This window comes from Arachis hypogaea, chromosome 1 (genome assembly GCF_003086295.3).
Source record: "Arachis hypogaea cultivar Tifrunner chromosome 1, arahy.Tifrunner.gnm2.J5K5, whole genome shotgun sequence".
NCBI lineage: Eukaryota > Viridiplantae > Streptophyta > Magnoliopsida > Fabales > Fabaceae > Arachis > Arachis hypogaea.
Window position 1 is genome coordinate 14,851,365 of NC_092036.1, and position 72,089 is coordinate 14,923,453.

At 32.4% G+C, this 72,089-nt stretch overlaps 4 protein-coding genes and 2 long non-coding RNA genes across 11 annotated transcripts in view; 2 read left to right on the forward strand and 4 right to left on the reverse strand.

The window, feature by feature from the left end:
- LOC112798918 (uncharacterized) overlaps positions 1 to 194 on the reverse strand; it is a 1,843-nt gene extending 1,649 nt beyond the window's left edge. The window contains exon 1 of the mRNA XM_025841656.3: positions 1 to 194. This exon is cut by the window's left edge and continues 454 nt beyond it. Within this exon, the coding sequence (XP_025697441.1) occupies positions 1 to 44 (44 nt within the window). The 5' untranslated portion in view covers positions 45 to 194.
- A 3,279-nt stretch (positions 195 to 3,473) lies between these two features.
- LOC112733474 (uncharacterized) lies at positions 3,474 to 6,483 on the reverse strand. Its single transcript, XR_003168275.3, has 3 exons — positions 6,314 to 6,483; positions 6,167 to 6,220; positions 3,474 to 3,756 (listed from the first exon to the last, which is right to left on the reverse strand). It is a non-coding gene; the product is annotated as an uncharacterized lncRNA (long non-coding RNA).
- Positions 6,484 to 12,973: 6,490 nt separating this feature from the next.
- On the forward strand, positions 12,974 to 25,981 carry LOC112798934 (PI-PLC X domain-containing protein At5g67130). Its single transcript, XM_025841658.2, has 9 exons — positions 12,974 to 13,086; positions 13,195 to 13,254; positions 13,342 to 13,467; positions 13,619 to 13,756; positions 13,871 to 13,969; positions 14,779 to 15,082; positions 19,876 to 20,099; positions 25,235 to 25,321; positions 25,428 to 25,981. Exons 1-9 carry the CDS (start codon positions 13,075 to 13,077, stop codon positions 25,617 to 25,619), a joined length of 1,242 nt encoding a protein of 413 aa, XP_025697443.1. The 5' UTR covers positions 12,974 to 13,074; the 3' UTR covers positions 25,620 to 25,981.
- A 1,805-nt stretch (positions 25,982 to 27,786) lies between these two features.
- On the reverse strand, positions 27,787 to 32,258 carry LOC112798986 (probable serine/threonine-protein kinase At1g01540). The gene is made up of 8 exons (XM_072196019.1): positions 30,109 to 32,258; positions 29,924 to 30,028; positions 29,685 to 29,807; positions 29,128 to 29,298; positions 28,915 to 29,044; positions 28,602 to 28,811; positions 28,213 to 28,414; positions 27,787 to 28,029 (listed from the first exon to the last, which is right to left on the reverse strand). Exons 1-7 carry the CDS (start codon positions 30,777 to 30,779, stop codon positions 28,283 to 28,285), a joined length of 1,542 nt encoding a protein of 513 aa, XP_072052120.1. The 5' UTR covers positions 30,780 to 32,258; the 3' UTR covers positions 27,787 to 28,029; positions 28,213 to 28,282.
- A 154-nt stretch (positions 32,259 to 32,412) lies between these two features.
- LOC112798950 (nicotinate phosphoribosyltransferase 2-like) lies at positions 32,413 to 45,078 on the reverse strand. 6 transcript variants are annotated; one of them, XM_072196010.1, is made up of 16 exons: positions 44,915 to 45,078; positions 44,432 to 44,648; positions 44,015 to 44,162; positions 43,420 to 43,539; positions 43,179 to 43,313; positions 43,009 to 43,070; positions 42,458 to 42,533; positions 41,897 to 41,998; positions 41,124 to 41,240; positions 39,514 to 39,572; positions 38,898 to 39,072; positions 36,069 to 36,203; positions 35,883 to 35,981; positions 34,985 to 35,093; positions 34,449 to 34,561; positions 32,413 to 32,740 (listed from the first exon to the last, which is right to left on the reverse strand). In XM_072196010.1, exons 2-16 carry the CDS (start codon positions 44,566 to 44,568, stop codon positions 32,663 to 32,665), a joined length of 1,665 nt encoding a protein of 554 aa, XP_072052111.1. In that variant the 5' UTR covers positions 44,569 to 44,648; positions 44,915 to 45,078; the 3' UTR covers positions 32,413 to 32,662. The 6 variants fall into 6 exon arrangements, with proteins under 6 accessions (XP_072052111.1, XP_072052117.1, XP_072052113.1 ...); XM_029297799.2 differs by lacking the exon at positions 32,413 to 32,740 and adding an exon at positions 33,217 to 33,536; XM_072196016.1 differs by lacking the exons at positions 35,883 to 35,981; positions 36,069 to 36,203.
- Positions 45,079 to 51,257: 6,179 nt separating this feature from the next.
- On the forward strand, positions 51,258 to 51,852 carry LOC112733984 (uncharacterized). Its single transcript, XR_003168343.2, has 3 exons — positions 51,258 to 51,462; positions 51,596 to 51,664; positions 51,832 to 51,852. It is a non-coding gene; the product is annotated as an uncharacterized lncRNA (long non-coding RNA).
- The last annotated feature ends 20,237 nt before the right edge of the window (positions 51,853 to 72,089 follow it).

Consider the following 72,089-nt stretch of genomic DNA (forward strand, 5'->3'; position numbering starts at 1 on the left):
AGGCTGCTGACCTCGGAGTCGGTCTTTGCGAGCATTGATGACATTGTTGGTGTTGGTAGTTCCAAGATGGGTGATTTGGTAGTGTATTGATCTGAATCTGAAAAAAATGAGGAGTGTCAGAGTGAGAGTGAGGAGGGAAGAGTGAGGACGAAGGCTCGTGTGGTGTGTGAATTGTCATGTTATGTTATGTTTGCTTAGAGGGGTGAATGCAGAATCTGCATAGCGTACTTGTTGGGCCAGCGGTGATTCTTTCTATTTAATTAAAAAAAAAAAACAAATTTAACGAAAATGGAGTTTAATTTTGTTGGACAGTCAACAACGTTTTATATACTTTAATTACATTCATTTTTTTACGCAATCAATTAAAATTTAATTATTTTTATTAATATAATATTATATAATAAAATATACATATAAAATTTTATATTGATAATATATTAAAATTAATTTTTTATTAACAGTATTAATGCACTATAGAGTCAGACAATAAATATTATTATGTTAAATTCATACTTGATCAATAATTTATATTTAAATTTGTAAAAATTTTATACATAAAATAAGTACTTTATATTTATTAAAATTTATATATATAAATTAATATAATTTATATCTATATTTATCAATATATATATATATCAATATAATTTATTTATTGAAGATAATTTGATCTTTATAATGACTAAAATTAATAAAAAATACTGACCTTAAAATATTTTTTATTTTAGTGTCACTAAAGACGGTCTTATTCAAAAATTTAAACTCAAAACGAAATTAACACTCTTTATAAAATTGTTAGTGTAACATATGTTTAGTTCTGTGTTGGGTTTACTTGCATCTACTTTGTTTACTGATTACGAAGCTTTCGCTCGTGGCGCGTAATTAATACAGAAGAAGATCAGATGGAGTTTGTCTCCGACACCATGGATTTCCAGTTGTTTGTATGTACTGTATCTAATCAAATAATAAAAATATTATTTGTATTGATTTTTAGTATAATTTAATTAACGTGTATATTTTTTTGAAAATAATACGAGTTTATTACTTTTTTTTCTATATTTGAGATTAAAATATAAAAGTATTATGGGGAGTGGTACAAATAACGCCATACATAAAATAATGACTCGTGTATGGGCTATGGGCTTGACCAAATTCAATTTACATGCATTTTGTCGTTTTGTATAGGATCTTCTTTCCTTTCTACTCCTTTTATAGTTATTATTTATTTTTCGGTGTTTTACTACTATCTAAACTTTGGCATAGGCCTTTTTCTGGTCGATTTATTAAGTGATTATTATGGGTTATTACATGTTCTGTCCGAAAAGGTAATAATGTAATATCGTTGTAAGTTGTTGTAATTTTGTTATGAATTGAATGTTTTGGCTCTTTCCTTTTATTTCTTTTATGCAATGCAATGGCTATTTTAGTAATGAAAAACTCAATTTAATTCTGAACATTTTAAAATAGCCAAATAAAATTTCCACCTTTAATTAGTTTTTAGGTAAATTTCTATCTCACAAACCCGTACTATATATTGATAGTTAAATACCATTATAGTATTGCTTAGTTGATCTAATTATTTTTTAGATAAAATATTGTTTTAGACATTAAATAATATTTTGTTTAAGTTTTAATGTTTTCTAATGTTTAAAATAGCTTATTTTTGTTTTAAACGTTTTATTTTATTCTATTTGTGTCTTCTGATTAAAATTAAAATTAATTTTTAAGAATATAATTTTATTATTTTTTTTCTCTTATTCTTCTATTTTTAATTTATTCTCAAATCACTAAATACCATTATGATCATTATAATTATTATTTTTGTCACTATTTAAAAAAAATCATAATAAAAAATTATTTTTAAAAAATTTAATTTTAACTAAAAAATTAAAATAAAACAAAATAAGATATTTAAGATAAAAAATATAACATTTTAAATATTAGAGACAAAATTATTAAATTAGTCTTTATTCTAAATATTAGACTTATTTGGTGATGTCTCTCATGGCTAAGCCAAGATGACTACAGCTGGCCATATTTTGACCAGCAAATAAAGAATTAAAACATAGCCTAATAGAATGTATAAGAAATAATCAACTTAAATAGTAGACTATGATTATCAAAGTAAGTAGTGGTAAATCTTTTCCTTTAACCGTAGAGTTAAAATTGCAAAAATAAATAAAATAGACTATTTTTGGCGTGGGCCTTTATGAGAATAGGCTACAACCCAAAAATATTAGTGAGTAATAAATTTATAGGACATATTTAGGATTTGATTGAAAGAAAAAAATTAAGGTTAATTTTAAAATACAGTATCATCACAAAAAAAAAAAAAACATTGAGTAACGTCAAATTTATTGCCGGACATTAATAGTAAATTTACCAGCGAATTAACTGTTGTATTTGACAATAAATTCATCATCCTAAAAAATTACCGTCGGATATGGTGTTCCGACGATAAATTTATCAATAATATTTGAAGAAAAAAATAAAATTTGGCGCGATCATTACCATCGGATTTATAGGCGGCTAAATTCGACGGTAACATTAATTAGTGAAAGGTTGTGTTTTTGTCACACACAAAATTTTACTGGCCAATAAATCCAGCAGTAATCGTATCCTATATTAAACACGCGAACCGTCTTATTCCTTGTTTCGAAGTTCTCTCTCTCTCTCTCTCTCTCTCTCTCTCTCTCTCTCTCTCTCTCTCTCATCACCGCCTCTTCCTCCCTTTTCTATCTCATCGCCTCGCTGCTCCCTTCTCCGTGGTCGGCCACGCTCATCACCAACATCATTGCCGTCACTATCATCCTCACCTCCATCACGAGCCACCTCTTTTTTCATGACCTCCTCCTCTGCTCTCTCTGACGAGACGCACTCCGGTGACCTCACTTTACCGTCATCAGCTGCGATGTCACTGCTGCAACCTCCATCTCTCCCCTAATATCTTACTCTGTGTTTCGTTTAAGGTTTTGTCAAATTTTTTTATTAATCTTCTTGTTTTAAATTCATTAGGGTTTAATTATATTTTAATTCCTCATTAGTAATTTGATTTAGTTAAACTACTTGTTGCTGTTAAGTTGATTTAGAGTAAAATTAGAATTTTTTTATTAGAATTTCTCTTGGTTTACAGGTAATTAAGCATGCTATTGTGATTCTTAGGTTTGTAATTTGAATTTTTGAATTCATTAACTGAGGGTTTAATTAGATTTTAATTTTTTGTTAGTAATTTTGTAACACCCTACTATACTAAATCTTATGCTTAAGTCATAAGATTGAGATAGTAAGGTATTACGACCTCTAAAAAATAGAATTATATATATATAATAATAGGAAAATAGATACTTAACTAGGAGACTTGAAAAATGGGTAAAACAAAATCGCAAAATAAAAAGCATAATGCTCGGGAAATCGAATTACTTGCGTGCTAAGAAACCTAATAAGAAATGAAAAAGATAAACAAGAGAGTAAAGGAAAGCCAAGAAAACATCATAGCTAGCTCTTGACTCAGCCTACGAAACTAAGGCTGGCCGGAGAATATATATATACATACATATACAGATATCCCAAAATACCCAAAATACTGAAGTAAAGTCCTAACTCTCCTGTAACCTCTATGAGGAACAAAATAACAAGTTTCTTGGAGAGCAAGCTAGTAACTAAGTACATAAATACATAAACTGATAAACCAAAACATCCCAGGGACTACTCCGCTTGAAGATCCAGACGCCTAGTGATGAGCCTCTCGACCTGCATCTGAAAAATAGCAACACTGTATGGAATGAGAACTGGAGGTTCTCAGCATGGTAAAAGTGTCACGCACATAATAAATAAGGTCCTGAGAATGCCATAGGCAATCCTAGAACTCCGTTATACAATTATCCAATTTAATTACTAAACAAAAGCTATAACAGGGGGTAGGTATTCTAAATCTACTTAACTTACTCAATTTCAATCCTAATCTAACACCAAACCATTTCTCCTTTTCTTCCATCCCTCCATCATCCACAATGCAACAGAAACAAGCAACCAAACAAGTTCACGCACAAGTAATGAGTAGATAGTACAAATAGCAAGTATAGCAGGTAGTAGGTGATATAAATCAATTAGGCAAACCCAGAAAATTCATAGCAATCAAAGCAAACAAATGCATATGATGCATGCCTGTCCTATGGCTGATGGGGCCATCTGTCGGTTATACAGTCAACCCGACAAGTCCAAAAACCTTAGACTGTCCTCCGTCGTGCATCCCCAAGAGTTTATGCATAGAGTTCACATACATTCATCATATAATCACTCAATGGGGGTTATCCATACCCGGAAATTTATACGTGCCCGGTCACCCTTACGACGTAGGGTTAACAGAGTATCGAGAATCAACTTGAAACACGTGGTGGCGAGCCACGGTTTTTACCCAGGAAAACTCGTATCTCATATATCATCATTCATAAGTCATTTAATAATCATAATCATTATTTAATCATTCATCAAGCCATGGTAGGTTAACTCCTTTTATCAACAACTTCTGTTCACATTTTTCATCATTATTCCCTTATAATTCATTACGTTTACCCTTTCTGGATCCTGACCAAACCATTTATCAACCTCTTCTCAACCTTTTTAATATTGATTAATCTTAAAATCAACCCAACTTTAACATTAAATCATTCACATAACACGAAGATTAATCTTTGACTTCTCGGACCCATGACTATCACTAAGACATTCTCGACACTCTATTTTCTTTTCTGTTTTTAATATAGCAAATAAACTCAAAATTGTGCAAACTTTATGTCCAGGCGTTCATATTGAAATAAGCTTTCTAACAGACCAAAGATTATAATTTTATGATTTCTCTAGCCTCAGGAATAAAGGAAAAACCGTGACTGCTCTGCAGTGCGTAAAACCAGAAAAACAACAGCAGTATGTGACATTCAAAATTCAATATAAAATCCAAGTTAAATCCAATGAATTTAAAAATTAATTTAGTTCAACTTGACTCATCCAGGTTTCTTTCTCAATTGGTTTTGAGTTAATATCATTTTTAATGAAGAAGTTACATTACCTGGAAGTTAAGTAAAAATGAGTCAAAATCTGTTTTAGAAACCAACAAGTTTAGTACCTTTCAATTTGAATAAATTTTATTACAAAACTCCAATTAAGCTAAATTTTGGTTTGGGAACTCCTAACTCATGCAGAAACAATTGTGTCTTAGTTTCAACCCAATTGCTATTCAATTCTAAGAGTTACAAGCATTGGAAGTTGATGCATAGCTTGCTGAAATCTGTTTCTTTTTAGCTCTGACTATCAACATTCAAAAATTCACAACTCCCAATCCTTAACTCTTAAAATTCTGAAGTTTTAGAGCAATAAATCAAGTTAATCAAATTTTATAATAAAATTGGTTTCGCTCCAAAACTCAACTCGTAGAAGTCGCAGCAAGACAAACAAGTTGCTGCCATGTCTGACCTTTTCTGCTGCAGGACAGATTTAACAACCTAACTTTAAAAATTTTCCATAAATTGTATATTTAACAAAAAGGTTTCAAATTTTCCAGTTTAGTTCCTTATATTTCCAAGTTTAGCCCAAACTTAGTCTCATGCAATTCCGATCATTACATAATTAGTTACAGCATCTGCAATACCACCACAACACAACTCTACATCCTTATTAACAAACACCAATCCTAATCCATCATAAATAAATATAAGAGCATACCATTAATAACTTCCACACCTCATAATTCCAATATATACCCACCAACAAATCTATTCCAACAACATTACAAGACTAATCATTAAATACAACAAACAATTCAACTTATCCTATGGTTCCTCTAACCTAAGTTTTCACAACACCGTAAATATTAAACATGCGAAACTTAAACCATACATTGGCCAATCACTTAGTTCACCAAAGGCAGCCTCACAACTCAAAATTACAGCCCCTCCAAGCTCAATCAAACAACCCCAAAACAAGCCTTGGTCACCAACAAACCTCCAAGTAATCCCAATTCAATTTCAATGCATAAACACCCACTTAACCTACACCTAATACATATATATATATATATATATATATATATATATATATATATATATATATATGTTCTAATTCAGTTCTCCATTACCAAAACAAGATTGAGCTAGGGTTAAGGTGTTCTTACCATACCCATATGCTCAATAGCTTGAGCTCACAAGTTCCGGAAGCTAACTTGAACCTAGAACACAAAAATTAGACAAGATTCACCATAGGTTTTCAAGTTTACTAAAGAAAGATGGGGTAGAGGTTCTGAACCTAATAGGAGGCTTACCAGTGAAATTGTTCGGATAGAAAGGTTGAGCTCAACGCGCTGAGCGCGTGGCCGCAAATGGTGCGGCGATCGGAGCCCGGACGAAGGAGTTATAGTGGATCAAAGGTTGTGAGGGTTGAGAGCTCCTCCTCCCTTCCCCAATTCTGTTTGTGTTCGCTGCATGCAATGGGGAAGAAGGAGAGATGCTGTTTTGTTTAAATGTTTGGTCCAGTTGGACCCACAGGCTCGGTTTGGATACCGGTTCAACCGGTTCGGTCTTTCTGGTCAAACTTTGGGCCAAATTATCGAAATTGATATCAAAATTCTCGTTTTGACGAGCTCTATCCTATTTTGATATCAGTTTTGCGTATTTAATTTTCCTAATTAAAATTCGATTTATTGACTAATTATTTACCGATTTTAGCGGGGTTTACAAATTTAATTAGTTAAACTACTTTTTGCTGTTAGGTTGATTTAGAGTAAAATTAGAATTTTGTTACGAGAAATTTCCGAGTTGGTATTATTATAATTTATTGTTGATTTATGTTTTTGAATTTCTGTTAATTGGTATGTTATTTACAGATATGACGGCAGGTAGAGGTATTGCGGATCAAGCTGCTGGTCGTGGTTGTAGTCGTGGTCATGGTTATGGTAGAAGGAGGGTTTCTTCCAGTACCTCCGAAAATTTTGGATCCTCTTCTTCTACTCTGACTATGCCGGTGACGTCACAAGTTGCAGGTTTCGCGGACCAGCCATTTATCATGGTCCCTAACCCCAACTACGTGCTTCCATCTATGGCAACGACGTGTAACACCATGACTATCAAAGTGTCACGCTTCCAGTTGCACCGCTCTGATAGCTCGGGTATTACGGCGACCCTTAATATATTTAATACTAAAATATAAGCCTGTTAAAACTTTAAACCGTATTACCGCCCCAAAATACTTTTTGATAGATAACATACATCCATACATACAATACAACTTATGATACTTACAAGAATACATATACATATACACATTATTAATTTTACAAGCATTACATAATCAAAATCCTATCCCTCTTATAAAAACTTGTAAAATTAAAAGCAAGGAAAACATAAATATTAAAACAATACAAAATATAGGATAAACAGAAAAGTAATAAGCTCTTCCAAACTTCGTTGTCCATGACCTAAAAAAGAAAAAAATCTTTAGGGGAGTGAGAACATCATCCTCGCTAATTCTCACTATAGGGTTAGGGAAATATTATAACAGGATACATGAAAATAAAGTTGTTTATAAAGTATTGTGATTAATAGCCGCTTTATGTATTTTTTCAAAACCAAAGATTTAATATTCAAAATCTGAAATTCTTTTTAAAAGAGGAAGTTGTTAATTCTTCAAAAATCCTAAACCCTTTTTAAAGTTTTTCCTAAACAGTATGAATGACCAAGTTGTTCTAAGCAGAAGTTCATTAAGTCTATGCTGAACCAGTTTAGTTTTTCATACTTTTCTAAATCAAAAACACAAACCACACGGCGGCCCATCTCATAATCAACAACGGCCTTAGGCCCAAGCAACTCAATCAACAACCAATTCACCACAATCCAACCAATTTTCAGTCACAAACACAATCAAACAGTTACATCAAGTAGAGCAATTAGCAATTAAACATAAATAATCACATAAGAATACCAATTACAATATACACACGCAAACAATGTCACATAGATGCATATGATGAATGTTTGTCCTATGGTTGATGATATCATCTGTCGGTTATATAGCTAACCCGACATGTTCTGGTAGCTAACCATGGACTGAAACACCCTTGCGGAGCAAGTAGGTTTGAGCTACAACCCCCTTACTACTACCCGCTTAACTCAAAGCCAGTGAAATAATCACTACTGCGGATACTACCCAGGCGAGTGTTTAAAAGCTCAACCTGGAGTAAGTGTGACGAACCACAACCCTTGCTACTACCCAGGCATCACAATCACTAACCTGGAGCAAGCAGGACGAACCACCATCCTTACTACTACCCAGGTATCTCAAACATACATTCATTTATGCCATATATCACTTTCTCCTCAAATCACTTTACCTTGAAACCAAAAGTCCTTTTTCTTTATAGCATTCTTTTTCACACCATCTAATTTTCCCAAACCAACCTCAAAATTATTTCATTCTTAAACCATCCGCTTAATCACTTTAATTTAGAAATTATTAATTAATTACCACAACAAAGTCTCAAGATTTTGAGGGAAAATCTACCAAATTTTAATTTCTTAAATTTATTAAAGATCCTTAAAAATTATTGTTTTCCTAATTTGAATCGAAATCAAATCACAGAAATCAGAGTCCTAAACAATTTTCAAAACTAAATTACTTAGAACAAAACCAACCTATGGAAATCAAAACCACCTTCAAGTTCACTTTTAAAATCAATTCTCTGACTTCTTCCAAAACGTCACAAACGGAGTTATTCAATCAAGTCCAATTTCCTTTAAATCCACTAATACTCCTCCAATTGAAATCTTCAAGTGAAATTAAAAAAAAATATAAACCCTTTTCACATTTAAAATAGCCTTAAGACATAAGTTTCTTGACTTGCTCCCGAAAGAGATATAATATTTTTCTCAAGAAAGCAAGACTAAATTATAATTTTCATTTCAAAACATGGTTCATCACTTTCTTGAATAATTCAAGTAAAATAGTAAAAGTCTTAAACTCATAATTTTTCAAATAACATTTCAATAAAATCTCAAATTTATAAGAATTTCGATAGCATCTCCCCTAAAATTTAGACTTTGCCACCCTTTCCGGGTCGCAACCAAACAATTCCACAACCCTCTTTAACAGGTTTTAAAACCAAATCAATTAAAAATCAGGCTGAATCCAAAAGTGCATACCATTTTTATATTTCAAGAAAATCAACTCAAACTCAAATCAATTTCCAATGGATTAAACTCGATTTTAAATCTTTAAAGAAACAACTTTAAAGAAACATTTCAAAAATAGTCCGTTTCAAAAAACCAAACAATAATCGAGTCAAACAAACATTTATATTCATTCATGACAACCAAACAATACATAAGACTTATACAATCACCAAAAATACATTTTCTCACATGAATATCCATATATAATAATTTCAATTTATAAAGTATAGTTTTCTGAAAAAGCCTCTACCTTAATTAAGCAAAACCACAACCCAACGCGTCAAAGAATCCCTTGTGTCTCAGCCCGAAATCAGCGGCAACCGAAACCTCAGCTCTGCTTGCTTTCTCAATAGCAGAAACGGCCTCAATTGCCACATGCAAATATTTCTTACTAATTCCTAACACATGAATATAGCAAAGACTTTAATACAGGTAACAGGATACTAACGTGGAGGTTTTTGAAACGTAAATACTCACTGTAATACGAAACGAAGCAACGGCAGTCTCTGAACTGGTTTGGCGACAGCCCCGACAGCCACTTCAAGCGGCAGCGGCGACCAGATTCCAGCGACGACGACTGAAACCAACATGCAGTGATTATAAAATTTTCGAAAACTCAAAAGAAACGAAACCCAATATTCAAGACCTTACCGGCAGAGTTTTTCGGCGACGGCAGCGGGGTTTTGGGCGGCAGAAGCGGCGGTGGCTGGGCGCGGGTCTCCCTTCTCTCTCCTCTGCTCCCCGTGCACTCTCTCTCTGTACGACCTAACAGCTTTCCTCTCAACGGCACGGCAGTGGCAGAGATGAATGGAAGATGCAACAGCAACAACCTGCGCAATGGCGTCTTTTCCTCACTAACACACACACAGGCACGGTTCTTGAGAGGGAAGAAAGAAAGAAAAGAAGAAGGGGAGGGAGATCCGAGAGGGAGGAAGAGAGCGTCGGAGAGGAGTTGTCTGTGCCACCACCCAGCATCGCTGCCAGACTGCGTCCAGCTTGCTGCCGCCACTGCGTTTTTCCGCATGCGCCGCCGCCATCGTCTTGGGAGCCGCCATCTCTATTCGTCATCGCCGTTTGCCCTCACCACGTCGTCGTCATCCTTGAGTTCACGAAGAGAGAGAGACTGATGGAAGGAAGTGGCATGCACGGGAGAGGAAGAAACTGCCTTTGCGCCACCGTTGTTTACGAGCTTAGCTGCCTCGCCATTGCTGCCTATTAAGGGTCGTCGTAATACACGAGCTATCAGAGCGGCGCAGCCGGAAGCGTGACACTTTGATAGTTAGGGTGTTACACGACGCCCCTCCAACCGCTCAGCAACTCGTTGCCATGGCAACGCCGCCTCCTACCTCTCAGTAGCCCGTTGCCACGGCGATGCCGCCTCCAACGACAGAAGCCGCGACGCCGGAGTCCTCTCATGGAAGTGAGGCAGCTGATGCCCCTCTACCACCTCCCATTGTATAGCTGACCATTTGGCTTGATGGCGGTACGAGGTAAGTATCACTTTGAGTCTTATATATTTTTCTGATTTTTAAAAGTGTCTGATTATTGATTTCCAGTTTAGTGGATTTAGCTTTGAATGGCTAAAAGTGTCTGATTATTGATTTTCAGATTAGTGGATTTAGGTTTGAATGGCTGAAAGTATTTGATTATTATTTTCTGATTATCGAATTGATTTTCAATTTAGTGGATTTAGGTTTGAATGGCTGAAAGTGTCTGATTATTGTTTTTTGATTATCGAATTGCTAAAGTGTCTGATTATTGATTTCTAGTTTAGTGGATTTAGGTTTGAATGGCTGAAAGTGTCTGATTATTGAATTACTGAAAGTGTCTGATTATTGATTTTCAGTTTAGTGGATTTAGGTTTGAATGGCTAAAAGTATCTGATTATTATTTCCTGATTATCGAATTGCTGAAAGTATTTGATTATTGATTTCTAGTTTAGTGAATCTGAAAGTATCTGATTATTAATTTTTAGTTTAGTGGATTTAGGTTTGAATGGCTAAAAGTGTTTGATTTAGGTTTGTAGCGCATTCCAGTTACATATGAAACTCTACTGAAATTTATATAAAAATCTCTATATGTCATGGTTATTTGCTTCTGATGAAGTTTTAATTTATATTGCCATATTATTTTGTTTGTGAATTGACGATAGGTTTGTGTTGAATAACAACGTATGTACTCAAGAGATGACCAACGTCATCAAGCTGATGTACAACTATCGCGATGGTTTCAGAAGTGGGTGGTAATTAGTTTTTTTAGCTTCAATCCTTTTTAGGTAGTTTATATTTTCTATTTTAATTGACTAATTTAAATTTTCTTTGTGTAGTTGCACTTTATATGGGACGCTGAGTACGATCTTACCATCAGAAAGATATACGAGCAGATGATGGAGGATGTTCGTGAGGGGCAGGACCACCTGACGACCTGGCTCTGACCGAAAATAAAGAAGGCTCTCTTAGTTTATTGGGAGACTGATGCGAGGTTCAGGCATTGACATCTCACCAACAGAGCTAACAGGGCATCAGGCAGGTCGTCCAAGTATACTAGCAGCTCAAAGACCTTCATGAAAACTAAGGCCAGGCTGGTATGTAGTGTCTTTAATTTTCTTAATAACTTATTAGTTATATTCTTTTACATATCATTACTAGGCATCCTAAATATATTGTTTCAATGCAACATGTGTAGTCGAAGTAGTTGGATCGCGAGATGACATTGGCGCAAATATTCAAGTACACCCACACGTTGAAGGAGAACAAAGAGAATTTTGCTGATCAGCGATCTCAGGACCATTATGTGAGTAAACATACATCTGATTATCTTTTGATATAAAATTATTATAGATTAATTATATAAAATTTAATAACTGTTTGTGTTATTAATTTAAGCAAAGACTTTTATATAGAATTGAACATTTGATGGTTATGTTGTTTATGGAACGATTATGTTATTTCTTTGAATTTTTAATTTGCATGCTCATTAAGTTATATAATAATATTGCTTATCTGTGAAAATATGCGGATCAACTGCAGGTAAGATTATAATTGAGTTGTTCTCAACCTGCGAATAAAGTAGGATTGAATTTTAATAATAAATTTACAATAGCTTATTCTATACTCATATTAGTTTAAAATTGTGATTATATAACTTTTTTTATAGTCACATTTTTAAACTACTATAACCATAAAATAAGCTATGGTTACGCTTTAAAACTGACACCATAAATTAAACAATTGTCACATTTTTATATAAAGATGAAATATTTTACATATAATATGAGATTTGCATTTCCCTCTAAGATTACTAAATAAACACTTGTCCAATTAGAAATTAAAATAACAAATTTATTCGAAAAAATTGAAATTAGATTTATATTCACAGTTTTTTAAAAATAAAGTAATAGTTTTGTTTACGAGTACAATTGTCAGTACTATTAGTTTTGTTCACAGTCAATTTAAGAGAAAGGAATGCTTTCTAAATATGATCTTCTAGAAAACTCCATTTTTAATCCAGTTTGTTTATCTAGAGTGCAGGTCCCCATAGTTACGTAGCTTTCAACGACAAACAAATGAATAATATAGATATATATGTATATATTGTGAATCGTTAGATTTAAATTTGTTTTCAAGATTATTAGAGAAACCGGGTCTAAATTGGTAGTTGAATTTTTCAAAATATTAGAAATTTCCTCCCACATCAAAACCATCTATTTCTTTTTGTTCAGTCTCCGTATATAATAATTAATAAATTAAAGCATATATAAAGATTGTTAATTTGTTATGTGGGGAAAATGAAATACATTACTAATTCTCTCTCTTTCCTTGTCTCTGTCTTTGAAGGGAACACCAATTAAAAATCCGATATGAAAATGAAGGCATGAAGTCATGAACATATTATATAGCTTGCTGTATTGCGATCTTCATTAATTTAAATTCAGCAATATATATATATTTCTTATTCTTACTTATGTTATATTCATCAGAGTGAAGTGGTGATGATTGTTGTAGCACTTTGTCTTATAAACAGGTCGTCAAGCCTCAAGGTGAGTGGCATTTCAGTTTTGCAGAAACTGATGATATAATTATGAATTATGAATGTTTTAATTTGCGTGTGATTGAACACAAAACAGCAAGGAGAAACATGTGGGTCATCGGGAGCCCAATGCGACGCAGGGCTTCAATGCGAAACATGCCCTGCAAATGGGAACACACGGCCAAGATGCACTCGCACTCAACCAACCATGCCAACTTCAAAAGTAACTCTTGCTAACTATATGATTTTAGGAATAAGATTATTTGTGTACAAAAATAATTCTCAAAATGTAAAATTTTAATTGTAGTGTTAAAATTCTTGAGATTGTACTCCAAACACTTTAGTAGTTCTTTTGTCTGTTTTTGAATTGGTAGGTGAAAGGTTTGGCGTTCAACAAATACTCGTGGCTGACGACACATAATTCATATGCTGTGTCCGGCACAAAGTCGGAGTCGGGATCTTCTATTATATCAGCCACCAACCAGGATTACAACGTTACCCATCAACTCAATGTAAAAACTCTGCTTCTTTCATGTAGAGAGAAATTTCAATATTGAAGAGAATCTAATGCATCATTTATCTTTTTGGTAATCCATTTTACATTGCCTTAATAAATAATAATGCAGAATGGTGTTCGAGGCCTTATGTTAGATATGTATGACTTTGAAAACGATATCTGGTTATGTCATTCCTTTGGAGGTCAATGTTTCAACGCTACTTCATTTGTAAGTGCCATCAACCTGCTTTCTCTAATTTGTCAATTTATTAATTGGGTAGGTCAATTTCGGCCTTTATTATATTTTTAGTTTCACTTGAATAGAAAAGTATAGATAGATAATCAAAATATTAAATTATGTGAATAATGGATATATCGGATGTTTAATTTATTAGGTGTATAGATGATTATTCTAATATTAAGATTTAAGTGAATAATTTGGGAGTGTAGTGTGTTTTTATTTTATTGAGTCTATTTTAAAATTTATTGTTCAGAAAAATTATTGTCTACCTAGTAAAGTTGCACTTGAATTTTCTAATCATGTAAATAGTAAACTGAGTAATAGGAGAAGTAGGATTAGAAAAAAATTATTGTCAACTTATAGATTTTAAAAAAAAGTCATTTTTAAAAAAGTTGAGATAAATTAATAAAATTATGAAAAGAATATGAAATAAGGTAAAATCACTATTAAAAGAAAAAGACATATTATAATATTATTAGCTAGTTTTCTCTCATACATGTAATAAGGAAGCATTATTATTCTTTTGAAGAGTGGCAAATTAAATGAATTTATCATTTTAAATCTTAATGAGAGACTTTGTGTACTGAGATATAAATCATACAACTATTACACTAAAATTAATTATCAATGTTGAATACACATTAAAACACAATATATATATTAAAAATAAATTAAATTATATATATATATATATTTATATACAAATACATTATAACTGATTTTAATGACCCATTTAGTATGTCAATAGCATTTTTATAAATCATAATATGATTTTTCTGTCATCCTATGCATGGTAGCAACCCGCCATAAACGTGCTTAGAGAAATTAAATCATTTCTAGAAGCAAACCCGTCAGAAATTGTAACAATCTTCATCGAAGACTATGTAAAATCATCCCAGGGATTAAGCAAAGTGTTCAACGCTTCAGAGTTGAACAAGTATTGGTTCCCAGTTTCTAGAATGCCGAAGAATGGTGAGGATTGGCCAACCGTTGATGACATGGTCCGAAAGAATCAACGGCTGATCGTTTTCACATCGAAATCATCCAAAGAAGCTTCCGAGGGCATTGCCTACCAATGGAACTATGTCGTCGAAAACCAATGTGAGTCCCCTGCTGCACTCACATAACATCTAATTATTGGAATTTCTATGTGGATATTATTATTATTATTATTATTATTATTATTATTGAGCTTAATTACTACTATTGACGAGCATCTTTGATAGTGAATGAGATAGTCCTTGTGTATGTGAGTCGATTTGATCTGACCTGACCAAACCTGACTTGCATTGTCAAGTTTTGAATGGAGTGAATTTTTCAACCATTGGTTGGATTTTAGAGCGTGTACCAATAATGCCTGATGTTAATTATTTGAAAATTAACCATATATAAAAAAATAATCATGTTAGGTATATATCAAAATTAGTTATTAAAAATAATTATTAAAATAAAATATATATTAAAAATAAATTAAATTATATATTTATATACAAATAAATTCATAAAGATTGATTTTGATAATTAATTTAATATGTAAATAATATTTTTTTATAGATAATATCATTTAATTGTATACTAGCTATGATCAATGTCAAATATTATTGATTCTAGAATTCTTTCATAAAATTTTTAGCTATGATCAATGTCAAATATTATTGATTTTAGAATTCTTTCATAAAATTTTCGTATTTCGTGTTGTCATCCATTTTATTATATTTAAATTTTGAGAAAATTTTGCTCTCTTTTTTTAAAAAATATTAAAATAATAATTTTTTTATTTGTAAAATAGACACTCTCATTTCTTATAATTAAAAAAATTCTTTAATTCATTTTAAATTTTTTGTATTAACTAATATTAACTTTACCTATTTTTTAAGAAAAATAAATTATTTTTTTAAAATATTCTTTAGCAAAAAATTTATTTGTTTATTAAATTTTGTTTATTAAAATACTCTTTAATAAATTATTTTTCTACTTATTAAATTATATTTTTAATAAAATATTCTTTTAAAAAAATTTTAATGATTAAATTATTCTTTTTCTAAGATACTCTTCAATAATTTTTTAATTATTAAATTGTGATTTTACTGAAATTTTCATTAACAATTATTTTTGTACTTTATTATTAATTTTTCGATATCAATGTAAGATTATATTAAAAGAACTTATCATTGTTAATATATATAACAATTAATATTATTAAGGAAAAGTATATGGAACCAAAAAGTTATCAGCCAAAAACTAAACAAAATCACATTAATTTATATTAATAATTAATTTTAAATTTTTTAAATTTTGAATTTAAAAAATTTAAAATTAATTAAGTAAACCTAATTAAAACCTATAAAAGCCTTCCTCTTCTCTCTCACATTAACTTACCCACCTCCAACAATCACACACATACCTCTCTCTCACCAATGTTGCTGGAAGCGCCGGCGACTTCCATGCTTTACGCAACGCCCTCAACAAGCACATTCAAGACAACTGTTTCAACACGAACTCCACCTTTGACATCGTCACCGACGAAACCTTCTCCGAAGTAGCCACAGTAGTCAAGGTAAGAATGAGTTCTTGTCTGAGTTGTCCATAATTGGAACCCTTCGGCACCGGAATCTTGTTAGGCTTCAGAGTTAGTGTCACGAAAAAGGCGAGATTTTGTTGGTGTATGACTTGATGCCTAATGGGAGTTTGGATAAGGCTTTGTTCGAGGCTCGAATGCCTCTGCGTTGGTCTCCCCGGAGAAAGATTTTGGTAGAATGGGTTTGGACTTTGCATAGGGAAGGGAGGTTGCTAATGGCGGCAGATCCGAGACTCGAGAACGAATTTGAGAAGCGGAGATGAGGAGGGTGCGGATGTGCGTATGTTCGACGCCCTTGTGTTGGGCGTGTGTAAGGTAAAGAAGGTGGTTGGTGCTATGATGCTAGTGAGAAAGATGGTGGATGATGGAGTTCATATTTTGTATTCAATACACGTGTTTATAATTAGGGGTTTGTTGCAGATGTTACTTTCTGCGTTTTGGAATATTAAGTGTCGTTTTAATGATTAAAGAGACTGTAAATTACACAATTACATAATTATAAAAAAACATTCATTTAATATGAAAAAAAACATCCTAATACTTAAGAAAAGAAATATCAAGTTATATTTTAGCAAAAATAATTAAATATCTATAAAATTTAAAAAAATATGAAATTCTTAAAGAAATAGAGACATTCAAATTTGCAATATAAAAAAATTTGAAAAATATATAAAAGAACATTCATTTAGTATAAAAAAGAAACATTCTGATACTTAGTAGAAGAAACATCCATATATATTCACTCCTAGAAATTTTGGATTCACCAAAAAATATTTGGCTAGTTTTTGACTAATATCCTTTTGGTTCCCTAACATTGCTCTATTATTAATAATTTGTTTTATAGAACTATTAAAAATTATTAATAACTTTATCAAAATTTAAAAATAAGTTGAGATGGATAAATTTTAAATTTAAAAAATTAATATCTCATTCTTTCATATTTTTATAAAGCAAGTTTCTTAATAATTATAAATTATTGAAGGATATCTTAAGAAAAAATAATTTAATTATTAAATTTTTTTTTAAAAATATTTTAAAAAAATATAATTTAATCAATAAAAAAATTTTTAAAAGATATTTTGATAAATGAAATTTAATCACAACAAAATTGCTAAAAGATATTTTTGTAAGAAATAATTTATTTTTTTAAAAAAATGGGTAAAGTTAATGTTAGTTAACACAAAAAATTTTAAATGGATTAAAAATAAAATTTTTTAAAAATTATAAAGAAGAGAAGTATATATTTTATAAATAAAAAAATTATTATTTTAACATTTCTCAAAAGACCAAGGTGAAATTTTCTCTTAAATTTTTGTACCATTTTCATCTGGTTTATTACTATTACAGTTCAACTAGGTATCCTTTAAAAGTTGTACAATATTCAGCCTTTTATTACAATAATTTAAAAAAAATAAAATAAACATATCTAAAAAATTTAAATAGATTTAGTGTCTTTTTAAAATTAAATACACATTCAAAATACAAACTAAATAAAACTGAAATTTAAAATTTAAATTTAAATTTTAAATTTCTATTTCAAATTTAATATATTTAATTATTAATATATTATAATTACAATTTAAATACACATCCAAAAATCAAATTAGTTATAATTCAAAATTTTGAATTTAAAATTCTAAAATAAATCTTAAACCATCTTAATAGTAAAATATTCGCTCCGTAAAGATCCAGAGCTGCAACGCCTCCCCCTCCTCATCTGTGACCGCTTTCGTCTTTTCCTTACGCACTCCTCTGCCACGATCTCCTCTTTGGGCGACACGCTCTTCCCCGCGACGCGCACTATTCCCTGCACACCCCCCACGCCTCCTCAATTGATGGACTCCTCCCCGTCCCTGGTCTCTTCCCTCGCGCCACGCACAACCGCCCCCTTCTCCCGCGCCTCCCCTGTCTCCTCTCTCACATCGCAATCCTTCTGTCTCTCTGGTAATTCTGCTTACAAGATTCTAAAAAAATTTTGGTTGAATTCATTCATGAGTCTTTTTCCGCTTAATAAAAATTTTTATTTTTTTAAATTTATGATTTTGGATGTTTTTCAAACATGTTTTATATATAAGTCAATAATTTTAGATGTGTAATAAATGAAAAATAACCAATATTTACAAACGTACATTTTAATAATTTTAAAAGCATTAATGTTCAAATAAATAACGATAAAATTCAACAAATAATAAAAAAATAGAAATATTAGATGAATTTTATCGAATAAGATATAAAAACATTATTTTATATTTAATGTTTAAATTTAAATTTTTGATTTATGATTTTGGATGTGTTTCAGAAATATTTTTTGTATCACTTAATAATTTTAGATGTGTTACAATTGAAAACAAAATCGAATTTTTACAAATAAGCATTTTAATACTTTTAAAAGTATTAATATTAAAATAAGTAACGAAAAAATCTAACTATTAAAAAAAGAGAAATATTAGATGAATTTTTTTCGAATAAGATATAAAAAATTAATTTTATTTTTAATGCTTAAATTTAAATTTTAGATTTATAATTTTGGATGTGTTTTAAAAATATTTTATGTATAATTTAATAATTTTAGATGTGTTACAATTGAAAAAAATTAATTTTTACGAACATACATTTTAATAATTTTAAAAGTGTTAATATTCAAATAAGCAATGAAAAAATTCAAAAAAAAATAAAAGAAAGAAAGAAAGAAAGAAAAAAATAAAGAAGAAGAAAAGAATATTGATATATACACTGATCATTTATTGTTTAATTCAAATGTTGATATAATCTTATTAAAATTTCATTTGACAATAATGATGAATGAGTTTTGAGTTAGTATGTAAGTCACTCGAAATAGAAACAAAATAGCACGACTCATCTAATAATAATAATAATAATAAAATGTTAAATATGAAATAATAAATTTACCTGTAGAGAAATAATACTCTTTAATAAAAAATTTTGTGAAAAACAGTGAGAGAAAAGGAAAAAAAAAAGAACGTACACGAGAGAGAGGGGAGGGGAGACTTACAAATAAATAAAAAACTAATAAAATAACTATTTTACGAAGTAATTAGGAAGTTAGAGAAATTCTAGTATTTGAAATTTAAATTAATTTTAATTACCAACATGTTTAACTACAAATTAGGAATGTTTTTTAACTAAAATTTATTTAAATAATATTATTTTAATTTAAAGGCTGAATAAAGACTAAATTTTAAAAGACACATAGCATTTTTCTTACTATTATTACCTTGCAAATATTTGAATGTGTAAATACTAAATATATATACGAATATGACTATATGTACTCCAATTGAATGATTATATATAGATGGAGATGGCGGAATGAAAGCTGGTTCTTGTCCAAATCGTGCGGAATCTTCAGCTATGAACACGAAGTCAAGGTCCCTTGTTCTTCAGAACTATTTTCGCACCGATCCGAATGCAAGTGAAGCATGTGCTGACAATTCAGCACCATTAATTAGCATGATGAAGACTTGCCATCATGCTGCTGGAAATCGCTGGCCAAATTTCATCGCTGTTGATTTTTACCAGGCATGCATTCTTCTTAGGGTAAAAAACCCAAATAAACCAAGCTGAGAATTTTTTTACCCAAATCAGCCAAAATAAAATTTTTTTCAGTAATCAACCAATGACCATTTAAATGTAATTCGAATCAACATGATTCGAACTTGGATTGCATGTAATTCGAATCATATAGATTTGAATTACTCACTGACACTCAAAGCAACATAATTCGAATTCAGCTAATTCGAATTAGGCAGCAACATGTAATTCGAATCAAGTTGATTCGAACTACTTCCATGCATGCCATTCAACGTAATTCGAAGTGGATTAATTCGAACTACACCTGAATATTTTTTTAAAATTTTTTTAATAAATTTATTTAAATTATACCAAAAAAAAATTTTATTATATACAAAATAATTTTAAAAAATGGCTTAAAAGATGTTAGGAGTACTATAAAAATTTGTAATGTCCTAATGACTTGGGATATTAAAGAAATACTCTACATAGTCAACAATAATTTAAAAATTAAAATAAATATAGTTATAACCAGTATTTACCTAAATTACTAGAATATTACAAACTTTTATAGTACTTCTAACATTTTTTAAGTCATTTTTTTAATTGTTTTGCATAGAAAATAGCTTAAAATGACTTAAAATGCCCTTTATTCTATGGAAAACAATTTTTAAAAAGATGGCTTAAAAAATGTTAGGAGTACTATAAAAGTTTGTAATGTCCTAATGACTTAGGACATTAAAAAAATACTCTACATAGTCAATAATAATTTAAAAATTAAAATAAATATAGTTATAATCCGTATTTACCTAAAATACCAGAATATTACAAACTTTTATAATACTCCTAACATTTTTTAAGCCATTTTATTTTAAATTATTTTGCATAGAAAATAGCTTAAAATAGCTTAAAATGGCTTAAAATGCCCTTTATTTTATACGAAACAATTTTTAAAAAAATGGCTTAAAAAATATTATGAGTACTATAAAAATTTGTAATGTCCTAATGACTTAGAACATTAAAGAAATACTGTACATAGTCAATAATAATTTAAAAATTAAAATAAATATAATTATAACCAGTATTTATCTAAATTATTAGAATATTACAAATTTTTATAATATTCCTAACATTTTTTAAGCCTTTTTTTAAATTATTTTGCATAGAACAAAGGGCATTTTAAGCCATTTTCTATGCAAAACAATTTTAAAAAAATGGCTTAAAAAAATATTAGTAGTACTATAAAAGTTTGTAATATTCTAGTATTTTAGGTAAATACGGGTTATAACTATATTTATTTTAATTTTTAAATTATTGTTGACTATGTAGAGTATTTCTTTAATATCCTAAGTCATTAGGACATTACAAACTTTTATAGTACTCTTAACATTTTTTAAGTCATTTTTTTAAAAATTATTTTCCACAGAACAAAGGGTATTTTAAGCCATTTTAAGCCATTTTCTATGCAAAATAATTTTAAAAAAATGGCTTAAAAAATATTAGGAGTACTATAAAAGTTTGTAATATTCTTGTAATTTAGGTAAATACTGGTTATAACTATATTTATTTTAATTTTTAAATTATTGTTGACTATGTAGAGTATTTCTTTAATATCCTAAGTCATTAGGACATTACAAATTTTTATAGTACTCCTAACATCTTTTAAGCCATTTTTTAAAATTATTTTGTATATAATAAAATATTTTGTTTGGTATAATTTAAATAAATTTATTAAAAAAATTTTAAAAAAATATTCAGGTGTAGTTCGAATTAATCCACTCCGAATTACGTTGAATGGCATGCATGGAAGTAGTTCGAATCAACTTGATTCGAATTACATGTTGCTGCCTAATTCGAATTAGCTGAATTCGAATTATGTTGCTTTGAGTGTCAGTGAGTAATTCGAATCTATATGATTCGAATTACATGCAATCCAAGTTCGAATCATGTTGATTCGAATTACATTTAAATGGTCATTGGTTGATTACTGAAAAAATTTTCATTTTGGCTGATTTGGGTAAAAAAATTCTCAGTCTGGTTTATTTGGGTTTTTTACCCTAAAATAAATTTAAATTTTTTTAATGATATTAATCTGAAAGTATTTTTAAGGGTAAAAAACCCAAATAAACCAGGCTGAGAATTTTTTTACCCAAATCAGCCAAAATGAAAATTTTTTCAGTAATCAGCCAATGACCATTTAAATGTAATTCGAATCAACATGATTCGAACTTGGATTGCATATAATTCGAATCATATAGATTCGAATTACTCACTGACACTCAAAGCAACATAATTCGAATTCAGCTAATTCGAATTAGGCAACAACATGTAATTCGAATCAAGTTGATTCGAACTACTTCCATGCATGCCATTCAACGTAATTCGAAGTGGATTAATTCGAACTACACCTGAATATTTTTTTAAAATTTTTTTAATAAATTTATTTAAATTATACCAAACAAAATATTTTATTATATACAAAATAATTTTAAAAAATGGCTTAAAAGATGTTAGGAGTACTATAAAAATTTGTAATGTCCTAATGACTTAGGATATTAAAGAAATACTCTACATAGTCAACAATAATTTAAAAATTAAAATAAATATAGTTATAACCAGTATTTACCTAAATTACAAGAATATTACAAACTTTTATAGTACTCCTAATATTTTTTAAGCCATTTTTTTAAAATTATTTTGCATAGAAAATGGCTTAAAATGGCTTAAAATACCCTTTGTTCTGTGGAAAACAATTTTTAAAAAAATGACTTAAAAAATGTTAAGAGTACTATAAAAGTTTGTAATGTCCTAATGACTTAGGATATTAAAGAAATACTCTACATAGTCAACAATAATTTAAAAATTAAAATAAATATAGTTATAACCCGTATTTACCTAAAATACTAGAATATTACAAACTTTTATAGTACTACTAATATTTTTTTAAGCCATTTTTTTAAAATTGTTTTGCATAGAAAATGGCTTAAAATGCCCTTTGTTCTATGCAAAATAATTTAAAAAAAGGCTTAAAAAATGTTAGAAATATTATAAAAATTTGTAATATTCTAATAATTTAGATAAATACTGGTTATAATTATATTTATTTTAATTTTTAAATTATTATTAACTATGTACAGTATTTCTTTAATGTTCTAAGTCATTAGGACATTACAAATTTTTATAGTACTCATAATATTTTTTAAGCCATTTTTTTAAAAATTGTTTCGCATAAAATAAAGGGCATTTTAAGCCATTTTAAGCTATTTTAAGCTATTTTCTATGCAAAATAATTTAAAATAAAATGGCTTAAAAAATGTTAGGAGTATTATAAAAGTTTGTAATATTCTGGTATTTTAGGTAAATACGGATTATAACTATATTTATTTTAATTTTTAAATTATTATTGACTATGTAGAGTATTTTTTTAATGTCCTAAGTCATTAAGACATTACAAACTTTTATAGTACTCCTAACATTTTTTAAGCCATCTTTTTAAAAATTGTTTTCCATAGAATAAAGGGCATTTTAAGTCATTTTAAGCTATTTTCTATGCAAAACAATTAAAAAAATGACTTAAAAAATGTTAGAAGTACTATAAAAGTTTGTAATATTCTAGTAATTTAGGTAAATACTGGTTATAACTATATTTATTTTAATTTTTAAATTATTGTTGACTATGTAGAGTATTTCTTTAATATCCCAAGTCATTAGGACATTACAAATTTTTATAGTACTCCTAACATCTTTTAAGCCATTTTTTAAAATTATTTTGTATATAATAAAATTTTTTTTTGGTATAATTTAAATAAATTTATTAAAAAAATTTTAAAAAAATATTCAGGTGTAGTTCGAATTAATCCACTTCGAATTACGTTGAATGGCATGCATGGAAGTAGTTCGAATCAACTTGATTCGAATTACATGTTGCTGCCTAATTCGAATTAGCTGAATTCGAATTATGTTGCTTTGAGTGTCAGTGAGTAATTCGAATATATATGATTCGAATTACATGCAATCCAAGTTCAAATCATGTTGATTCGAATTACATTTAAATGGTCATTGGTTGATTACTGAAAAAATTTTTATTTTGGCTGATTTGGGTAAAAAAATTCTCAGCTTGGTTTATTTGGGTTTTTTACCCTTCTTCTTATCACTATTAATACCACATCAATTTGAATCTTCTCTATTATTTAAATAAAACGTGTAATTTTTGGGATGAGCAATGCTTTTTGTGATTAATAAAATTTATTATTTTTAGTCAATATTTAATCAATTCTAAATAATAAAACCTAAATTTTAAACATTAAATCCTAAACTCCAATAATATAAAAAAAAGTGTTTTAAATCACTAACATTTCTCTTTTGCAATATCAAAAGATCACCGCAACAAAAGGGCAAAACATAGGTCTTTATATGCATTTTCTACTTTTATTATTAAAAGTGATTAATAACAAATAAAAAATAAAAACTTTGTTTCTTTATAGCATAAAAAAATGGTGAATAGTTCAATAATGATATTTTCATATGAAAATTACATTATGAATTGTTAGATGAATTAAATAATTTGTTAAATATATTTAACTAAATGATCTAAAAATTTATAGTGTGATCTTTACGGGAAACATCATCATTGAAGTATAAAAAATACATATATACACAAAAAGTTGTGCAAACCATACTTCTTGTTTAGTAAATAATGGAAATATTAGTAGGAAAAATAAGTTTTTTTTTTTAATTTTTATTTTAAAATTAAGAATGAAATTCAAATCCATAACTTTTAGGTGAATATGAAAAAATTATATCATTTAAGCTATAACTTGTTGGCAGTAGAAAAAATAAGTTACAATAAAAAATGTTAGATACAAAATCATTAGGGATAAAATAAAAAAATTTGAAATAAAAACAATAGGGATAAAACATATGGGGCCTTCTAAATTCTAATGAATTCCCTTAAAAAAACTAAAATTAAAAAAAAAAGTTTGACATACGGTAACAAGTAACAACAACTCTTAGGCCTTTAATTTTTGGCTCCTCAGATCAACGAGTTGTCATTAGCAAAACTGCAAAACATTTTATTTATACAAAGAAACACAATCTGCCAAAGTTATATCATAATCCGTTATTATCATATATTTGTTATACAGAGGAGCGATGGCGGAGGAGCCTCAGAAGCTGTTGATGAAGCAAATGGTCACTTAACTTGTGGATGTAACAACATTGCCTATTGCAAGGTTTCTCACTTCTTTTAGCTACGTTTCTCTTTAAACTCTAGTATCTATAAGATTTATTCTTTACTTTTTTGAATATCAAACTTGATATGGATATGTGTGTATGCAGGTAAATGCTACATATGGAACGTGCCAAGTGCCTCCGATTTCTCCGCCACCACCTGCAGCTCTCGCTACCCCCCCTACGGCTGGAGGAAACCAGCCGTCAAAAAACATCGCTTTTATAAACACCATGCCGGCCAAACTGCTGAATTTGTTTGGTGTAATTTTGGGGATGGCAACTTTCTTATCTTGGCCATAAGACTTCAATTGTATTTCATAGCACTTCCTTCTTTTAGTGTGTTTCTGAGTTAAGATCCGGGAAAAAATGAGTAGAATATATAGGACTTGAAATTGAAGAGTAGATAGATTACCCTTGAGCTTTTACACATGTAGATAAAGCGCTCTTAGTCCTTAGTATTTGAAAACACGTTTGTAAATTGACCATTTATATTCGTGTACATGATTTCATCCATACCTATAAGATACATCTATTTATTATACAAATAATAAGAGATGAGAAAGTATGAGGAGCCAATGAAATATTTATACAATGTATACAATGGAAGTTTATGAAGTATTAAAGATATAATCATTAGTGTTATCTTTTCCCATCAGCTGAAACTTTTGGAATGAGTGGTATTATGACATGGTATTAGAACGCTAGATCCAAAATGTCAAGAGTTTGATCCTTTGTGAACCCTAAAATTATTTTAATTTTTTCGGGAAGATGTTTATTATCCCTAGTACTCGGATGGTTATTATAGATAGTATGGGGATGCTCATTTTGTAACTCAATAGTACATAGTCCATTATCTCCCTAGCGGGATCCATAAGAGATTCCTTGAAATGGTTTCAAAATTTTAATAATCCAAATATCCATACATCAGGGAGTTGGGGCATAATAAAGAGTTTGAAAATAAGAAAAAAATAAAAAAAATATATTATAAATACATAAAAAAATACGGATAAATGTTATAATGTCCACTCAAAAAAATGTGACCAAATCCTAATACTAGTAGTACGAAAACCATTGCTTAACAAGTCACCAAAAACAAAAAAAAAACCATTGCTTAACTAACTGTGCATTTGCGCTACAAAGCTTGGTTAAGTGGCATCAATGTATGCCTTACTTGAAAAGTGTATCGGGTTTAAGCTGTGACTAGAAAATAATTATATAAGAGCCATGGAAAGGAGAGGTGTGTGTATATGTCATATAACTTAACCCAAAAATGAAAACTAATGTACATTTGGATTAATCTATCATTATAGCTATTTTAGTTTTGATTTACTACACCTACAATTAGGAATGGCAAATATCATCATAATTATTTTAGTTTTGATTTACCACAACTATAATTAGGGATGGCAAAAGAACATGCCTTCAAAGATACCCGCGGAGATTACCCGCAAAAAGGAAGTTAATGGAGACTCGCAAAATTTTCACAGAAATAGGGACCAGCTCCCACAACTAAACAGAGACAATGCGGGAATTGAGATACCCACCCTACAAAGACCTGCGAAATTTCCATGAAATAAAATTTACTTAAATATCTTTATATATATGTTATATAAATAAATAACTCTAACTCATTTTATTTTAATTTATATGTTAAAAATTTTATGTCTATGTTATTATGTTAATTTGTATTTGAATTATGTTTGATTTGATATATTTCCTTGAAGTATATAAAATTTTATTATGGTTATATTAATTAATTTTAAAAAATTAAAATTTAATAATATCTAATTATCCATGAATATCCCGGAATATCCGCCTCCCCCGCAAAGAGAAACGCCCCCTGAAGACCATTGTCATCCCTAACTACAATCTTTGAAAAGTAAAGCAATGCCAAACCAATATCAGAAGGACCTTTATCATAAGATGAGACCTTGCCATCTTAAAGATTCATGCCAAAATTTTCCTTTTCATGGTCACCAGGGTCTGGGATCTGGTGAAACTTATCTTTCTCCTTTTTTATGAAAGATTTTCCATACCATAAAAGTATCAATTGTGGGCCTTGCTCTTATGAAGAGCACAAAAACTCAGCCCCATTAACCAGAAATCTTGTCTCAAGAATTATCTTGGTTCACTCATCTTCAAAGAGAGAAGATACAATGATTCCAAAATTGGACACTTTTTGGAGTCTTCACTCTTCACCCAGCTGTTAAGGTCTTCCCAAATCACAACAAAAGTTCCCTACTTAATGCAACATGGAAGGTAAAGTACAATAGCATTGGAAAGACTGAAATTTATCATCTAATGCAAGTTGCATTTCATTCACAAATGTTTTTATGTACCATTGGTTGTTACATGAGGGTATCACTTTTACATCTTTTCACTCAACGCAATATATCCATTATTCACCATTAAACTGCTTATTCAATTTTAAAGGAAAACAAAACTATAAGTACTTTACATCGTTCAATCAGCTAAGGGGTGTGGACTCACACCTTAATATGTACATTTATAATTTCTCTCATAAATCTTACACTTAATTACACATCTCAATTGAGTATTTATATCTCAACATGACCTGCTGGGTGCGACAATATGTTACAAAGTACAAACTTTCAATCACATAATCAGATCAAGCATGAGAAGCATTACAACATTTTTTATTCAATGAATGAAGCACATTTACATGATTGACATTAAATTAAAAGCACATCTGCAAAAAACACATGGGACAAAGTAAGCAAAGCAAATCTTGTGTTAAGGTTATTGTTGGTATAGGATGAGTGGAAGAAGCCACAAACAAAGTAGAGCAATATATGTAAAAGTCTCATGGATGTAAATTGATTTCGGCATGTTTTTACAACAGATTGTAAAGGGACTAGGGAGGGATGGTTACCGTAATCTTTTTGGTCACTAAGCGAGACCCCAGCAGCAAATTCTATACTCAGCTTCGCTTCTTGGTAGCTTCATTTTGTCTCATTGTCCTGCATCCCACTTTCAGTTCTACAATCATCGCTGGAAACAGTTGCCTCCTCTTTTGGATTGTCGTTTACTTTATTCTTGGGCGTGTATCCCGATTCCCTTCTAGCTCTACGATCCTGAAACAAGATAAAGAAACTTTATTAATGAGTAAACAAAACAACTTCCTGTTGTGAACATTAAATGTCAGGGATGCAATGTAAGGTCTTCATTGAACTTCCGAATTAAAGAAAACCCAAACCGCAGGTAGCATTTCTTAATTATTCAACAATTATGATACTGAGGTCATAGCAGAAAAGCTCTAACCTCTTTGTAAGGGGATTCTTCAGCTTCAAGCATGTGTACAATATGTCCCATTTTAGGCCGCTTTTGTGCATTTGAGTCTGTGCAGCGCAATGCTACAATAAGTACTCTCTTTAGGGCCCTTGAATTCGGTTTCTCAGGGAGTTTGGGATCCAACACTCCCTCTGCATTTCTGTTACCAACCATCTTCTTTAGCCAGTCAACTAAATTTACCTGAAACTTTCAGCTTTTCAGTTTACAAGTGAAAAAGACAATATCTAAAGAGTCTAAAGACTAACATCTCAAATGCAGTTTTGCAACAGCAGACAGAACAAACCTGCTCCAATGGCCGACTATAATCAACAGGATTCCTGCCTGTAATTACTTCCATTATAAGGATTCCGAAACTATACACATCGCTTCGTTCATTCAACATGCCAGTACTTGCATATTCAGGAGCTACGTATCTGTTGAAAAGATTACATGTAAGGGAACATATGGAAGAGTTTACCAAAGAAAGAGAAATGTGAACAAGAGAGAGTGTACAAACCCGAATGTACCCATTACACGAGTCGTAATGTAGTTGCTATCAGAGTCAAGGAGTTTAGCAAGTCCAAAGTCAGACACCTTTGAATTCCATTGCTTGTCAATCAAAATATTGCTCGATTTAATGTCGCGATGAACAACTTTGGGTTCCAACCCCTCGTGAAGATAAGCTAATCTATATTGAAACATAACAGTTCTAAGTCATGACCAACTAAAAACAATGAGCAATGCTAGGGGGCCAGCAATTTTTGTGATTGTTAGCCATCAACTAGCCATCAATGATAATTTGATGGTGTGAGATTGGTGTGAGATTTCATCCAACGGTTCACATTTCTCTGCTGGTTACATGCTGGCCAAAATTCAATAAAACTGCTGGCCCCCTAGAGTTTTCCAAAAAGAATTATGCCAATGAATTAAAAGGAATTATATCCATAAATTGGAATTAAATTATCCTTAAAAAATAAAATAAAATAAAAAAGCCCACCAAAGCCAATTAATTACACATAATAAAAGAACATGGAGTTAAATAATGCAAGTTAATTTGAAGGTTATTTTACTTACCCTTTTGCAGTTCCAAGAATTATGTTCATTCTAATTTCCCAAGTGAGGGGACTACAAGGTCCAACATCGCCATGCAGCCATTGCTCCAAGTTTCCGTTATCAACGTACTCATATACAAGCATTCTGTTAGAGGCGAAAACTCACTTCATTATAATCAATTTATAACAAAAGAATATTACTATATTAGGGCACAAATATAAGAAGAGAAGAGAAGAGAAGAGAAGAGAGTAAATAAATACCTATGAGCACCTTCAGCACAATACCCGAGCAACCTCACCAGATTCTTATGCCGAACTCGCCCTATAGCTTCCACCTCAACCTTGAACTCTTTCTCAGCTTGACCTCTAAGGTTCCAATTCAAATTGAAGTTGTAGTACACATTCAACACACTAGAAAAGATAAAAACAAAAATAAAAAAGCTTACTTATTATTGAGCAAATTCTTGATGGCAACATGAGTGTTGTCGTTGAAGATGCCGTGGTAAACAATCCCGTAGCCTCCTTCGCCGATAACGTTGTCGTTGGCGAAGCTATTGGTGGAAGCTTCAAGCTCCCTGAGGGTGTACCAGTGTCCCCAACCCAAATGCGAGACCTCAGGGATCACCGTAGGAGCCTGCTGATTATGCTCCAATGCCTCTCCGCTTCCGTGATTCGATTGCGAAGATGACCTCACGAAAGCCCGTTCCGGGTACGATATTCTGTGGTTCTTCCCAATCTCAAACTGAATTCTCTTAAACCCCAAAGCCGCGTTGTTGTAGTTGTTGCTTTCTTCTGCTTCTGGTGGCGGCGGGTGAGGGTCCGGCTCAGGAGTGGGGTCGGGCTGGCAGGGAAGCCCAACGGGCTTGGGAGAAGAAGACGAATGGGTGGGCTCTATCTTGGTTTCTTGGATTTCTTTGGAGACGTCGGGAATGGTGTGGCGGTTTCTCTTATTGGTTGTGGAGAGCTTGGAGGCGAGCCAGAGGGAGATGAGGACGAGGATGAGGACAATGGCGGCGCCCACGCAGACACCGCCGACCACCCAGAGGCGGAGACCGAAGATTGATGTTTGCTTGGAGAGCTGGTCGTTCATTGTTGGCGGTGTGAGGTGGTCGGGCATTGGGCTTCAGTTAACTTAACTAACAGTAATTAAGTTAACTAACTGAGTTAATGCTTATGCTACTGAAGACGAGTTTGAGTGGTGAGAGTGAGGAAGGAGGAGGGAGAAAGTGAGTGTGAATGGGAGTGGAGGCAAGCTGGCATGATGGGACATTTTGAAGAAGAGAGAGAAAGTGAATGATGAAGAAAGAGGAATGTGTGTTGAGAGTGGCGATGACGCGGGGTCAAATTTTTGCTATGTTCGATCCCATTTTATCCTGACATCGCCATCGCGGGTGGGTTCTGACAGCTTCTCTTATCGTGGCCTATTATGCCACAGTTAAGGCAATATGCATCTAGTAGCCTTTCATATTTGAAGCTAATCCACGGACGCTCTCCTCTCTTGATCCAGAAGCCTGAATTTGTAGTGGTTTGGTGGCATCTCTCGCTACTTCGAACTTGAGAAATTCTCTCATTAGTACACCATCCACTATTGGGTTCTCGACTTCTGCCAATATTCTCATCATATTGCCTATGGCTCTAGTTGTTTTCACTCTCATATAATCAACTGGAACTCCATGTACTTGAATCCAGAATTCCATGTATTCATGACTTACCTCATAGATTGAAACATCTTGAGACTAATACTGCAGGTTTATTAGACTATCCCTGATATTCCACGAGCCGTTGTGGAGAATCTTTAATCCATAGGTAATGTTTTTAAAGCTAATGAGCATTTTATTTCTCCCTACTTCTGTGATAGCCACTCCAGTCGGATTGTCTCAGAGACCGAGTAAGGTCTTTTTGCATATCTTAAATTTTACTTCTTTGTCTGATAACACTTTCTCCACTAAGTTGAGATGGTCTGGAACATATCCTGCATTTCTGTTGAGATTGGAACGCGAAGAAAAACAAGAAGGAACAACAAAGAAGAAAGAAAAGAAGGAAGAGGAGGAGGAGGAGGAGGAAGGAGGATGCTGGCGACGAATGTTACTTAGTGAGGGTGATGATGGGTGGAAAATCTATGGGTGAAAAACTCTCGGTGAAGGGCTTTAAGTAAAGGGTTATTGCTATTCTTAATTCTTCCTCTATCCTGGTATAATTAATATATGGTCTAAGTGATAGAATGGTAGAATGGTTCAAGATTTGGTTATGTTTGTGTTGGGATTGTGCTTAATTTGCTTGTTTGGAGTTAGTGATATGTGTTTAAGGAATGGTCAATGCTATTTGGTCAGGACCTGACGTTCTAGGTTGACTTTCCAGACGAGAGAAAATCTCTCCCAATGAGAATTGCATTACCAGCTTCAGCTTGTATCCCTAAGTATAGAACTCCTCGTAAAAATAAAGATAAAATAAATAGTATAAAAATTATATACAATTATTTGTTTTTTTTTTCGTTTATATAAAGGTGTAAAGTTAATGGTCCATTGTAAAGGGTCTATTTAACTATTTAGTTAGTTACATATCACCTTTTTTTTTTTTATCCTAAAGGGCATTTTGTTATTCTTTCAAAAGCATAATAGTAGAATCATAGAAATAAACGGGACCTCTATCTATTTCAGTTACAAAAGTTTTTTTTTTTTCTCTTTAGGGTTAGATATTTTATAGAAATATTATACAATTTTGAGATTAAAAGAAAGGATAAATTACACCCATAAATAACACGCTCTCCGCACTGTACTTTTTATATTTCAACAGAAAAAAGCCAACAATGTAACTTTAAGTAATGAATTAACATTGCGGTCAAGGGCAAAGATAGATTATTAGGGATGGAAAAAAAAATTATTACTCCTTTACAATTTAAAATACAGTTAAAAACACACTGAATATTTTTTTTTTTTTACAGAAATCCTCTTTGCCCAAATTATTAGGTTCTCATAATATGCTACTTTATTTTCTTTATTATTACTGCAACTCCCCAACCGGTGCCTCATTGAGCCACAAGAAATGAATGAAGTCATATAACTTTGCGCTTACACTAACCTGCTCATAAATGAGGGAAAAGGAATTCAGATTCAAAATCATTCAAGAAAAAAATAAAATAAAATAGGAAGAAGGGACAAAAGTACACCTAAAAGTTCATACGCTGGACAGTAATACACTTGAATCGTTTAATGAGTCATGCGTGTACAGTAATTATATACTCTGGCGGACAAAATCACCATTCCGGCCATCAACGTATGGCGTGGTTAGTTTGAGTGGACAGGTGGCTCTATTTTATCTTTGCTGGCACGTTCACAGTGAGTGACTTGGGTATTTAGTGCCAACTCAAAAAAATTAATTTATTTTAATGATTAATTAGGCAAAATTAAGGGTGAAACCCTAACATCTTCTTTCTCTTCCACCCCTTCATTGATTCACACCAAAAGCTTGAAACTTTGATTGATGGTGTACCTCAATTTCTCTTACAGGGCTGAATCTGCAGTTTCAACCTCCAATTCTCTCACACCATCACCTTCTTTTTCTTCTTCTTCCACCGCCACCACTTCAAAAAAATAGAACAACAAAGAAAAAGAAAAACCCATCAAGATCCAACACTTTCATTACAGTGACCTTGAAGCTGCCACCAATGACTTCTTAGAGCGCAAGCTCCTCGGCAAAGGAAGCCATGGTTATGTCTATAAAGCTGTAATGGTTTCTTCTTCTTCCTTTGCATCTGCATCAGAGTTCATCATCAGCAACAACGAGGTTGATAATGAGATTGATATCTTGTCCAAAATCCAGAGCAATAATAGCAAGCTTCCAAATTGGGGAAGAAGGGTTCGTTTGGCATTGCAAACTGCAAAGGAAATTGATACCCTTCATTCATCAATACCACTTGTGATCTACAGAAATCAACAAATGTTCTGATTGATAGAAACTTCAATGCAAGGTTAGGTGATCAATAATGCCCAAAAACTCAACCCTAAACAAATGCCCACAACCATATTTTTAATACACTTTATTTCACCTTTAATCGTATTAACTGTCTTTTGTAACTGTTGCACATCTTCTTTCAATTCGATGGCACACTCTGTAAGCTCATTCATCTTCTGGTATGATTGTTTCAATGGCCTTTTTTCAGATACAACCTCTGTCCCCACATTTCTTGTTTTTCCTTCTACTTCGTCCAGCTAAACAAAATACTCACAAGGATCTGTCTGGATTTCACTCTATTCCAGACTTGAGTACCACAACTTCAATTCTGTGCAAATACTTGCCATTGTTGTACTCAAACTTCTTCTTCTTCTTCTTCAACAACGAAGATCCGCCACCAACAACGCTGCCATAATTTAGGGATAAAGAGCTCGATTTTTTCTAGAGTGAGCCCATATTCTTAGTTATTGGTTAAGGTGTTAGGGGTTTCAACACATAGCATCTTTTTTCTGAAGATAAAAGAGAAGGAAGGGTTTATTTTAATTAATCATTAAAACAAATTATAATTTCTGAGTTGGCACTAAATGCCCAGGTCACTCACTGTGAACGTGCCAGCAAGGATAAAATAGAGCCACCTGTCCACTCAAACTAACCACGCCACACGCTGATGGCCGGAATGGTGATTTTGTCCGCCGGAGTGTATAATTACTGTGCACGCGTGACTCATTAAACAATTCAAGGGTATTACTGTCCGGTGTATGAACTTTCAGGTGTACTTTTGTCCCTTCTTCCAATAAAATAAAATAAAAGAGAAGCATAGAATAGTTTCTGTGACCTTGTATGGAGTAGGATTAAGCCTCCTCATGTGATCAGGTCGCATTTGTTCAAGTTGCTGGATGCATCGCTCCCTAATGTCCCTTAGAGTTGGCAAAGTTTCCCGTCTTTTATCTTCAAAATAAAATCATCAAGTTACTTAATTGCATATCTGAAATGCAGATGAATGATTGCTCATAAGCCATTTCAAATACTTTTGAAAACCTGATAACACATGATCATTTCATTTCATGTGTGAAATGATACATTTGACAACTGTATCATTGCCATATGAGATAACATCTTTCATAAAATTCTTTATTGTCTTAGCTTATGGTGTAACAGCGTGTAGCAAACGTAGCATGCAAACAAATTACAATAATTAATAAGAAATCATTGAAGTGGAAAGAAAATGAGGGGAGGAAAATGGACAAAGCTTCACATTTCAACCTCTATTTCCCTCCAAAATAAAAACTCAAATATAGCTGAGCATACAGAGAATTTTAGTTATCAATGACCACCAAATTGATATCCAGATTTTTGGTAATTTGTTCTCACCTGAATTACCAGGCCAGTAGCACCTTAGAAGCTCCTCAACTTGCTGTGGCACCACATATGCCCTCTTGGATTCTTGGAAGGGATGACGGCACAGGATCCTTTCTCCCACCTATGAATTATAAGAATAACTAAATAATGTTTGTGCAACCATTTTTTAACTACACATGGCTAGCCAATAGGATTAAACCATAGTGTTGCAAGGGCACGAGACAATTCAATAACACAAGGCTTCCTAATCATTAATTGATTTTAGACTAAACTTGCTGATAGTCCCTCAAAGATACATGTGATATGATATCAATTGAGTACTCAATTTACTCCCTCAAGAATTCACGTCGTATCAATTTAATTCTTAAAAGATTTTTTACATCAATTTAGTCTATGAAAAGGACACCAAGTAGATACCATATTCATTCTTTTAAGGAATAAATTGACGTAGAATTTACTTTTTTCAGGGACTAAATTGATGTAACAAATCTTTGAAGAACTGAATTGATGTGATGTATTCTTTTAGGGACCAACTTAACGTCAAAAATCTTTCAGGGACTATACTGAAGTCGCATGTATCTTTACGGAACTAAATAGATAATTTAGTCTTGATGATTTATATTATTCAACAGAGTGAAGAATAGCCACTGGATATAGCTTTACATCAATGAAAGTTCACTATCAATAATTGCACAGAAAAGGGGTATTCTTTGTCCCGTTCACCCTAAGGAAAGGCTGGACCAGAGGGACCTTATCAGTGTGGCAGAGAGACGAGAGTAACTCAATAGATAAATAAGTACAGGCTTCAACCTAAACATTACAATTTTCTTGTTCTTCTCGTACTACAACCGGGTTATTCTACCCAGGGAAAAGAAAGAATATAGTATGATCCACAGTGTAAAAAAAATACCTTAGGAGATGGTTCATTTTCCCCAGTCATGATGTCTACCAGGGGATAACCTTCTTTACCATACAACCTATAGCTTCGCTTCTTACATGGAATAGAGACCTAGATTGCAGAAGGAACAAAGAAAAGGATTATAATTGACAATCAGCATGTGATTACAATAACATTTACAATTCAGCATATTCAAACCTTCGACACATCTTCAGAAAGTTTGATACGAGGCTGATTATTTATGTCAACCAACTTGAAAACTACACCTAAAGCAGCTTGAGCATAACATGTGACCAGGTATGTACCAATTCCAAAGGCATCAACCTCATGACCCTGTAGAGTAAATCAAAATCAAATGGGAAGGGTAGGATGATCAATCATTTACCTTTGTTAATTTTTCAAGACACAATAACCAACTAAGTCCCATTATTGAGGCCAGACCTGTTGTTAATCCCCCCGCCATTTTTTTCCAAATCACTAGATAAAATTGTTTTCATTACGGGTAATGATACTTGCACAACCAATTTGGCGTAAACTTTACACACCTAAGATCTAAAGGTAGAGAGAGTGGGTAAGTGAGAATCAAGTGGGGTCCATAATTAATCTAATGGTGATAAAGTTGGTGTGCAAATGAGAAACACCTCTTTGAACGTAAAGATATTGTTCATACCTTGGATCAAGCTGTCCGACCCGTGATGTTCTACAGACAAAGCAACCGACCTCTTCAGGTCAGGACAACCCGACCTCTTTCCAAAGAGCTCGGCCAAATCATCAGAAAAGTCCAAAGAAGGGCCCAAATAGAGGAACACGCCCCAAATCCTAAGGCAGCCCAAGCCTACAGAAAGAAGGGCGGTTCCCTTAAAGATAAGATGACTTCGCTCGAAGATAAAAATAAGATAAAATAACTAACTTATCTTATCTAAAGGAAGGTCTTTCTACACCATTATAAATACACTGGAGCACCCAGGTATAACTCATACTCTGATTCTACTCAATACCTGCTTAAGACCCTTGCTAACTTAAGCATCGGAGTCCCTTGCAGGTACCCCCCACCCTCCAGGGACGTAGGATCAGCACCATCACCAAGTCGGACACAATAGCACCGACCAACACAGAAGATCTCGTCCGAGATCGACCCACAGTTTCAGGTAACCTTCGGAACATTGGCGCCGTTGCCGGGGAACCTGTAAGTCATCCCAGCACCATGGCGGATGACCATGACAACAACCACGACTCAGATTTAGAGGATAGAACGCCGCATAAAAACGCGAACACTACACCAAAAGATACTCCCCAAATCAACAAAAAGAACTCCCCAAGGAAGCCGTCAAGGCGATAGAGCTAGCCTTCTCACCCTCCAATTCCTTTTCTACCTTCGCCAACTTCACCTCCAACTCCTCCTTCAGACCCTTGATCCGATCAAACTCCAATTTAGCCTCTTCCATGAAGGATTTCGTAGCATGAATCGGTATATCCTGAGCAGTTCGGAAAATAGCCACACCCATATGTGCCATCTTCACACTATTTTTGGTGATGAAATCTAGGTGCTGAAAAAGGGACACATCATCCATGGAAAGCGCACTGTAAGGGGCAATTTGCTGGTCGACAAACTCGACAACATCAAAATCCGGGGCATCCAGGTTAAAGGGCTCAGATGTTTTCTGCTTTTTTGAAGAAGGAGCACCAGAAGCAGCAGTAGAAGTTTGTGGAGGATCTGCCAGGCGAACCCGAGGAGTAGGGATCACCCTCCTCGGCCCGGGGGAACTCGGCACGGGCGATTTCATGATGTTTTGAGAAGACCCCTCCCCAGCCGCCTTGACCGAGATGTTTTGTGCAGCGGCTGCCTTCCTGGCTTTTTTGAAAGCCTTCAATATCTGCTTAAAACCCTTGCTAACTTAAGCATCGGAATCCCTTGCAGGTACCCCCACCCTCCGGGGACGTAGGATCAGCACCATCACCAAGTCGGACACAACAGCACCGACCAGCACAGAAAATCTCGTCCGAGATCGACCCACAGTTTCAGGTAACTTTCGGAACAGATATCATTTTCCTTCCATTACATCATCCACTCTTACACAAACGGAAACAAAACCAATCAAAAAGAGGATATCTTCTGAAGAAAGTAATGTCCTCTATATTCTCTTTAATAAGTCAGCATTACACATTTGGATTGAGAACTATCACTTATTTTGCCAGTAGACTCACCAAAGAGACTAGATTTTTCGATTTGGGCTATCTGGCTGGGGGTTACGGTCTATTCACCTTTAACTAGTTTTGTTTAGTTGCAGATTAAGGACTGGATAAGGCAAAAAGTAAATTGAAGGAGGCAAATCAGATAGTATACATAGTTCCTGAGCACTTATTATAGTAACCAAATGTCCAAATTCAATTCTATATTATTAACATCATCTGGTGCTAGGAATCCAGGATACAGCTTCCCATTTGATAAAAAATCGTAAGTTCTACACTTAAATAACGAGGTTTTTAAACACACCTTAATTTATTGATCTTTTGGTTAATAGACAAAATATTTCTAGGATTTAAAGGTCCATTTGGAAGTTTTAAGGAGAATGAAGATGAATGATGAATTATGGATACTGAAATGGAATGAACATATTGAGGGAGTAAGATAACCATCATAAGATTGTGCCTCGATGTTGTAAAACATAAACCCAGAAACTGACAGATAACCGAGGTACACAAATATGCAACACCAACATAAGCATACTTTTACTCTATCACTATATTACTGCATTTTATGCACACTAGTTATCTCCACATACATGTTATATGTATCAATTTACTAGAATTTATAATATTGAAAATAACTACTGTCAATCAACTTTTCATCTATATATTTTTTTTCTAGGAAAAAAGCATTAGAATAACTACCCACCCAATTTAATCTCTAACTTTTTAGGATAGAATTTACATTGTTGTAAACACAAACATGAACACAGCTTAACTATTAAGCTGCTGAATAAATAGGCAGAAAGGTACAGGTTCAAGTTAGTAATGAATACTTACGTGTTTGTTTAAAGCATCTATAGTTTCCTCATTGAGGTCATTACTAGCAGTGATAGCCATCTTCCCAAATTCAGGCACTGCAAATTCCTTCTCAATGGAACAAAAGAACTTCCTTGCCTCACAAGACAAATATGCAAGGTCACCAGAGTCCAATCTAATGCCTACAGCTTTGTATCTGCACAGGAAATCATCCAAAACTTACTGAATGACAAGGGAGAATCACATGGTTCTTTTCTTTTCCTTTTTTTTCCACTCCCCTTATTTCTTTTGTAATCAGGAAGAGGCAGGTTACTATGATACTATTTGAACCAATGCATTATAAATTACTGCCCAGTGCATGTAAGAAGGAATATTACAGTCAATTAACAGCTACAATATTTCATATTGAAAATCACAAACATCATAGCAAGCCATAAGCTAACTATAATGTCTGCAATACCTTACGCTACATATGGTTTTGAGAAAACTATAAGGAAATAGTTACACCCTTCTGAAAAGCTATAGTTTTTGGCAAAGTGCCAAGTGCATAATCCAACCAGAACTATGTAGAAAATGATTTAAAACTTTTTAGAAGGAGATAATAGCAGTAATAGACAAGAGAAACTTTCTCTCATACCCTAAATCCTGGAGAGCTAAAGCTACTGCACAAAAATTAGGGATTCCACTTCTCATGACCTGTCAAAAGAAATGAAATTATCTCAAGAAATAGCTTGTCTAAGAAGAAACAAAGGAATGGACAAAAGAAATAAGAAATTTATGAGTAATATAATAAAAAGAAAAAAGGAAAAAAGCTTGTCCAATTCAGACGTTGAAGAGTCAGATGTGTTAACAACATTTAAGTCAGAAATAAAAGGTAGCATTTGGAAGGGAGATAGAGGCTGAGACAAAAACTAAATTAAGTTAACTTAGTTGCATGTTCGTTCTGTCCTGTCGCATCGCAAGCACTTAGTCGCATCACTGCTGGTCCACCATGCCGCCTCTGTTCCCTGTGCTCACCGCACCGCCGCTGTTCCAGTTCCGGGCTGAAGAGAGTTTGAGTTCCTGATCTGTGCTCCCTCCTCTCGAGGAGCTTCAAAAACTGAAGATTCTCACCAGAGCACCTAAGCTCTACCCTGACACAGTCCACTCCCATCCCTATTCAGTGGCGACGCTGTCTCCTCTCTTCTGCCTCCCTCTGTTCCCTCTTCTGCCCCAATGTTCTCTTTTCTATTCTGATTTTGAAAATCCTCTAGTTTATTAGATTGTTGAATATGATTTTGACATATGTTTATGAGATTATTGTTTTTGATATTATTGTTGTTGGTGGTGGTGGAATTCGGAGATGGCAGAGGTGTGGTGATTGGGCGAGAGGTGAAGGCTGTGAAAGTTTTGGTAATGGAGAGATTGTGAGGAGTAGACTTGAAATATGAAATTTCAAATGAGGACGTTTTAGGAAAGAAATATTAGTAAAGTTTTAGTCTCCGTTCCCAAAAGTTTCAGTTCCCTGAGTCCTAACTTTCTGGAGGTATTGAAGGGACTAAAATTTTGTATATCAAGACTGAAATTTTAGTTCCAATCTCTGACCACCAAACATAATACGAGTCCCAGTCTCAATCCCAGTATCTCAAAACAAACACAGCCTAAAGGACCTTAAAGAGACTTTTACACCTATTTGAGAATGTCAGCATTTGTGCGTTGTACCCCAAAGTTGAGTCTTACACCATCCAATCAATACCCAGTCTTAAATATGAGAAGTTGGCAAATTGAAAATCAATATTATACATATGTTCAGAGAAAATAACGAGGCGCCTACACACAAATGTCTTAGAACAGATCTCATTCATTCATATTGCAGTTATTTGCCCTCAAAAATCATGCAAGCTGTGTGATTCGCCTATTATCTCTCAGCCAAATCGATACAGACCCCAGAAGAACTGATTCCCATCATTTAGCTTATAACAAATTCTTAGTTTTATTCTCAATTATTGCAGACTAAAATATAAATCATGATTGGGAAACAGATGCAATTCATAGTATCCCAATTAAAACATAAACATTCTGTTTTCGTTTCACGAAAGATATAAGGAAAGATAAACAGAAACAACACCTTAGCCTTGTCCCATTAGGTGGAGTTGGCAAAGAAATCATAAATCCAATTCCATACTTACTAGACATTGCTGGATAAAAGGATGCTCAGATGATATATATAATGTTTAAGAAACAGACTGTTGCAAAGAAGATACTTACATCGTATGTATCCACAAGGGCAAGAAAGCTATCTGGAAATGCCAGTGCATATGATGTGAATGCTGCCAACTCGCTTTGATTGGTCTCACCAAAAATGCCACACAATGAACTTGACCACTGCACATTGGGAACACGGATTAGTGAACTATGAATCTATGATTACATCACCTTGGATCTTTTAAGAGTACATAATATAAAATATTCTATAATAATAATAATAATAATAATAATATTTGTGGAACATTTCCAGAGCAGAAGAGTATATTGCCCGTGCATAGGCATGATCTGAAAGACTAAAAGCATCTTTTAGCCACTGTACTAGATGTTGCTTTATTTTAATCATGTGAACCTAATATAGTGCTAATCAGTTGCATTTGCCAGTTACCTTACATATACAAAGTCATAAGTCTTTCTATAATAGATTGCTATGCATACATTCATGCCATCACCGGTTGAATGTTTTCTTCAATTTCCTTGGTCTTCTAAATAAGAATTCTTTAGTTATGTTAAAAACAACAATATTTTGGCTTCCAAAATTCATGCCATAACAAACCAGAATAGGTAAAATTCTCTAGAACAATGCTAGCATATGCAGTAGTTAACATGAATATCCGTTGTGTGCAAACATTGACTTTTACATTACAGAGTTTATGTATAAACATTTGATATGCATTGATTTAATAAAGAAAAGAGCCTACCATGTTTATATCTTGGCATAAACAATAGAAAAAGAACTATAATATAAAGGCAACATTATGATCTAATCCTGGCACCTGTATTTTGTTCAGCCATGTTTGAACAAGACTAACGAAATTTTCACAAGTACTTGAACCATCTTTCCTACTAAGTGACTTGTCTATAATCTCATCAAGGCTCTGCACATGACAGCACAGACAAGGTACACATAGAATTAAGTGAAATTATATACCAGGAAATGTGACAGGTCACATAAAAAATAATGATGCCACCAAAAGTAATCACATAAAGATTAACCTACCAAAGGCAGTTCAGCTTGTTTGGCAACGATATTTATCAAAACAAACTAGATTGAAACTCCATTAAAAAGAAAAATAAATAGTTTAAAGTTTCATCTTCTGTAATTTTGCAGTTTTGCTTTGACTGCACATTGTGGAAGAATAACATTTATATCTATATTCCCACTAAACAGCAATTCTCCATTAGTTATCATGGACTTTTGCACCCACTAAAAATTTGGAACTATTCTTTCACAAACTAATTTAAAAAGAGAAAAAAGCTATGCTGGGATTGCCTTTGAAAAATCTCTTAAGAAATATCAAACAAATTTAAAAAGCTTCAGTGAAATGGTTACACACCATATATGAGCTAACAAAGGCATGGGAATGAGTACCACGTAGGGGTATCCCAAATAACTTTCCAGCTGCAACATTGCTGATTAGGACACATGAAAAAGTCACAGATGCAAAGTTTAGAAACCCAAATAATGATAACAAAGAAGATCATGGATTTCTTGAATCTTGCAACATGATAGTTTTAATTTTGATAAAATAAAGTGATTTTGGTTAGAGATGCCACTCAGCAGATTTAGCACTACTGCAACACTAAACTCTTCAGACCTGTGATCATGGATTTATCAACATTGGGACTATACAACAAAAAGTCTACCATGTTGTTCTAAATGCTCTAATCAAATATTTCAGTTAGAATTATATTTGATGATATAATTGAAAACATATTGGAATATACCAACATTTTTTTAAGCATTGTAGTTCCACGAAAACTCAAGAACATTCTGTTAGAACTACATGGTATAATGGACATTTCCACATTGAAATTAAAAAAGCAAATAAATGCCGCTAGGAAATATAGGAAATAATAGCTTAATTGATTATTGATAGTATAATACCTGGTTGCATCAAACCCACCGATATAGCAGTACTTTGATGCACTTAGTCCCCCATCAGGACCCTGAGTATAATACAGTCAAAATGAGAATTTCATTTAATTTAATAAATACAAAAAGGCAATTTTTCCTAAAATTACACATTCAAAAGTGGTTTTAAAAAACTTTGTAACCTGAGCCCTTCTTAGTCCAAATTCAAGTAGAGTTTTGGATTTTCCAGCAACATTACGGTGTCTTGCGGCATTTGTAGAAACTAATGAGGCATAATTAATAAGATTCACAAATGGTGTTTCTAGCAATTGAACCACCTGAACAGTATAGAAAGTCAACGTAAGGTGAGAATTAAGTTGTCTAAAAGAAACAACTATATAAAAAAGCTTTTAGAGTGAGTATTTGATGGTAGCATGTACTCACGGCAATTGGACCTTCAACTCGCAACAGGGGTATCTTAGGAAAAACAACAGATCCCTCAGGAATAGCATACAACTCAACATCACAACAGTCAATTCCTCTGAGATAATCAAAGAATCCATCCTACAATAATAGTTATCAATTATAAATAACTTATGGTTTATATACAAGGGTTCCATACTAGAAAATGCCAGCAGCATTAAAACTTTTAACAGAATAACGGTGAATACAGTCATCAACCATGTTGTTTGAGACTTAAGCATAGTCCAATGCTATTATAAGAAACATTTTATAAAATTGTAAAAGAATGATAAATATCCCTTTAACAACCAACTGAAGAAATTGCCTTTGTCATAAGTACTCACAATACAAATAATTCTGATCTATCTAGACCTAGTTATTATTTCCTACACAAGTTCTACAATCTAATTGGTAATTACTATAACTATCATTTCCTTTATTGAAAAGTCTTCAACGTAACATCTGAAATGATAACAAGAGAAAAACTTTACTCAACACCTAAGATGAAATCATCCTACTCAATCCCACAATGAAACATTAATGTCATGGCCAAGAAAATAATCATAATTTGGTCTACCTCACACGAACCAGGTAAACTTTCCCTGATAAAATTGATCTCATCCTCTGTGAGTCTGAAATTAGCAATGAACCTGATGCATTCCTCCAAACCAGCAAAGACAGTATACTCTCCACCAAATGGATTCTTCCGAAAATATAAATCAAACCTGAAATCAAATTCAAATCTTCTAACATAAACACACACCACCATGCATCTAAGACAAATTAATACTACCAAGTCCAATCTAATCTCCAAAATATGTTGATTATCCAGTAGCTAAAATACAAACACTAACCCTAAAGACTAAAATGAAAGTGTTCAATTCAGCAATAAATAAGTAAATCATTTCGAGCTAACTCAGCAACCAAAACACCAAGCAACAGAAGAAAATGCAAATTTAAAAAAGAAAAGAAAAGAAAAGGTAAGAACACTTACACAGCACGTTCTTGATGCTTGCCAGCTTTCCAGTAAGCGTAGGCCATGGTGAATTGATAAAGATCCGTGAGCAGAGGAGTGACCATGGGATTCGTCGGTCCATCTATGGCTCCAACACCGTTCTCCGTCACCTCCATTCTTCTTTGGAATTCGTGTCTCTCTTTCTCTTGTTCTGCTTCCACGTTTGTTCAGTTGTCTGTGATGCCCGGCGCTAGCTCTACTTATATAAAGTGAAATTACGAAGCGAGCGTGTGCGTGACGCAGAAATTAGAAGTAGAAACAAAGAAGCAAGAATTGAAGACTTAGAACTAAGACCGGTTTGAACTTTGAACGAGAATAAGAAAAAGCGGGAAGTAAAGACAAAATCACAAAAATCAAAGATTGGGAAATATAAGAGGAAAATAGTGAAGTGTTGTTTGGGTTATTTCGAATTAGTTTCTAGACTAAAACTAAATCGTGGCGTGCGGATAGACCCCTACCAACCTTAAATAAACCCGATGAAACCTTCACGTCATCAGGCCAAACTAACACCGGGTCTAACAACTGCGTTCAGCAGATCGGCAGCAGATCGGCAGCAGAAGGGTGGAGCGGCCGGAAGCATAGTGGAGCAAGCAGTGGTGGAGCTTAGTTCAGACAAGGATGCCCCAAACTTTTTATAAAAAATTAGTAATACTTTTTTAAAAGATAAAAAATAGTTCAATTGGTTTACATATTTTACTATGACTTAAAGTACCCAATAAATTCAATAAGCAACACTCTCTCTACCTTTAAGTTCAAATATAAAAATTAGATATTTTTATTTATTTAATTTAATATTATTTTATATTTTACTATTTATTTAATTTAATTTTTTATATGATAAAAAATAATAGAATATTCAATAAGTATTAATATTATTGTATTTGTATAAATTGATAAAAAAATTCAATAAATATTATAAATTTTAATATTTGTCCTTCTAACTTCTTCTTTACATATTCTATAGGATATATATTCCAATTTTTATATAAAATAATAATAAAAAATCAAAGAATTAATACATTTTTTAAGAAGAAGGCTAATATTTAAAAAGGAGAACATATAACTTTTACAATATCAACACCTGTAGATAGTTCTTCTACTTTAATGAATCACGAAGAAAGTGAGATACAACCTTCAAAAGTTCAAAAGTTACATCTGATGAGTTTGACCTTAATTTTTTGGAACAAGACTTGAAAACGGCTTTAAATTTGGCAATATCATCCAAATCAGAGAGATGAAATTAGACGAGTTTATCTTAAATGGAGTTCATATCAAAAGTTTTTTGACAATTATTTTCTATCATGGCCCCCCAGAAATTTATTTCAAGTTCCGCTACTGGGAGCAAGGAAGGTAATGTATGAGAGGCAGATATTAACGGCGGCAGCGGCGAGTCTGGGAGGCTCAAAAAGTCAATGAAAAATGCGGTGATGAGAAGTTCGTGTGACTCAAACAGTGGCGAGAGGCTCATCGGTGCTGCCGGAGTAGTGGCCGCCGCAGAGAAACGAAGGATAAAGGGGAGAATGGAGAGAATGGAAAGAGGCAATGTGCGGCCATGTGGGTGGGGTGGTTGTGCGAAAGGGAATGCTGTGTGAAGGTGTGGGATCGAATTAAGATTAATTTGGTTCAACCGGACAACTGAGCTGAGAAATAACTTTAATTTGGTTGAATACTTAGACCGGACACATTTATTTGTATTTGGGTTTGTCGCGTTTCGAGATCATTTAACCTAACTAACCTAAATATGTTAGGTAGCGTTTGTTTTTTGGACAGTACACAGAAACATGGACAATACTTGTTTAAAAAGTGTTTGAAAGCAGAGAGACATGGACAGTGGATATATTGTTTCCGAGACAATTTTTTATACTTTTGTATCCACTCTTTTACGAAGGACAATGATGCACACGGGATTTGGAAGAATGGACACGGACAATTTTATAAATTTTGTTTTCTTTTTTCCACTATTACCCCTTTTTATTTTTTCTATTGCGTTGTTCAGAGATATTTTTTTCTTCCTGTTCTTTCTCTATCTCTTTCTTTTCCAAGTACTCTTTTCTTTTTGTAGAATTTTTTATTGGAAGTAGATAATTCTTTTTTTATCGTTTTACTTCAATACCATTTTAATCTTATATTATATTATTTGATTTGTAATAAAAATAATAACAAAAATAATTAATCTTAAAACTTTTAAAAGATAAATATTATTAAAAGTAAAATTGATCTTTTAAAATGCTAAAAAATAATTTATAAATTGTAATTGATTTTATATAACTTAAAGAAAAAATCAGTTTTTTACAAAGAAAAATCAGTTTTCAGATAAAAAAAATTAGTTTTTTTTAAATAAAAATAGATTTTTATATGCAAAAACTAATTGTTTTTCATGTAAAAATAAATTTTTTTAAATTAATTTTTTTATTTAAAATTAATTTGGCTTATTAACTTAAACAAAATTTTTTATTAATCAAACTCAAAATTGTTTTTTTTTTGTTAATCTTAACCATATGTATTCCTACATATTAATAATAATTTTTAAAAGAAAATAATTATATTTATAAATTTTATTTTAATATAAATACTAATATATTTTTTTATTAAAATTTTTTGCCTCTTCAAATATTTTTTTCAAGTTCCGTCTGTACTCCTACGTACTCTCATTTTTTATTAAATTAATTTGTATTGATATAGAAAATTTGGAATTACAGGGCTATTTTAGTCATTTCATATAATATTTTAGTCTTATCCATGTGTATCCAAACATAATACTAGATATTATATTAGTGTCTTGTCCATCGTATCCAAACACAATACAAAAAAGATAATTTTTAGTGTCTCCGTCCTATTGTCTCCGTTTCAGTGTCATGTTCTGTCCTGTCTCTAAAAACCAACGCAGCCTTAGATCTTTGGGTCGAATTCCGGGATCGGAGTCCTAACACAGTACACACCACCAACAATGTGGTTTCGGCCTTTTGGGACTAATGTTAATGCCTCATGACATGGTTAATACTCGTGAACTTGAGCTTGGGTCGTTGGGCAAATGGAATAAGAAGAAAAAAATAAAGTTTTATAGTTAATAAATTTAATGATTTTATATTTTTATTAATGAAAAAGAGATATTATAACTTTATTTCGAGATATACTTAAAATGGAGTGATGGTTAAGGCATTTGAGGTGTCTTCACGTCAGTTTCAAAACAATAGTTAGATCCAGTGTACTAGTCATATACAATAGATACTAGACGTTGTGCGTATCAACTCCTGTAATGTTGTAGCTAACGCATTAAATATCCCGTTTGAAAAAAAATTGATGTCTAAGTCAGTAAAAATATAAACAGTATGTTCACGTGAGAATTGTATTGAAAAATAATTGGGATGTTAGAGTATTTATAAGAAGTGATACTATGGTCATTATTTCAAGAGATCTTATCTGAAATTAGTGGATAATTTCTTCCGATATTATATAAAAAATTAGAATTAATCTCTACATACAAGCCTTTTTACTGTACAAGTCTTATAAGTCCTTAATATCCCTTAATCCTAAAACACGCTTCTTATGGCATGTATATTTCACGCGCCTTCTTAACAGATTTTTTAATCAATCAACGCGCGAATATATAACTTTCTTTTTCGAAAGGATGTCGTTACTTTTTTCGAATTTCTTCTGCTTTTTCTTGCCTTCTCTTTTCGATCTCTTTCATGCGTTTCTCTCTGCCTTCTCCTTTGCCGTTTACATAAGTTTCTCTCTCTGTTCTCTTTCTTCGTTTTTCTCATTTTTCATTGTTTCTGAAATCAAGATCTGAAATCGTTTTGAAGATAATGGATGATTCAACTTCAGATAATCAGATGAACTAGAGCAAAGTGGATTTTGAATTTGAATCTAATGAAGTTCCCGAGGTGTGGTTTAATTCCAGTTAATAATTGAATATGAATTTGAATCCAATAAGTCGTTTATGATTGTATAGCTGAATAATGCATGGATCTTGCCTGTGAAATTTGTTGTTCATTGTTCCTTGTTTGAATTGAATCTGATGTACTAGTTCTGATGAATTTTTTACATTTTATATCAGACGTTCGGGTGTAAATCAGGAATATTTGGGTCTATTTTAGGAAAATTTGGGTGTATTACCAGTTTATAGCTTTTCATCTCACTGCGGGTGAATTGTCTTATTCTTTTAGTTGGATTGTTTTAGTTTTTGTTTAATGATGATTCATGAATCTGATTTTTGTTATTTTGTATGATGATTTTATAGTTCTATTTGCATTCTATAGCTTATACTTGTTTTAATATGATGTATTTTGGGTATATTTTGCAGTCCTTCTATAGTATTGATGAGCAGTTTGTTTTCCACATACAAGTATTTTTCTCATACAAGTCTTTACAAGTCTTCTCCTCCTTTTATTGTTTTGAATCCAATCAAGTAGTTGAGGTATGGTTCAATACAGAAGAAAAAAAAATGTAGCATTAGAGGAAATATTTTTCTATATTTGTAGCAAATTTGGATGTAACACAGATATTTGGGTGTATTTTTAAGAATTTTCGGTGTATTTTTATTTTGATAAGTTCTGCATAATTCAAAACTCTTCCTCTTCCTCTTCCTCATCTTCTATTGCTTCTTCTTTTCTTTTTTCATCATCATCACCATCTTCTTTTTTCTTTTATTCATCTTTCTCTTTTTGTTTTACCTTCTCAAGTTTGTTCTTGTTTTACTCTCTTAACAAGAATAAAAACAAAAAAAATCAAACAAAGAAGAAGAAGAAACACATAATGCTGCAAAATTACTTGGAAGATGGTGAACTTATATTCATTTAATTGAAAGAAAGAAAGAAATAAGGAAAAGAAGAAGAAGAAAAAAATACAGCATTAGAGAAAATATTTTTCTGTATAAAAATGCTATTTGTATACTAAAATCAACCACAAATGTATTTGTGTATAAATACATGTGTGATTTAATTTATTTTCAATGTATATTTGTATTCCAGTATGCATTTTATACTGGTGGCTGATTTTAGTTTACACATAGCATAACTCATTTCTGTATTTGCAGCAAATTTAGGTGTAAAACGAAGATATTTGGGTGTAACACGAAAATATTTGGGTGTAAAACGAAGATATTTGTGTGTATTTTTATTCTGATAAGTTCTACATAATTCAAAACTCTTCCTCTTCCTCCCCCTCCTCATCTTCTGCTGCTTCTTCTTCCTTTTTCATCATCATCACCATCTTCTTCTTTTTTTCTTATTCATCTTTTCTTTTTTGTTTTACCTTTTCAAGTTTCTTCTTGTTTTACTCTCTTAAAAAGAATAAAAACAAAAAAATCAAACAAAAAAGAAGAAGAAACACATAATGTTGCAAAATTACTTGGAAGATAGTGAACTTATATTCGTTTAACTAAAAAAAAGAAAGAAATAAGGAAAAAAAGAAGAAGAAAAAAATACAGCATTAATTATTAATTATTTAAACTCAATTTGAGATACTTGTGATCTAACAATTTTATCCTGCATATGGTAAGATTGGTGGTTTCTTTCACATTAGCAAACGATGATGAATATAGTCTCAATAAAAACAATAATAAATAGATAATTAGGTCTCTCAAGATGTTAAATTTGAAATAATTAGTTTTTGAAAAAAAATTAGTCTTTTATGATAATAAACGATAAATACGTGATGCCTTTTTATCAATTGATCACATAAAATTACTTAACAGTAGTGTTTATATGTAGAGTTCCGCTAAGGAGACAATGAAATATGTATACAATGGCTACAATTGGTTGTTTATTTGGCCCAATTAAAATTAAAAGAGTAAATTAACCCTAATTTACCCTAATCTCTAATGGCCTGTTCAGTTTTAATTTACCCTACCATTATTTTTTCCCTATTTTCAATTTTTTCCCATTAACCCAAAGCATTTTGGCTGCCACGTTAGCCTCCCCCCCCCAAAAAACCCCTCCAATTCGCTTCACAGACCCCAGACGCCGCCCAACCGTGTGCCTTGAAACCTACAACCCTAGACGATGACCCTTCTTCGCGAGCATCCTTCCTCGCTGGCCTCAAGTCCGTCACCCTGTTGCTGTTGCTCATCCCACCGTCATTGCAGCCCAGCCTCTGCGCGCTATGCCTTTGACGCGAATTGCAGCCCAGTGAGCCGTCACCGCTGAACGGAGCAACAACGCTCATTCTCCTCGCTCAGACGCCATGATCTCCAGCATCCCCGTCGCTTTGGTTGCAGCGGAGGATCCGAGCCTGAAAATTTCGCCGCCTGATCATGGACCATTCACCAGGACCACCACGAACATCATAACCAGAATGTCATCAACCATCCACGGTAAGTCGGTTAAGTTCTTCGTTTCATGATCATCATTGCTATTGCATGTTGTTTTAGAGACAGATATTGCTGCTAATATGATTGATTCTACATGGTGAGAAAGCATTAGGTTCAATTTTAGTATCATGGAGCATGTGGAATGTGATGTTGGTTGAAATTGTTGCAATTGATTTAACTTTAGCACGGGAATGGTCGAAAAAGTTTGGTAATCTTGTTTATATAGCAGAAAAATTTTAATATTTTTTTCCTCCCTGTGCGGACCTTTGCGTGCAATTTGACGTAAACTAGCTTACCATTGTTGATGTTTGGTTGATACTTATTGGATAGTTACTTTAGTAGGGTGTTTGATGGTTGTTATTTATCAATGTTTTGAGCTTATATACTTGGATGGTTACTTCAATATGTAGTCGGATGGTTGGTTTTGATATATGATTTTAATATAGGAAAATTTGGAGAATTGATTCCAATGATCGTGAATGCTAGCTTGATGTTATTATGTTGAATGCTTCTTTGAATACATTTGATGTGTTTTATTTTTTTTGTCAGTTATTATTGTTGTGTAATTAAAATTAAATAATTTTCTTCTCAGGTTTGGACCACCAGATTTTCACCCCAGACGCCAAATTGCTCCGAGGAAACTCTAACAAAGGAATATCTGCTATCTGGATATAAAGAAACGGTTGAGGGGCTTGAGGTGCATAATTATGTTATGCTGTTTTGTTCATACCAAATTTGATTATGTTTTTATTTATTATTTTTCACTCATGATCCTAGCTATAGGAGTAGGATAAGTACATAATGTTCACTATTTTTTTTGTGTGCCTCAGGAAGCTAGAGAAATCTCACTATCCCAGGTTCAAACTTTTAACAAGACAGTTGTCCTTAATTGCAAGGAGGTGAATCCCTTTCCTCTAGTGTTCATTAGATATTTATTTTCACTCTGTTTATTTTGGTTTCTCTGAATTTACAGCACAATGTCCACTTTCTATTTTCTATATTCATTCTTTCATTTGAAGCCTTTTTAGATTCAGGTTAACTCTTGTATCTTTCATCTTTTCTCCAGGCTATTAGAAAACATCTTAGGTCATCAATGAATCTCGTGAAAACATCTTAGGTCATCAATGAATCTCGTGCTCAGAAGAGAAACGTAACCTTAACTGTGTCTTTTTTGCATTTTATCCTTTCTAAACATTCTGCTTTATTATATGATTTGATGGTTGGTCTTTATCATAGATACTGGGCTTATTTAAATGCATGAGTACTTCAGTATGTAATTGGATGTTTGGTTTTGGTAGATGATGCTAATACAGGAAAATTGGGAGAATTTATTTCAATGACCGTGAATGCTATTTTGATGTTATTATGTTGAAGGCTTCTTTGAATACATTTGATGTGTTTTATTTTTCTTTCAGTTTTTATTTGGTTTGTGTTTGTTAAGTAAACATTTTTATTCAAGATGCTCAAATCGGTTTATATCTGAACTGGATAGTTAATTTATGATTTATTTATTTGCATGCCTTTTTCCGAATGAAAAAATTGCTTTCTGGGGTTGCCAAGTTGATGTATTGTGTGAAAATAGTTTACATTTTTTATTGGTGTGGTTGTAATTGACGGCTGTGCTGATTCTCTTGGTTTATTAATAATTTTTGTAAGCCATTTAGATGGATGCTTTAGTAGGGTATTGGATGGTTGGTCTTTCTAATAGATATTGCGCTTATTTATTTGGATCCTTACTTCAATATGTGGTTGGATAGTTGATCTTCATAGTTGATGCTATGTTTGCATGAATAAGTTTTTTATCTTAAATAAAGATGGTTACTATAGAGACACTTGGAGGATTGATCTTGATAAATCTTCCAAAGCATATCAAAGATTAGAAATAAGCTAGAATCTTCAATGCCAATAATTTCTTTTCGGCTTCGATACATCAGTATTATCTACTAAGGCCATCTAGCTCTAATAATTAAAGTTATATCGATTGAAAGGTAAGATTATGCTATTAATGATATTATTTGGCTGCAGGTTGCCTGATTCTTTTGTTAGAGTTAAAAACTTAGAATTTAGGGGGGGCTACTGCGTGAGTAAATTTTCACGGTGCTCCAACAACCCATTTTCACACCGGCCGAACACAAAATCAGATGGGTAAAAAGGTATCCTATTGTTTACATGATTAAAAGAACATGTTTGGTTATATTTTGTGACGTCATTCTGATCCTAATTTTTGCTCAACAAAAATTAATCGAGACGCGATGCTCACCTTGCTATATTAACAACTTGTTTATCCACTTGGAACTACATAATGAGCATGCTAAGTTGGCTGAGATTGAGGCCATTGGATTTGATTTCCTGCGGCGAGTACCGTTATGGCATGTGAAGTAGAGCATCATGCTCCAACTAGCTAGGGCCTATGACGTGGACTCAAACACTCTCAGGGTCGACGCAGGGGACATTTGCGTTACCGCTGAACTGATCGGCAGTGTATTTGGCATACCTTCTCGAGGTTAGTCGAAATTATGTAAGATGTAATCATTCCTGTGCGTGGTTTTTATTTTTCCTTTGTTGACACTGACTGTTTATTGTACAATATTTCGTTAACGCAGGGGACCCCATCCCAGAATTGCAGAAAAAATGCATCGCATTTGGCAATTAAGAGAGTGTTCCAGAAGAAAACTACAACACAACTGCACGACTTTGTCTTTGCCTGTCCAATGGAGACCGAGTAACAGAGGATGACCTTTAGACGATAATTTATCCTGGTAGTTTTGAAGATGTTTCTTAGCCCCACAAGCCAGCAAATTATTTCCCCGTGGCACCGCCCTCCGATTTTGGATGTCTCGAATCCAAGAAGATTCCACTGGTCGTATCAGATACTAAAGTGGTTACGAGATGCAATAAGAAAATTTCAAGACGAGAACCGAGAAACATGCGGCGGGTGCATGTTCGTGTTACTGGTATCACAAATAAATTTCCTAATTTTCAAAAATATGTACGCCTTATGGTGTAAATCCTAATATTTAAAATACTTGTGTATAAGTTCTGTACTTTCAACGCTTAAAGCATGGTCCTTTACATGCATGTCAAGCACCCGAGCCCTGGATTGATGAATGGACCACTAATGAACTTGATAAGAAGGCCGACTATGTTATCTCACAGGTCCAATCTCTAATAATTTTATTTTTATAATCAAATTGAATACAAATGCCATCGGAGGTTCACGTTGATTTTTTGCTAAGTTTGTTGTCCCATATTGAACACACAGGGTTGTATCATCGACAATGCAAGGAAGAGGAAAAAACAGAAGAAAGCGTCTAGTAGTAAAGCAGTAAACGAAAAAACAAGGTGTAAAAGGCCCCGTAAGGACTCTGACCAAGCGCCATCTACCCACGGCAAGACTACGTCTCAGCAAAGATATAAGGATGCGGATGAGGTAATCTGCTTTCATTATGATAGATCATGCGATTATTTAATTGGATCATTACTTATGTGATTGGATGGTTGGTCCTTATCATAGATCATGCGGTTATTTAATTGGATGTTTACTGCAGTAGGTAATCGGATGGTTGGTTTTTGATAGATGATGTGTATATATAGGAAAATTGGGAGAATTGATTTCAATGACCGTGAATGCTAGGTTCATGTTATTATGTTGAAGACTTCTTTGAATACATTTAATGTGTTTTATTTTTCTTTTAGTTTTTATTTGGTTTGTGTTTGTTAAGAAAACAAATGCATTTAAGATGCTAAAATCGGCTTATGATCTAAACTGGATAGCTAATTTATGATTTATTTATTCGGATGGCTTTTTCTAGATCAAAAAATTACTTTCTGGGGCTGCCAAGTTGATGCATTATGTGAAAATAGTTTACATTGATGATTGGTGTGGTTGTAATTGACGGCTGTGCTACTCCACTTAGTACATTAATAATTTTTGTAAGCCATTTGGATGGTCACTATAGTAAGGTATTGGATGGTTAGTCTTTATGATAGATCTTGGGCTTGTTTAATTGAATGGTTACTTCAGTATGTAATCGGATGGTTGGTCTTGATAGATGATGTTTAAATAGGAAAATTGGGAGAATTGATTTCAATGACTGTGAATGCTAGGTTCATGTTATTATGTTGAAGGCTTCTTTGAATACATTTGATGTGTTTTATTTCTCTTTCAGTTTTTATTTGGTTTGTGTTTGTTAAGTAAACAAATGCATTTAAGATGCTTAAATCTGGTTATGATGTAAACTGGATGGCTAATTTATGATTTAATTGTGTTAGTATTTTGATGCATCCTCTTAGTATGTGTGTGACTGGTTCTTGTTATGTTGGTACATTCCACCTTGTCTGGTGTGCAACGTGCTGTGATGTGCATGTAATTATAAATCCTTGGGTAATTCCAACAGTGTGGCAAGGTCGATGATGGAAGAAAACAGCTGTGCAAGGACTTCGAACAGTCGCCATCTACCAAGAGCAGGACCAAAACTCAGCATAGAGATATCGATATGCAGAAAGTGAGCTCGGTTAATTAAAATTACTTGTGTTATTATCATGGATGTTAATTTTATCATGCAAAATGACGATATCTATGAATATACAGCACAGGAATACAGGCCTAGTACGAGGAGAAATTTGCCTATCTGCAGAAGCCGATCTAGAAGCGGCACAAAAAAAGGAATTCCAGAAGAAAATCTCCCAATAAGCAAAGGGTCACCTTTGGTAGTCCTAGACTCTGTTGATGAAGAAAACGTGCCACTTGCTAGAAGGCAACAATTATTCCAACAACAGCCTCCACCACAGGATGTAAATCAAGCAGAGCCCGTGGTCAAGGACGATCATAAAGGTGCTAAAAAAAAAAACCCTGACCACAAGGATGCATCTCCACATACGCCGTCTGCGGCACATGTCCAGCTCACCGAGTATGATTTTGACAGGTTAGTTGTTTGTGGCTTATCTTGCTGTATCTTTCTCTTCTTTATTTTTCTTACCCCGTCTTGTGATTAGCCGTCGTGGTAAGCATAACTTGTCGTTATAGCTAACGTCATATTACATTTGTTTGCAGCGAATTTGACATCTCGATCGTACAGTGTCCGGAATTTGAGCAAGTGATGAATAATGTTGAACAAAGGCAGCAAACAAATGCCATAAGCATGCAACCCCTGCAAACGATGATGCCAAACAAATCATGCTACCATACACCGAGTCTAGGGAGACCTAGCTTTTAACTCGGTTTAACCCAGCTTGAAAGACTCTAACCCCATCTCCGATACATTCAATTCATCCAAGTCTAAGAAATATAAAGAATGAGGAGACTAAGGAGAAACAAATCAGAGCATGAATACTTAACTCGTCCTTGAACAAAAAGCAACATTTGGCATCCTATGAAGGCCGGAAATATATGGTATTACAATGGAATGACTTATAGATCTTGAAAATCCGCAGTTGGGTCAACAGCTGCGTAAGTATATGAACTTAATCATGCGTTTTAATTCCCCATCTTTCTATCGGTGTTTAGTTTACACTTGCTGAATAAATTGTGTATGTTATACAATGGATGTGCTACTCCTTCAATGACACCGAATCATCTAGATTCAAGCGATATTTCTATTGCGTGTGTCCAGGCATATTGGTATTTACACTCTACTGATTACAATATATGTCAACTTTTGTAAGGATTCTTACTATGTGTGGGTTTGCAGGAATCAGTCACACGGAATGATAATCTGACATCATTTATTGACGGTGCAAGACCAATTTATGTGGGTGTTGGTCAAAGTTTTGGTGAGGATACTAGGTTCTTTGACAAACTCGAAGCTGCAAAGAGAAAATGGGTGAGTTGTAATCTTTTTTAAATACTCTGAACTTCCGATATATTATACAACGTGTAAAATGTTGGAACGGATGATCACTATTACCCACTATTGATATGGTTGTTTCTATTTGCATATTTTACTCTTCGGGTTTGCCATGTTATTATGTTGATTGAATGTACTATACTTTGCTGTTGGAAATGGATTGGGTGGGTCTCCTAAGCCTAGTAAATAGTTGCTTTAAGCTTCCTGTGTCATCCGGATCGGTAATTTTTTTCTTTATTTAAGAATTATGTCGTGACTGTCATCTGATTTGAGAATGTTCTGGTTCCTGCATGGTCGAGGGAATTGACTAGTTTTTTTTAAGAGACATACTCATTCCTATGTACTATTTACTGCAATGGTTAATTCCTAATTGTTAGAGGGGCCATTGGTGGATATATGCATTGAGGTGAATGCAAAGCCTAGTGATAATCGATAGTTTGCATTCTACACCACAAGATGATGAACAGGATAAACTCGATGCATATGTGGTAAGCTACTATACTCCTTTTATACAATATAAAAGCTATAGTATCTAATTCAATAGCATGTTGTTTGACTATTTTGTTCCAAGATTTTCAGGGGAGACTGTTTGAGGACATGGCAAGAATTGCAATTCATGCATTCGTCCGGACTACATACGGCCCATCTCGTTCTTACGCCAGGGTTCCAAAGCAACCTAACAAGTGAGATGAAATTACAACTTAGCTTTGAGGCTTTTTAGTTTTCTTTCCATCATGGGGCATACCATATTAAAAATTCTTGTCATCCTGATTGCAAAAGTATGTTATTTTCCTGTAGCTTTGACTGTGGCATCTGTGTTATTAAGTTCATGAAAATTTGGACCGAAGCCGTGCTCTTGATGAATGGGACGAGGTGACTACAATAAACTTTTGGGCATATATCACGCATCAATTTGAACAAATATCACTGTAACAGTTCTTACTACTAACTCACCTGGTAAATCTATTTACAGGATTCACTCAGGTCATACAGGATGGAGTTGATGTTGGACATTGTCTATGGGCCACACAATGCATTAGTTCATCAGGTTCTTTCATTATTGACAGACAAGGTTAAACCTGTTCGGCGCAACCAACCACGAAACAAGACTAGGAAAGTTAAAGCATCATTCACTGCACCTAGCACGAGGTCATTGATTGAACGTGCGGAAGCATTACCAAAGGGGGCGATGATCAAACGGAGGAAGAAGTAGCGTACTTAGGTTTAGCTACAGTGAATTTAATTACCATATTATACTTGTTTTACTTTCTGCTTAAATTCCTGGGGATTTATTTATGTTACATTAAAAGGACTTGTTTCCAGGAGAAATTTTTTGGTTACATTAAAAGGATTTATTTTATTTTCAGCTAAAATTCCTGGATTTATCCATCTTGTTTAGTAAAGTAACCATCTTTGCGCATATTGAACCGAACATCTATTTTGGTATGTGTTATCTCATGTATGTCTATTGTGTATTTCATATTTGAGTTGAATGTGTTAAATTATGACATAGGGAATCACTTGTGTTGAGACAAGATGCGGTGATTCCTTTGGAATGCACGCTACAGATAATATATGTTGAAATATGCGATAAATAACCATCCACAAATACTGAAAAACTAAACATCCTAATGGTTACAATAACAAACATCCAGTGTAACTTGGAAAAAATAACAACATAATTACCCTTTAAAACGACCACTTACATACCACATACCGTGTAAAATAACCTTGTGAAACCATGATAGTTAACTAAAACATAACCACCAATCGTTGCACATACAAGCACCCAAGGATAACCATTCATACTCAAAGTGAAAGTGAACATATGATCACATACATAATTGAACATCTAAATTATTTGAAAACAAAAAACCATGTAGTTACTATCTAGAATGAACAGCTACACACCGAAAAACTATTCAGTATAACATGGAGCAATCGAGTACAAATTTATTAACCTAACTCATAAATTACATAATAACCATCAACTATAATCATTATGCATTTAGTGTAAACGAAATTAATAAAGTAAAGTGGTTCATTCTCACCAAAGAAAATTGGGTTCTGGAAATTAATCACGTATGGACTTTTGCAACAGCTGCCTATAAACGTTAAAACTAATCTGAACCGTATAAATTGAAACCAATCTGAACCCTATAAACACAGAGATGAAAATATAAACACAAGCACAGCCTTGTTCAACGTATTCTAACTTTTGTTGAAGGAGTTTAACAAAGACATGAAACCACCGGCTTGTTCGGATATATTCTGGCCACCAACAGCACCAAGGTTTACATCTTGAGATGCGTTCGGACAAACCACCTGCTAAACAAAAAAAAAAATAAAAGCCAACAGTTATCTTCTTGCATAGTACTATACCAAATAAACATGCAAGGTCGAGATTAATCCAAACATGTACTGAGAATGCATTCTTGTTTTTCCTCCGAGCAGAATTCTTGAAGGACTTTTCCAGGGCAGCGTCGAGCCTCTTACTCTTTGGCCGACCCTTTGTGCTGACCTTTGATGAGCCTTGGATGTCAGCGACACCGACAACATTCAAACTCTGTGAGCCAATACTGGTGTGGGTCTCCACCATACTATTGGACCTCTTCTTGGCACGGTGCACAACCAACTTGGTCCTTGTTTCTTCTAGAGCAGGATGCAGCAATGCTGTTTTGTCGTGGTCACCAATGAATTCTTGAGCAATATTGTAGAAGTGTGCACACAATCCCTTGAATGCAACATGACTCTCATCTGACCGACTGATATTGTTGCTACTCTTGACATACGTATGCTTGCGCTTTATTTTCTTACTCCATCGAGGGAGAACATAACAGGTAGGTACTTTGTACACTTTATACGAATAAAAAACTACAAGACATTGACAACACAACACACCTAAACTCTCGAAAAGATTGCACTCACAACGAACCTCCTGTGTGGAACGGTCAAAGTGGACATCGTATGGAACGCAGAGAATAGTATTGTTGACTAATTTCTCCTCTTCCACCTTCATGCACACTGATGCCCCCTTTTCGGCAACTACAGAGACTCTGTAATCAGCCTTCTTCACGAACTCAGTTTGAACATCCCTAAACATGCTGGTAGTGTACTCTTGCTGAAATTGTCTCTCCATAGGCGAGCTCGTTGCACAATGGATAACCCCCTCGAGTCTACAGCATCATCCTCCAATTCTCTCTGCTCCTTGATTCCAAGCACATTGTCATATTCATGAACAAATTGAACTAAACTAGTCCTACTGTGTAAGAATCCACCGTAGAATGCGTGCATGCTCTCACTCCTTTGCGTATTTCTCATGGCAGCCCAAAATTCACCCTTGAAGTATATGGGGACCCACATGCGTTGGTCATCATACAGATCTACAGAAAATAAAGAAAGCCAATTTTAGCAAAAAAACCTTACACCAAACTTATTACTACAAATAAGGAAAATTCAGATACCAAAATAATTGTCAGTTAAAGTGTGTAAAGTAATCGTACACTAACAGACCTAACAGCCATGTGTTGTTATGTAAGTTGTACTCATCTATAAATTCAGACCAGTTATTCTCAAATGACTCATCAATCCGAGAGTTTCACATAATGTCATTGAGGTCATCATACAAATCTCTGTACCGGCGGTAACCCCCAAACTTTTGCAATAACTTTTTCGTAATATGCAGATGCACCAACGGTGGCGTGTTTCGCGTAATACATTTCTGATCGCATGGAAAATGGATCGACATTGATCGGTTATGATACGCTGTGGAGCATTTTCCATGCATTTCACCCATTGGTTGAAAACCCACTCATAACTTGGGATTTCCTCATTTCCCTGCAAAGTACAGCCGAGGAGGGTCGACTTACCATGGTGGTTGACCCCAACGAATGACATAAACGGTAATCCATGCCTACCAGAAAAAACAACCAAACATAAGAAATCCCAATCACAATCGAATAGAATTAAAAAAAATAAAGGACAAAACACCAACTTAACTACTTCATACCTGTTTGTACTATAGGTGCTATCAACTGACACAACGTCTCCGTAGTATTCATACGACGCCCTTCACCTTGTATTCACCTATACTGCACTCCTAAATTTACACTCCTCATCCAACTTCACCGCGTAAAAGAAGTTCGGATTGATGTCCTTCATTCTCATGAAGTAGTTCATCATCTCCCTGACATCCGCATTCACATTGCTAGTTCAGAGCCTTGCTGTTATATAGTTTCTTAAATCGTTTTTTGAGAATTCCAGGTTAGACGGGCCCCCAGCCTCATTTGCCAAAGTTAGGAATGTCTTGTTTGGTCGAATCCCAGCCTCATCATTATCCTCGATCACACACTTCGCATGCATGGTCAGCTGCCTATACTCATGGTAGTGCACTGCCTTTCTCGCTGAACATGGGTGCGAGTGCCTCAACTCAACCTAACAAAATCCACTCTTGCATGTCCTTATCAAACTTCACATATATCCTTGCCTTGCACCCAACAGCTGAAATCATGTTCTTCCGGGTTGGTGCTTTGACATGAGACCCACAGAACCTGTCATGATTACAGTGGATAGCTTGGTTAACAGGTATCTTTGTGATGTCATATGTTATCGTCCTTTTCTTAGTTGCAAATCCTACTTTCTTTGCGTATGTAACATAAAAGTCATGAGCCATCTGTAACTGCGCAAAGCGCATTCCAACTCTTGGTATCTCGTCTTCTTGAAGGCAACCATAATCCAGCAACTACATTTTAGATTAATTTCAAGAAAATAATTACCATTAATGATCAAATCAAACATACGAATTATGATTACACAAAATTAAACTAGAGTCTAAAATATCGTCACCAAGCTCCATCTCTTCACTTCCAACCTCAGTAACATCTGACAGTTGCATGACCTCCAATTCCGAAAGAAACAAAGTAACCGAAAGAAAAAAATCCTTATTAAATATCATGTAAATAAAACCTCAAAAACAAGCAACAAAAACACAACATCAGCTAGAAATCATGTTAATCATCCTACCCATTTTAGCTTAACAACAACTGCATGGAAATGACAATGATAGGTATTAGAATTATTTATTCCATTTTAGCTATTATTTAAGCGCCTGCATCACCCTTTACTTGCTTCTTTTTTCATTCAATGAGCATCATGTACAATTATATACATAAATTCTTATCTACACATGCAGGAAGAACATAAGCACACCATTCCATAAAAAACCACTCATATAAGCATATCATTAGTGAATTTATACAAATTTAGCACACATATAAGCATATCACCTGTCAGCATGAAAAATAAGAAAATCAAATGTAGGAAGCATGTAGGCATACCACATAATATAAGCATATAAATACAAAATATGCAGGGAGCATATAAGGATACCATGCCATTATAAAACACTCATCTAAGCATTTCATGATTACCAGGCAGTAAATACAATTACCATACACATTAAGTTAGACCTCAATTTCAGCGCCTGCATCACCCTATAGTTGCTTTTTTAATTCATTCAATGACCATCATGTCGAAAGAATATATGCATACCATATATTATAATTCATTTATATGCATACCAACTAATTAATTTATGCAATTTCATCATTCATATAAGCATATAAGCCTATCTGCATGACAAATAAGAATATAATAGGATGGTTAGCATATAAGCATGTCATATAATATGTAGGAAGCATACAATCATATACACATACGCATAAAATATGCTTCCTGCATATAAGGATACCATACCATTTAAAAACAGTCCTACAAGCATGAAATGATTAATTAATTTATGCAAATTCTCCATACATATAATCATACCATTCAATATAAAACAATCTCAAATTTAGTTACATCACAACTCATCGATCACATTTGGATACTGCATTAATTATAAAAATAAACACCCCATTTACATTGCGATTTAAAATCTAAATTATTTGAAAAATAACCATCCATTATCAATATTTTTTTATCTTAAGTTGATCACCTTGTTCAACTTCTCACCATCGACGACCACATCACCGAATACGTTTTCATATTGATTAGATAAATTCTCTGCAACGGCAAATGGAACACAACCAAGTGGTTCAACCATATCGTACTCGATAAAGGAACTTCGGCTCGGTGGTGTGCATGAAGGAGGACGCACACTTAAAACACGTTCGTTTTGCGACGTCGACATCGGGAAGAAGGCACACCGACTGTGCACTGTCCTTGCTGGAGGTCCGGATTGCTGCATCGGTGCAAATATCCTACAGACGAACAGAACGCAGTGTTGCGCGGTGGACTGTGCGGATGAGAGGGCAGTGGGAACAAATGCAGATGCAGTCGGTGATCGTGGCGGGGCTGAAGTGGCGAGATTCTCGTAGAAATCAAGAACATGGAGGTCACGCCGTCTTCAGAGTGGGAGGCCGTTGTTTTCATTCTATAATTGACAGTAATCCTAATTTGTTTTAAATTTCAAATTAAAAAAAATCAAAATTAATTAACTACCCATAATTTAATTTTAATTTCAATTAAACCCCCATTATATGTATTGTACAATAAGGATATTGATTTTTCATACTTTTTCTTATATGTATTATTACGTACTGTGATGTGTTTATTTATGAAATATCGTCATGCAGATAACAACTTTTGATAAGATTCATGATAAATTGAGAATAGTTAATAAATGTTATACAAAAAGTTAGAAATTCAAAGATAATAAATATTTCACTATCCAAAACTATATTATTTCCATACTCACATAGCAACAATGAAATATAGATAATGAAATACATAGATAATTTTGTTTCATTTCGCACTATACATTGATGAAAGGACATACATGTCCACTATTTTATTATCATGAAGGACTTAATTGATATTTTTTTTCAAGAACTAATTAGTTTGAGATTAAAATTTCTGAATATCTAATTATCATTTTACTCTAAAAATAAAGACACATAATGCTTACTTTAAAGCTAGAAAAAACATTTTTTTATATGAATGCAGTGATAGATAATATTTATTTTGGTGATGATATTGACATATGAGCTCATGACTATTAGGATAAGTATATATCGTATGTATTTATTTTAATTGTTTAGGTGTGTATTATATTCAAAAGAAGCCAACTGCCCAAGCGCATTAAATTTGAATGAAAAAAATTGAAATGAATGGAAGAAGGGAGAATTGAAAACAAGCTATTAAATTGTCAGTATAAAATTTTAACTAACTAAGCTAACTATACTCTTTAATAAATCTAGTAATTCTTTTATAAAAAGTTTTGGAAAAGGGATAGCTCTTAATTGTCTATGAGAAGCTCCACCACTAATTATATTGTTTTGTTGTGCTTTATGTATTTACGTGCTTGTGCTATATGTTTTATGGAATCGTCTATTGTAGAAAAAGTGAAAACTAGTTCTTAGAAGATCTGTTTCCAAGATTTTAAGTATGTGATTGTGGTTATTGCCGGACATGTGGGTGATTTTTAAAACTTGACTTCTTGAGTTTTTATAATTTGTTATTGAGCCATGTAATTAAGTAAAGGATATATGTAATGTTGCAGGTGTAGAAGAGACGTCGTTAGCAAACTGTGAAGTAGTTTTTTTTTTTTTTTTTTTACTGAAAATTTTAGATGGGTTGAAGAGGTCTTATATATTGAAGCCCAATATATAGTATGGGAGTCCATTCTTTGTTCATATTTTTCGTTGTATTTTCTCAACTCATTGTTAATTAGCTAATGAGAAGAGGAGGCCGCTCCATCAAAAATTAAAGCACTAACACAAGGATTTAAAGAATAATTAGTCTTCTAAAATATAATTAGTTTTTTAATAATTTAAATTTTTTTAATTTTAAATTTTTACTTGAGAGAATAAAGTGTAATATTTTATCCTTAAATATTTTTTCTCTCATTTTTTCTTAGTGTTACCTATAAAATAAATGATGAGATATCACACTTTATTCTTTAAAGTAAAATTTAAAATTTAGAGAATCTAAATTAATCTTTAAAAATATCCTGTTTAAAAATTAAAGCACTAACACAAGGATTTAAAGAATAAAATCTAATTTAAAATTTAATTTGTACGAATTTAGGGTGAACAGATGACGAACTGTATGTGTATGTACAAAAATGATCATCTTCTAAACATCAAAAGATCAATTATAAGCTCTATATTTTTTTATATAGTTCTCCATGATATTATGTATCTTTTAATTTTATTATTTATCTTTTTTATGATTGTCGATTACAAATTTTACTTCTATCAATTTAGTAATTTTCATTGTTTAATTTTTTAAGCTTTTATTCTATTATATGTAAGTATGTTGTATATAAATTTCTAAAATAAATTGATAAATGTACTGATTTAAAATATATTTTTTATTATTAGAACTAGTAATAAAAAAATATTTTTTATACAATACATATTTAAACATATACATAAAATTTTGTTTCTGAACCTGTGTTAAAATTTATTTTAAAAATATATAAATAACTGAATTATTTTAATTAAAAAACTTTTAAATTAAATTTTTATTATTTGATACAAAGATACTTTTGAATATAAAATTAATTAGGATAATAAATTATCCATAATTTAATCAAAATATTTTAAATTGAAATATGAAGTTTAAATATTTTGTTTTGATAAATTAAATATAATAAATAATATTTCAACAATGAAACTGTTTATTATTTCTTTTTATTTTTTTATCTGAGTTATATTTTTAAGGTAATTAATAATATTAAATAAATTTTTTTAATATATTTTTTTTTGCTCTTACAATTCAATTAAGTTTCGTGCATATAACATAAAAAAAAGCTAGCGCTCGTATTTAAATAAAAAAATTATATTATAAAATAATATCATTTTAAGAAAATGTACTACAACAATAATTTTTAATTTTAAGATCATCTCCAGTAGGGAATTCATCCCAGTTCCTGTTTATGGCCCATCTGTCATAAAAAGTAACTCCACATCAACTTTTGCGTCATAAATAGTAAATAGGAACTCAAAGTATCTCTCTCTTCTCCATTAGGAGGAACTAACTTTAGTCCCTATTGTGGTCCTACTTAATTAATTAATTAAAATACTTGTAATTAATGTAATTAATTTTTTTAATAATGTAATTTAAATATTTAAATTTAAAAATAATTCACTATTAAAAGATATTAATATTAAATAAATTCATATATAACAATAATACACAATACATAATTCGGGGTTACACTAATTTGTAAAATTACTTAATACAAAGAAAAACATAATTAAACTCTATAGTTGACGACAAGCATTGTGAAATTGCCATATGTGTTCAATCAAGTCCTCCTTCAATTGTCTATGCTGCTGCCTATTTCGAAGTTGGGCATTTCTTTGAAGAAATTGATGGTATGGTGCAAAATCTTCCTCTCCCAGCTGAGGTTGTGATAAGCCATTTTCAACATCATCATACTCTAAGTCTTGAGCAAAATTTCCTGCATAGCTGTCTCTTTCATCCTCAACAATCATATTATGCAATATAATACAAGCTCTCATTATGTTGGCAAGCTTTTTCTTTTCCCAAAAACGAGCTGGACCACGTATAATTGCAAAGCGTGCTTGCAACACTCTGAATGCTCGTTCCACATCTTTTCTTTGCCCTTCTTGGTATTGTGCAAATAACTTGCGTTTCTCACCTTGCGACTTTGAGATTGATTTGACAAATGTGGCTCATTCAAGATAAATACCATCTGCTAAATAGTATCCCATTGTATAATTATTACCATTAATAGTATAATTTACCTCCGGAGCACGGTCATTTAGAATATCATCAAACACTGGAGAACGATCTAACACGTTGATATCATTATTTGAACCAGAAACTCCAAAGAACGCATGCCATATCCAAAGGTCTGAAGATGCTACAACCTCAAGTACTATGGTTGCAACCCCACGATAACCACTCATGTACATACCTTTCCATGCCTTTGGACAATTTTTCCATTGCCAATGCATGCAGTCAATGCTACCCAACATGCCAGGGAAGCCACGACCCTCCGCCATTTGTAGCAGGCATTGTACGTCATTTGGATTGGGTTTTCGCAAGTATTCATCCTGGAACACGGAAATGACACCTTCAACAAATTTTTCCAAGCATTCAATTGTAGTGCTCTCGCCTATGCGCACATAATCATCAACAGCATCAGCTGCTACGCCATATGCTAACATCCGTATCGCAGTGGTACATTTCTGAAGTGGCGATAAGCCTCTTCTTCCAGTTGCATCAACCCTCTGTTGGAAATACGGATAGACGTTTGAGAGAGCGTCTACTACCCGAAGGAACACATCTCTTCTCATTCGAAATCTCCGTCGGAAAATGTCAGCATTATACACCGGTTCATCTGTAAAGTAATCTTGGAAAAGGCGATCATGTCCTGCTTCTCGATCTCTGTTGATCCATCTACGAGGAATTGGGATAGGGCTTCTATCGATATCTTCTTCTTCTGAATCTTCGAGTAAATACTCATCGATCCAGTTATCTATGAGTGTGTTATCTTGCCGTCTTCTTTTGCCATACAAAGCCTCATTGAACATATCATCAAAATTTCTAGCCATATGGAGAAATGTAATTTTTAGTTCTTTGTCGAGGTGAGAAACAAGAGTTGAAGTGGAGTTGTGGAGTCATTGATAGTTGATATTTATAAGTGTGTCTGCAATAAGTACCTTAACGGCTAGTTTTGTAACAGCTAGTTTTGCAACGGCTACTTTTGCAACGACAACTTTTGCAACGGCTAGTTTTCCTTAATGGCTACTTAACGGCTAGTTTTGCAACGGTCACTTTCATGAACAATAACGACACAATAATATTGACTAATTTAAAAACTTACATCAGAAATAAATAAAACAAACTACATCACATACCAGTAATACGCAATAAATAAATAAGAACATACTACATAACTCTACGAATACAAGGAACCATTAAGTAAACCACTTGGACATTATTTTCTCACATGCAATCTCATGAAGAGCTCGTCGTTTCTCACTCATTGTAGACATGTCAGCATTAAGTATTTGCATATCCATTTCCCTTTCTTTTTCTTTTATCTCCATTTCTTTAATATACCTCTGAGTTTGTGAATTTTGATAGAGGGGTTAAACATGAACGAAAATGGAAAATGGGGTGTTTGTGAATTTTGATTTTGCGGTTGGAATATAGGAAACTGATTATTATAAGGAGCTTGAAAATTGAAATTAGAAAGATTTTGTGGATTTGGATTTTGAAATGAATTTGGTAGTTTGAAGTTTTGATTTGGAACTTGAGAGTTTGAGGTTTGAGATTGTTGGGTATTTGGAATTTGAGGAAAGTTTTGTAAGTAATTGAAGAAAGAGTCGAGTTGGTTTGGATCCATTTTTTCGAACAAAAAATAATAGTAGCAGAACTTTGATTTCGTAAACTTGGAAGAAGATAAAGAAGAGTAGTAGATAGTGTGAGAATAGAAGTGTATCTAAGTGGTAAATATAGAGTAACAAAATATTAATTTATTAATAATAACGGTAACATAATAACGGCTAATTTTGCAATAGTTAATTTTACAACGGTTAGTTTTACAACGGCTAATTTAATATAATAATATAAATATAAATAATATTTAATATTGATTATTATATAAATAATTAATATAAATTATTAATTAAATAAATAATTAATTATTTAATCTAATTAATTATTATAATTATTAATAAATTAATTATAATTTAATAACTTAATTAATTATTATTTAAATAATTAATATAAATTATTAATTAAATAAAATTATAATTACTTAATTTAATTAACTATTATAATTATTATTAAATTTAATTTTATTTAATTATTTAATATAATTATTTAATATAATTATTTATTTAATTATAATTTTATATGTATTTATTTAAAAGGTAACTTGCCATGGCAAGTTACCATTGGTTAGTTTCAGTCCCTGTTTAGAGAGACTCTTCTGCCTTGGCCTCCCTGAAGAAACTCATCTCTTTCTTTCTCCAACGGTTAATTTCTCCATGTGTCAGGAAAAAGTGGAATGAGGCACTTCCATTGAAGTTGCTCAACAAGAAATGTAATTATTGCTTGAAAAGTGATGTGATTTGGAGACTTTTGAGTCTTTTCGCTCGACTTTATTTCTCATTCTCTCTCTGTCAAATTCCGTTAGTTTCAATGTTTTCTCTGGCGTTAACATTAAATTGGCTTAGTGTTTCAATTTTATTGCCACGTCATTAAAAAACAAAGATTAATACGTGTGTGTTTGGATTTACGTTTATAAAACTAAAATTTGAATGAAAGTGATTTTATAAAATTGATTCGGATAGAAATAAATTTATGTTAATGTGATTTATGTTTGATAATTTTATATTAAAATTAATTTTAATAACATAAATATTATTTAAATAATATTAGTTAAAATCACTTTTAGATAAAAAATTAATTAATTACTAAAAAATTATAATATTAAATTATAATATTATTTTTTTAAGTATATTTAATTTTTTTATATAATATTTTTTATAATACTCTATTTTAGTATATTATAAACTTTTACTATTATAATATAAATTAATATTTATTTTTAAAATAAAAAATAACATATAAAAATTAACAATTTTTAAGTATTTTTTTATATTAAAAATAACATATAAAAGCCACACATTTTAATACTTTTTTAAGTATTCTTGATAATCTTATTTTTATTGTTATTTTAGATTCTAACTTTTTATTAGTTATATTTTTATTATTATTTATTATTAAACTTTTATTTAATTTATCATTTTTAATAAGAACAATAATATATATTATAAAAAATTATAATAATAAATAATACACACAAATTAGAATAATTATTTTAATATTTTTAGTTTTTTTATTTAGTATTATTTTGGATGATAATTATTACTTAAGATTTTATTGTTATATATGATCAATTTTTTATTTATTTTGTTTATTTAATAAAATTAATAATTTATATTATAATAAAATTACAATAAAAAATTTAATAAAAAAATTAAATATGAAAAAAGAGTATTGAAAGTGATAAAAAAAATTATGGAAAAAATTAATAATGACTAACAACAAATCTAAACATATGTTGAGTGAACGCAGAAGCTATAAATTTTTGCTTCAAAGTGAACAGGCTTTTAGAATGCAAAATCAATTTTGCCTTTAGAGAATAAAAGTTGCTAAACATCATTTCTATCCTCTCTAACGTGGTTGCCAAATACACCGGTACATAATTACTAGGGTAATTCACATAAATAAACCAACATTCATCTAATATTACATATATCACCCAAAATAAAAAATGTAACGTGAATCACACCAATTATATTTCTATGCAAATTGAGATAGATAGATTAGATTTAGTTCTTTATATAAATCAAAACAGTATGGTTCGATTTATACATATTTGCATGTTGTGATAGTAAATCTAATCAGGCTGTTTCAATTTATGCATACATCCATGCTGTCCTAGTAAATCTAATCCGTCTGTTTAGATTTACTAGGATAGTATGCATGCATAAATCGAAACAGTCTGATTAGATTTACGTTTCGATTTTCAATTTGTAATTTGAAAAAAATAATTAACATATTATATCAACAAAATTATCATAATTTATGAAATTAAATATAAATATTATTTTCTTAAAATATTAATACAGTCTATCTCTACTGTTATTTGAAACCATCTTTTTTAAATAGTTCAGTACAAATAAATATGAAAAAGTCATTAATTTAAAATTTAAAATATAGATAAGATATAATTTAATTAAAGTTAATCTAAATAATAAGAAAATATATCAATTTTTATTTTTTAAATTGGTCTAAATTAAATTATTAATATTATTTATTATGTTCAAAAATTATAATTTTATATTTATAATTTCATATATCTCGTTTACCATATAAATAAGATAACGATGAATTTATTTTGTTATGTGTATTTTTTTAAAATTCTATTATCTCGTTTGCAAATGAGATGATGTCAAATAAAATCGTATCTTATCTCGTTTACCGTGTAAACGAAATATAAGCAATCTTAATTTGTTTACACGGTAAATGGAATATATAAAAAAATAAAAATTAATAAATATGTTACAAATTACCTATATTCATAAATAAAAATATTTATTTTAAAATTTCTAATGTATGTGTATATATAGTGTATCAATATTTTAAAGGAATAATTTTTATACTTAATTTCATAAATTATGATAATTTTATTGATATAATATGTTAATTATTTTTCTCAAATTACAAATTGAAAATCAAAACGTAAATATAATCATACTGTTTCGATTTATGCATACATGCATACTATAGTAAATCTAAACAGACTGATTATATTTACTAGGGCAGCATGCATGTATGTATAAATCGAAACAGTCTGATTAGATTTACTATGACAACATATAAATATGTATAAATCGAACCAAATTGTTTCAATTTATATAGAGAGCTAAATTTAGTATATCTGTTTTGATTTACATAAAAATGTGATTAGGGTGATTTACGTTACGTTTTTTCATTTTAGGTGATATACGTAATATTAGATAAATATTAATTTATTTATGTGAATTATTTACTATATCTCAAATTGACCCCAATTTTTTTAAAATTTAAAAAGAAATCATGATCTTTCAAGAACCATAATATACTTTCTCCATTATAAAAACTTCCATGTTTTATACGCAATTTGTGGGTGCAGGAGGCGATATAGGCTGTGGTGGTGTTGGATCATACAATTGCCCTAGACTAAGATCTTGTGTGAAGAGGACAAGAGAAGTGCTATGTTAAATGAGATAGTTAGCTATTAGGTGAGTGAGTAATGGAGACAAGAGACACAAGAATCCCTAATTCTTTGTCTTTGAGTATTTAGAAAAGACTTCTAGAGAATATTGAAAATGTAAGAAGTGCGCGAAAAGGGGATTCGAATCAATCTTTGATTTCTTTTGCTATGAAATAAAAACATAAAAGCTTTTCACGTATTGGGACTTAAATCGCGGATATATGCTGGGGAGAATATTAAAGAGAAATTGAGTAGATTAGGTATTATTTATCAAAATGATAATTTTTGTGTCTTGTGCAATAAAAAATTGGAAGGTATTTATTATTTGTTTTTTTATGTGAGCTTTTGTGTTGGGTGTGATACAATTAGTTACGACGTTTTGATAGACTGTGGGCCATTCCAAAAATTATAAAAGGATTGTTTGAAAATTGGACTAGTTTGTATAATAGAAAGACAGAGAAAAAGAGGTTGCTGGTTGAATTTTTTGCAATTATTTAGAATTTTTGGTTAGAATGGAATGCAAGAATATTCAACAAAAGAGAAGCATGTGTTGAAGACATACAAGGAAGGATGTTTTTAAGCTACAAGGAGTGAACTGGTAATGATATTTTTGGTTGTTGATGGTAAGGCCAGAGATGACCGTGTATTGATCTGTTTGTATTTTTTCTT

Coding starts and splice junctions, on each gene's coding strand:
- LOC112798934 (XM_025841658.2), top strand. Junction 13,468..13,618: donor CAACCATGCCAACTTCAAAA/GTAACTCTTGCT, acceptor TTGAATTGGTAG/GTGAAAGGTTTGGCGTTCAA. Junction 13,970..14,778: donor GTTTCAACGCTACTTCATTT/GTAAGTGCCATC, acceptor TATGCATGGTAG/CAACCCGCCATAAACGTGCT.
- LOC112798986 (XM_072196019.1), bottom strand. CDS start 30,779: ATGCCCGACCACCTCACACCGCCAACAATGAACGACCAGCTCTCCAAG. Junction 29,808..29,923: donor TGTGCTGAAGGTGCTCATAG/GTATTTATTTAC, acceptor CGCCTCTAACAG/AATGCTTGTATATGAGTACG. Junction 28,812..28,914: donor ATAGTCGGCCATTGGAGCAG/GTTTGTTCTGTC, acceptor TGAAAGTTTCAG/GTAAATTTAGTTGACTGGCT.
- LOC112798950 (XM_029297799.2), bottom strand. CDS start 44,568: ATGGAGGTGACGGAGAACGGTGTTGGAGCCATAGATGGACCGACGAAT. Junction 43,071..43,178: donor TTGGACTAAGAAGGGCTCAG/GTTACAAAGTTT, acceptor TATTATACTCAG/GGTCCTGATGGGGGACTAAG. Junction 33,537..34,448: donor TTAATCCTACTCCATACAAG/GTCACAGAAACT, acceptor TTTCCTTTGCAG/TTTGCAATGCCAAACGAACC.